This window comes from Eublepharis macularius, chromosome 15, assembly GCF_028583425.1.
Source record: "Eublepharis macularius isolate TG4126 chromosome 15, MPM_Emac_v1.0, whole genome shotgun sequence".
NCBI classification, from domain to species: Eukaryota; Metazoa; Chordata; class Lepidosauria; order Squamata; family Eublepharidae; genus Eublepharis; species Eublepharis macularius.
The window spans coordinates 42579782-42651499 of NC_072804.1; the positions used below are offsets into that span (position 1 = coordinate 42579782).

General features: G+C 45.9%; 1 protein-coding gene across 1 annotated transcript; it reads left to right on the forward strand.

Moving 5' to 3' along the window:
* The first annotated feature begins 13040 nt into the window (after positions 1–13040).
* SERINC2 (serine incorporator 2) lies at positions 13041–48751 on the forward strand. Its single transcript, XM_054999385.1, has 10 exons — positions 13041–13171; positions 25896–26057; positions 26664–26851; positions 30602–30681; positions 33976–34113; positions 35258–35427; positions 37394–37484; positions 39057–39201; positions 42028–42240; positions 48225–48751. Exons 1-10 carry the CDS (start codon positions 13133–13135, stop codon positions 48361–48363), a joined length of 1365 nt encoding a protein of 454 aa, XP_054855360.1. The 5' UTR covers positions 13041–13132; the 3' UTR covers positions 48364–48751.
* The last annotated feature ends 22967 nt before the right edge of the window (positions 48752–71718 follow it).

Here is a 71718-nt window from a genome sequence, read left to right on the forward strand (position 1 = left end):
GCAAGGCTTGCCTTTTGCTCTTGCAATAGGCAGGATCGTGGGAAAGGAGGGATTTTTCTCCTCCTTCTCCACAAGCAATTGGGTTGCCAACAAGCCTGGAGAAACAAAAAGTCCTGCCCCTTTAACAGAGGGTTACGAGGGTGTTATTTGCCATGCCATGCCATGCCCTGGAAAGTTTCCAAGACTGAATCTGGAACTGTCTGCATAGGCTCTATCACGGAGCCCCTCTGCTATGAAAATGTGATTGTTATCACAGTTGCCAACAGGTCTGGAGAACAATGTCCTGTCCTTTTAATGGAGGCTTAATGGGATCCTTTCAGGTGAGTAGCTGTGCTGGCCTGGAGCAGAAGAGCAAGAGTCGGGTCCAGTAGCACCTTGAAGACCAACTAGATTTCCAGGGTATTTACCTGGTCATATTATTGACCTCCATAACCCAAAAAACTTCAGCTGACCATTTCCACACACGAAGCCCCTATTAAAAGGACAGGATGTTTCTTCTCCAGGCCTGTTGGGAACCCTACAAACCAACCAGGGCTTCACTTAGAATGAGAAAAAAGCGAGGTAATGCCTAGCTAGTGAAAGCCACACCCCCAGCACCAGCTGCAATCCAAATCTGGTCCCCCCCCCACCCCAGCCCATAGCTCAGTCCAAAGGATTGACTTAAGCTTCGGTTTATTTTTCATCCCTCACTGCTGTGACACCGACATCCTCAGACGCTCTGCTGGCTCCAGGCAACTCGCTAACCCCTTTCACAGAGATCTAAATATAGTCTCAGCGGCTAAGCAGAATCCACGCTCTGCAGCCGGGCGGTGGATAATCACTGGAGCCACCTCCTTTGTGCGTGGAGGGGGGCGGGGGACGACAATGACGACACAAAGGCACGTGGGAAAAACAACTTTGCAGAAAACTGAGAAGGGCCTCACCTCCCATTACCCCCCCCCACCTCCCTTTCCCTCCGTCTTCCATCCCGAAATGACTTGGTTGGTGTCTTCTGGTTTCGCCCTACATGGCTCGGTCGACTTCTACGAGAAACTGGGCCGGTGGTACAAAACGTGTCTCGCAGCCACATGATGTGCTTTGCACAAATTTGCACTGGTGCGAAACCCACCCACTTTGCTGGTTCACTTGTGCAAGGCACAGAGCCAGCCAGGGTGGCAACCCTATTGCCTACTGGGACTGGGGTGACTGGTAGTTGTGCTGCTTTATTTAATTTGCATCTGCGTTGGATTTTTATAAATCTTTTCTAAAAAATTACTTGTATGTATCTTCAGGTGCCTTCAGGCACAAAATGCAATTTATAATTAAGCAGTGTAGTGTTTAGAGTGTCAGACAAAGATCTGGGAGACCCAGGTTCAAATCCCCACTCCGCCATGGAAGTTGGGTGTCCTTGGGCCTGTCAGACACTCTCAGCCTAATCTACCTTGCAGGGCTGTTGTGAGGATAAAATTGAGGCAAGGAGAATGATGTAAGCCGCTTTAGTTCCCCAGTGGGGAGAAGGGCAAGTTAAAATGACGCTAATAAATAAATATTATTATAAATAAATGAAATAAAATCCGGCCCTCAAAGTCATAGTTATGGTGACTCTTGGCGGGATTTTTATGGCAAGAGACTAACAGAGGTAGTTTGCTATCGCCTGCTTCTGCAACCCTGGTCTTTGTTGGAGGTCTCCCATCCAATTACTAAACAAGGCCAACCCTGCTTAGCTTCTGAGATCTGATGAGATCAGGCTTGCCTGGGCTATCCTGGATAGTTACACCTTCTAAGCCCACTCAGTTAAATGGATTTAGAAGAGTGTAATTCTCCTTAGGATCGCACAGTAAAGGCAATAGATCCCTGAATGCCAGTTGTGTGTAAGGGGGGATAACAGGGAGAGGTATGGGGGTCTGTATCCCACTCGTAAACTTTTTTTTTGGGTGGGGTGTCTCTGCTTTGCCAACACTGAAAACAGGGGGCTAGACTAAATGGACCATCAGTCTGTTCCAGCTAAACTCTTCCATATGCTTGTAATCCGTTTACTAATCGTCTGAACAGCTCTTCTCATATTTGCAATTCACCTTAAGTCTCAGTGAGAAAGATGGACTATAAATGATGATAATGACGACGACGATAGATGTTAAAAATATAAACATGCCAATTTAGCCCTGCTGAATCTGGCCGGTGCTCCATCTAGCCCAGCGTCATGTTCTTTGATGCGTCTGGAGCTTCATTGCAGGTTGCACTGCGGTACAAGTAGCTCTATAAAGGATAATCAAAAAGCATCAAACGATGCATCAAAATTCACCTGGAAGAAGTCCAACAGGCAATACTGGAAAGTGTTAGGGTACCTTTTGGAGCAAGGTCATTTTCGAACCCATTAATTTGCAGCCACACTCCATTAGGGTTCCCTTTCAACCGTTGGCTCAAGAAGCCCTGGCAATCCAATTAGCCATTTTCCGCAATCAATTTTTTTGAATATGCTGGATGAAATGAAACAAAGTCCTCTTGTACTGATGGCTTTTAAATGAGCCTGAAAGCTGGTTGAAAATCATCAGTGCCCAAGAGAAGCCAAACACTAAAAGAATGCGTATGCAGAAACGCTTTGATGAAATCAGCCGTTTCCTGGTGTCCTCCTCTCACTTTCAATAGTTCTTTTGATCAAAGGGCTTGTTTCAAGGATTCCCAGGGCATTCCCAAGATTGCACACTTTACTTCTTTATGCAATGGGTAATCCAGCTGTGGAATTCACTACCAGTGGATGATAACCACCAGCATGGATAGCTTTACAGGGGGAGTCCACGGATTCAGGGAGGAGACAGAGCCTACATTCATATCTCCAGTCTCAGAAATTTGTGTGTGTACATAAGTACCCAAGATAACCATCCCAGCAAAAAGAGGGTATTGTCAGAGTTAACCAGCTAGACCAAACTCTTCTAGATGATATTTGAATTTTTATTTCAGCATTGTATCAACTCTGTATCAGAGTCTCTATTTGAATGTCCCAGCCATTGGTTATGTTGATTTTTCAGTGTGTAATCTGCCTTGGGAGGGAAGGCTATCTACAACACAAAGGACCACAGTTTTAAGTGTAAGACAAACAACAATTATTGCAACCGTGTCGTTGGAAAATTACAAACAGTGCGTAGGGTAAGCAGTAGGGGTGTGCAAGCCAAAAATTTTCGGCTATAGCCGAAAGTAGAAAGCCGAAAGAAGATTCTCTATCGTTAAAGCCGAAAGCCGAAACAAGAATCTCTTTCGGCTTTCGACTTTCGGGATTCTTTCGGCATTATTTCGGCATTCTTTCGGCTTTTTTCTATGGGAAAATGCCTCCGTCTTCCAGGACGCCTGGAGGACGCATTTTCCCACCGAATAAGCCCAAAATTGGTGGGGAACTTCCTCTAACCCTTCTCTAACAACCACCCAAGTTTCAGACAGATTGGACTTTGGGGGGCCATGTTATGGCCCCCCAAAGCAGGTCCCCCCATCCTCCCATAAGAAAGCGAAGGAGCAGCATATTGTTAGCATGCTGCTGCTGATCTTTCTTCATTATTTCCTATGGGGAAAAAATGAAGAGGCAGGCTTCCTTTGCCAGGGGTGGCATTTTGCATGCAAAATGCCCCCCAGCCCTCAGGGGCCCTTCTCCCACCCCTCCTCCCACCCCCCACCAAGGCTCAGCCTGCTCCCACTTGGGGGGGGGCATTTCATGGCCTCCCCAAGTAGGTGCTCTAATCTCTACCACTGACAGCTGGGGGAGGCTTGTGTTGCCAGGGGTGGCATTTTGCATGCAAAATGCCCCCCAACCCTCTAGGGCCCTTCTCCCACCCCTCCTCCCACCCCCCACCAAGGCTCAGCCTGCTCCCACTTGGGGGGGCATTTCATGGCCTCCCCAAGTAGGTGCTCTGCTCTCATCTCTACCACTGACAGCTGGGGGAGGCTTGTGTTGCCAGGGGTGGCATTTTGCATGCAAAATGCCCCCCAGCCCTCTGGGGCCCTTCTCCCACCCTTCCTCCCACCCCCCACCAAGGCTCAGACTGCTCCCACTTGGGGGGGCCATTTCATGGCCTCCCCAAGTAGGTCCTCTCAGCCCCTAAAGTCCACCCCTTACAGCCCCACACAAACCCAATTCCCCCCCAGCTGCCACACACAGACCCAAATCCCCACATTAGCCCCTCACAGACCCAAATCCACCCCCACCTGCCCTACACCCATAACCCCAGGAACAGGCTGGCAAAGGCCAGCCCTCTCCCTTTGTTCCCTATGCTGGGAACTTCTAAACTCTCTTTCCCTGGGCAATTCTGCACAGCCCAGGGGTGCCACAATGGTGGGCACACTTCTGAGTGCCAGCTGGTCCCTGTGAAAGAGCACCTGAACCACAGACACCCTCCCTCAAATTCCCCCACCACCTACAGAGATGGCTGGCCAGCCAGCCCCATTGTTCCCTATGATGGGAACCAACTGCACAACAAAGAATAAAACAAGAACAACACAAAATAAAGTTTTAAAAAAATTATTTTCTCCCTTCCAAAGTACAAGTAGGCAAAGCATTATGACACATTACACCAGCAGTCCCCCACACAGAAAAATTAAAACAAAACTCACTTAACATCAGAGAATCACAAAGCATGATTCCTGTCAAAAACACTTTATTTCTTGAACAGCTTTAGGTTACACAGCAGGGGGGAACACCAAAGGGCATGGCAGCACTATCTTACACAAAAATAACACAACTCACTTAACATCAGAGAATCACAAAGCATGATTCCTGTCAAAAACACTTTATTTCTTGAACAGCTTTAGGTTACACAGCAGGGGGGAACACCAAAGGGCATGGCAGCACTATCTTACACAAAAATAACACAACTCACTTAACATCAGAGAATCACAAAACACAATTCCTGTCAAAAACACTTTATTTCTTGAACAGCTTTAGGTTACACAGCAGGGGGGAACACCAAAGGGCATGGCAGCACTATCTTACACAAAAATAACACAACTCACTTAACATCAGAGAATCACAAAAACACAATTCCTGGCAAAAACACTTTATTTCTTGAACAGCTTTAGGTTACACAGTAGGAGGGCACAACAGGGCATGATAGCAATGTACTACAAAAAATAATACAACCCACTTCACCGTTTTTGACAGCAATTGTGTTTGTGTGATTCTCTGATGTGAAGTGAGTTGTGTTATTTTTGCGTAGTACACTGCTTTCCTGCTCTGCGGTGCCTTCCTACTGTGTAACCTAAAGCAGTTACAGAAATAAAGTGCTTTTGACAGCTATTTTTGGGGTGATTCTTTAATGTGAAGTGAGTTGTGTTATTTTTGTGTAAGATACTGCTTCCATGCCCTTTGGTGTCCCCCCCCCTGCTGTGTAGCCTAAAGCTGTTCAAGAAATAAAGTGTTTTTGACAGGAATTGTGCTTTTGTGATTCTCTGATGTTAAGTGAGTTGTGTTATTTTTGTGTAAGATAGTGCTGCCATGCCCTTTGGTGTTCCCCCCTGCTGTGTAACCTAAAGCTGTTCAAGAAATAAAGTGTTTTTGACAGGAATCATGCTTTGTGATTCTCTGATGTTAAGTGAGTTGTGTTATTTTTGTGTAAGATAGTGCTGCCATGCCCTTTGGTGTTCCCCCCTGCTGTGTAACCTAAAGCTGTTCAAGAAATAAAGTGTTTTTGACAGGTATCATGCTTTGTGATTCTCTGATGTTAAGTGAGTTGTGTTATGGGCAGGAAAAAAGCCTAGGATTAGTTTTGTTACCCTGAGAAGTCACACCAAACAGGGTGGGTTAGGAATGCCTGATATTAGACTGTACTATGAGGCTACCCAACTTACTTACCTGGTCCTTATGTTGCAGTCTGACTTTAAGGCTGACTGGAAAGCTATTGAACAGCACTACACACTACCCAAAACAATGCAGGAAACTATTTGGAACTCAGCACCTGAACGTCCCAAGGCAATTAAAAGCCACTTACTTTTAGCTCCGGCACTAGGGATTTGGGACAAAAATAGGGCTTCAGTAGCACCGTCCTTTTCTCCTTTTTCATGTTTTACAGGACAAAAGTGGTTTATACCTGCCCTCAGTAAAGACTCCTTTGCAGAATGGAAATCTAAACAGCTTACAACGTTTGTCGATATAACCTCAAGAGGGCAGCTCTTATCTAAACAACTGATTGAAGCACGGTTGCAAGCCAAGATTTCTTGGCTCCAATACCTGCAGGTTCAACACCTTATAGCTGCTCCTGAGATACAAAGCTCCCTAAAGCGTGAGATAACTGAATTTGAAGAAATACTGAAATCAGGTGGCAGTGGAAGTAAGGGTCTTCTATCAAAGATTTACAAAATAATGTTGAAAGCCCAAAAAAGCAAGCCTTATTCATACCAACTGGCTTGGGAAACATACTGCGGTATTAAATTTTCTGAGGCACAGTGGTCAAGCATTTGGAACTCCCCAATATTTAAGACTAATTTAATTTCTGTAAAGTCACAATCTCAAAAACTTTTGACACGTTGGTATATCACTCCTCAGAAGCTTAACTATGCCAATAAAATAATATCGCCCAAATGTTGGAAAGGATGTGGTGAGGTGGGGTCCTTTATTCACTGTTGGTGGACATGTCCTTTGATAAGCAAATTTTGGTCCGATGTAACAACTGTTATCAAACAAATGTTGGGTATTATAGTTCCTTTTAAACCTGAAACAATTTTACTTAACTTATGGTCAAGCTATGATATACCCACTATTATAAGGAAAAGGGTGGCTATGCTTTTAGCTGCAGCTAAAACAGCCATCGCTTTGAGGTGGAAGGACCCTAGACCCCCTACACTACCCCTGTGGTTTAACAAAGTTTGGGACCAGTATTACATGGAGAAGGTAACATATCAAATCTGTTGTTCTGAATCGCCAATGATACAATCAGACTTTTGGGAAGACTGGCTTCCAGTACTAGATCATTTGATTACAGAAGACATTGGTCCCAGCAAAAAATATCCAATAGACCCTTTCTTATTGTAACCTTAATAGTGTGAAACTTTTGGCTCTCCAAATATGTACGTTTTATTGTAGGCTACATGTAGGCACTTCAAATCTCTCTCTCTCTCTCTCTCTGTTTTTGTTTTACCAATTTACCTGTACTGTTAAAACTTGTTTACTTTTGTTTACTGTTGATAAATTTGTTAAATCAAAAAATTGTTGAAAAATAAAAAATGTTGTAAAGTGAGTTGTGTTATTTTTCTGTGTGGGGGACTGCTGGTGTAATGTGTCATAATGCTTTGCCTACTTGTACTTTGGAAGGGAGAAAAAAAAATTTAAAACTTTATTTTGTGTTGTTCTTGTTTTATTCTTTGTTGTGCAGTTGGTTCCCATCATAGGGAACAATGGGGCTGGCTGGCCAGCCATCTCTGTAGGTGGTGGGGGAATTTGAGGGAGGGTGTCTGTGGTTCAGGTGCTCTTTCACAGGGACCAGCTGGCACTCAGAAGTGTGCCCACCATTGTGGCACCCCTGGGCTGTACAGAATTGCCTAGGGAAAGAGAGTTTAGAAGTTCCCAGCATAGAGAACAAAGGGAGAGGGCTGGCCTTTGCCAGCCTGTTCCTGGGGTTATGGGTGTGGGGCAGGTGGGGGTGGATTTGGGTCTGTGAGGGGCTAATGTGGGGATTTGGGTCTGTGTGTGGCAGCTGGGGGGGGGAATTGGGTTTGTGTGGGGCTGTAAGGGGTGGACTTTAGGGGCTGAGAGGACCTACTTGGGGAGGCCATGAAATGGCCCCCCAAGTGGGAGCAGTCTGAGCCTTGGTGGGGGGTGGGAGGAAGGGTGGGAGAAGGGCCCCAGAGGGCTGGGGGGCATTTTGCATGCAAAATGCCACCCCTGGCAACACAAGCCTCCCCCAGCTGTCAGTGGTAGAGATGAGAGCAGAGCACCTACTTGGGGAGGCCATGAAATGCCCCCCCAAGTGGGAGCAGGCTGAGCCTTGGTGGGGGGTGGGAGGAGGGGTGGGAGAAGGGCCCCAGAGGGTTGGGGGGCATTTTGCATGCAAAATGCCACCCCTGGCAACACAAGCCTCCCCCAGCTGTCAGTGGTAGAGATTAGAGCACCTACTTGGGGAGGCCATGAAATGGCCCCCCCAAGTGGGAGCAGGCTGAGCCTTGGTGGGGGTGGGAGGAGGGGTGGGAGAAGGGCCCCTGAGGGCTGGGGGGCATTTTGCATGCAAAATGCCACCCCTGGCAAAGGAAGCCTGCCTCTTCATTTTTTCCCCATAGGAAATAATGAAGAAAGATCAGCAGCAGCATGCTAACAATATGCTGCTCCTTCGCTTTCTTATGGGAGGATGGGGGGACCTGATTTGGGGGGCCATAACATGGCCCCCCAAAGTCCAATCTGTCTGAAACTTGGGTGGTTGTTAGAGAAGGGTTAGAGGAAGGTCCCCACCAATTTTGGGCTTATTCGGTGGGAAAATGCCTCCTCCAGGCGTCCTGGAAGACGGAGGCATTTTCCCATAGAAAAGCCGAAAGAAAGCCGAAAGAATCCCGAAACGTTTCGGCTTTTTTCTTTCGGCTACCCGAAACGTTTCGGCATTCCCCGAAACGTTTCGGCATTCCCTGAAAGAAGCCGAAACACTTTTGTTTCGGCATTCTTTCGGCATTCTGAATGCCGAAACGCACATCCCTAGTAAGCAGTCAACATATAAGTATCTAGTAACAATTCTATCGATGGCTTATAAAGGCATACGTAATCAATGCTTTCACTCGTGTTTATTGTCTTAGCCGCAGGCCATAACAATGCAAACAGTAAAACAAAAGAGCACAGCAATATCACAATTGAATAAAATGGACAATCAAATCAATGACTTACAGTGAGTCCCAAGCTCAGTCTAATCTTCCTTGCCGCTAACGCAAATAAAGCCACTCTGCTGGAAACATAGGGATCTAGGTCCGAAAGTAAAAATATAACAAAGTCCAGTTCAGAGATACCGTGACACCACAGAATAATAAACCTTTGTCTTGGAGCTTCGTGCCATGGGTACCTCCAGGGCTTTTTTTCAGTGGGAACGCGGTGGAACAGAGTTCTGGCACCTCTTAAAAATGGTCACATGGCCGGTGGCCCTGCCCCCTGATCTCCAGACAGAGGGGAGGGTTAGATTGCCCTCCACGCCGCCGAGGCCATGTGACCATTTTCACTGAGGGCAATTTAAACTTTAAAAAATCCCCCCCTTGTTCCAGCTGACCCAAAGTGATGTCATTGTGTGGTCTTAAGTTCCACCACTGAGTTCCACCACCTCTTTTCCCAGAAAAAAAGCCCTGGGCACCTCTGAGGTCCCCACAATCAATGCAGCTGGTCATGTGCAATCCAAAATTAGTATCATTTAATGACAAAATTCTCATCAAATATAAATTCTTATATTCAGTCCAATCCACTATAACGCATAATCAACGTGCTCCTAGTTATGAACCACGTTTCGATGGAAACGTCTTCTTCAGGTATGGCTTGATCAAAGATGTAACGGTTACGTTTTGTCAATTCGCAGTTAAAGTGACTGCGCTATGAAAGTGTAAAAAACAGCAGTAAGTAAACTGTTTGCCTAATCGGGGAGGGAAGGTGGCATGGCATAGCCCATTCTTGTCAGATCTGGGAAGCTAAGCAGGGTTGGTCCTTGGATGGGCAACCACCAAGGAAGATGCTGCAGAGGAAGGCAATGGCAACCCATCTCTGCTTCTCACCTGCCTTGAAAGCCCCTTGCTAGGGTCAGCATAAGTTGGCAGCAACTTGACGGCGCATACACATACAATCTGCCTTGGGCCTCAGTGAGAAAGGCCAACAATAAGCAACAACAATAACAAATGTAGTTCCTCTATTTCATGACCCACCAACTTTCCTGTTCGTTTCTTTTCATAACCTCTGGTATAGATGTCTGCCGAATGAGGACGAGCAACATGCATCTGATGAAGGGGACTCCAGTCCACGGAACCCAATGCTGGAATAAAGTTAGCCTTTAAAGTGCCACTAGACTTCTATTTATGTTTTTAGTTTTAACATATAATATTTATTGCTGTTTTAATTGTTTTTATGGTTTTCAACTGTTATAATAAATTTGTTTTAATAAATTGCTGTAATAAATGCGTTGTAGTAAATTTTGGGGGCAAATGACTAGCCTTGCTAGTCAATTGGATTATTTGGATTATTTCCTTCTCTTAGTCGTACAAGTTTACCTAAACCACAGAAACACAGAGTTGTTTCCTTTCAGTGAAATCCTAAGCAGAGTTACTCCAATCTGATCCCACTGATTTCAGTTGGCTCAGACTGGCGTACCTCTGCTTAGGATTTCCCTGTCACTGCGCTTCTTGTCCACAGAAGAAAGTCCAAATGCAAATTATTGCTTTAGTTTAAGGATGGCACAAAATCTAAGCATGTGTGGATGCAGTCCCTGGAGGGAAATCACAGTTGTCTGGCAAGGGATAAAATGCAGTTAACTGATTCCCCAGCCTCGAGCGGCCAGTGACATCATGGGAACTTGGCTGCAAGACCGAGGAAGCAGCAGAACGGATTCCTCTTGAACAAAGTCTGCTACCCTGCCCTGCACACTTTTTCATTGTGTATCCAGGTTTTTTGCACCACAAGAGAGCTTCCACAACCCCCAACTGGAAAAGCGCTTGTTCTTTTTAAGGCTGCCAGTCACATATCTTATGCATTTTTATTTTTTACTTGTGTGTAAGTGTACATATAGGTGGGAAGGCAGCACATTATAGCCCGACCTCGTCAAGATCTTGGAAGCTAAGCAGGGTTGGTCCTTGGATGGGCGACTACCAAGGAAGGCACTGGCAAACCACCTCTGCTTCTCATTTGCCGTAAATGCCACTTGCTGAGGTCTCCGTAAGTTGACTGCGACTTGACTGCACACAGATATACACAAGTGTACATACACACAGCTCTGTACATAATCGTCCTCTTCACAAGTTCGGGTCCAGTAGCACCTTAGAGACCAACAAGATTTCCAGAGTATGAGCTTTTGAGAGTCAAAGGAAGGGAGACGTGACTCTTAAAAGCTCATACCCTGGAAATCTCGTCATCTTTAAGGTTCTACTGGACTCGTATCTTGTTCTTCTATTGCACCGCAACACTGCTACCCACCTGAAACAAGTTACTGTGAACACACATTCTGCATGTACATCTGTAAGAAAGCCAATGCACACTCACTCTACAAATGACAGCAGGGACCAGTACTTAGATAAATATGGGGTTTATATCACACAAATGTAACACAAACATGCATATAAAGCAAAAGCAAGTGTACCCTGTACTAGGGTTACCTGTCTCAAGGTGGAGTGTGGAGTCAGATTTACGTATCACCGCAAGCCTATCGTGATCAGCCCTGGAAAGAAATAGCACCTTCCAAGTGAGGTTTTGCATCCTTAACTGAGCTCGCTCCCCGAAGAGCACCCTCCCCAGTCACTGTTCCCAAATGTCCAGGAATTTATCAAGCTACCCCATACACACGTGTTCATTGTAATTTGTGAACAGGGCTGCTGGTGGAAAGTGCTGTCAAGTCACAGCTGACTTACACACATAGAATGCACATACATATTCATGCACATTTAGAAACAATAAGATTATTTACATTTGTGTGCTGCCTTTTTGCCCAATCAGAAAGTATGAAAATGAATGTGAGCCAAATGGCATCTGACTCACAGCAATCCCAGCCACGGGGCGTTCAAGGCAAGAGAACAGCAATTTGTCATTGCCTTCCTCTGCGTAGTGACTCTGGACTTCCTTGGTGGTTCCTGGACTTCAGATACTGACTTTGGCTAACCCTATTTAACACCCAAGCCCAGATGAGCGCAGACAAGCAGGTTATTTGGCCTCTATGGAAGATGCGTGTATGTAAATTGCCAGCCGGTCAGAGCTGACTTATGGCGACCCCTGCTGGGGTTTTCAAGGCAAGACACGTTCAGCGGTGGTTTGCCTTTGCCTGCCTTTGCATAATGACACTAGGCTGTGCGCTCCCATCCAAGTACTAACCAGGGGTGACCCTGTTAGTTTCCAGTATCTGATGAGATCCGGTTAGCCCCAGTAACTAAAAAGAATACCTGCTTTGTTTTATTTAAAACATTTATATGCTGAGCTTTTCCACCCAAATAGGGTCCCCAAGACGGCCAGCAACAAACATTACAACAGGTGCTTTCCCAGTCTATGGAAAGAGCCCCACATTGCGAAATAGCGGGCTGCAAACAGAAGAGATGCAGCCCTTGTGCAAGAGATGCCTCCCTTCCATCCCCTCCCCTCCCCTCCCCTCCCCTCCCCTCCCTTGCAAGCCAAGTCCCCATGATGTCACCAGGCCCTCCAAGGTGGGTCCTGATCTCCTGGTTTTGGCTGGAGATCTGGAATTAAACCTGATCACCAAGCCACAGAGATCAGTTCCCCTGGAAAAAAGAATTTCAGGTGAGTAGACATGCTGGTCTGCAGTGGATGAGCAAGATTTGGGTCCAGTAATTAAGTTGCCAACTCTCAGTCGGACAATAGCTGGAGTTGGGCGATTGAACCTGAGGAGGGGCAGGTTATAATACCATACAGTCCACCCTCCAAATCAACCATTTTCTCCAGGGAAGCTGATATCTGTTGCCTGGAGATCCGTTATAATTCTGGGAGATCCCCGGGCCCCACCTGGAGATTGGCAACGATATGTCGACTCTATAGCACTATACTCCACTGACGTCCCTCCCCTCCACAAGCCCTGCCCTCTCCAGGCTCCACCCCCAAATCTCCAGGAATTTCCCAGCCTGGAGCTGGCAACGCTTGCAAGCCCAAGCCCCATGACGTCACCAGGCCCTCCCAGGTGGGGCCGGCCGCTAACGGCCCCTTCCCCAGCTCCGCCCTTCCCCGCCCCCTTCGCACCTGCGCGCTTCCCTGCAGCCTCCTCCCTCCCGGCCGGCCAGGTGTGCCGCGCCCAGGTTAGGCTGGGTGGGCGTGGCCAGCGCTCTCCTCGAGCATTGGCGGAAAGAAACGAAGGGGGGGGGGGAGAGGAGGCGGAAGGTGCCGAGCGCGCCCGAGCGGCTTCGGCAAGCAGCCAGTCCCGGGAGCGACCGAGGCGGGCGGCCAAGTTTGGGGGTTCATTTCTGCCGAAGTCCGGTGGAGTTGGGAGGAGGCGCCGGAGGTCTCGGCGTCGTCGTCATGGGAGCGTGCCTGGGAGTCTGCTCGGTGCTGAGCTGCGTGAGTGGCCGCCGGGGGGGCGCCAGGGACGGGGAGAGGTGCCGGGGCGGAAGGCGGAGAGGGGGCTTGGTCGGCTGCCTTGGGGGGCGCTTGTGGGGCTCGGGGGGTTGCTCTCTTCTCGCCCCCGTCCGCTTTTCTCAACGCTTCGAAGAGACCCACGGTGCAATCCTAAACAGAGTTACTCCAGTCGAAGCCCATTGCAATCAACGGGTTTAGACTGGTTTAACTCAGTTTTGGATTGCACTGTCATTGTATCTTATTCAAGTTAAGCGCTATTTCGATCTCTCACCTTTACCTGTTCCCTGGCTCTCCTTCCACCCTGTTTGCATTTTCTTTTGAATTCTGGGGGAAATGACCGCCTTTTGTTAAGAAAAGTGAACAAAGCAGGTGGTATTTTTTTAAAAATAAAAAAGTTAAGGGCATATTCCAAAGACCTAGCCAATCTGCAACTGTTGGACCGGGCCCACAACGGAACTGGGCGCTTGAACCTGTGGCTATACAGACTATTGCTTTTTAAGGGAAGGGGGGAAAAGAAACCGTGAGAAAAACAGAGAGGAAGAAGAAAGGTGACCATGAACAATTTTTACGAGCTATTTAAACGGGTTTCTTTAATTCTGGCTCTTCCCAAATGCGCCTAAGGAAGAAAATACTAAACCCTATAAGTATTAGGATATGAGTCCAATGGCACCTTAAAGACCAACACAAATGTTCAGGGTATAAGCTTTTGAGACTCAAAGCTCTCTGAAGCTTCTACCCTGAAAATCTTGTTAGTCTCCAGGGTGCCACTGGACTCGTATCCTGTTGTTCTATTGCAAGATAACATGACTGCCTACCTGAAAGTCTAACTTGGTTCTGTATAAACCTGCAAAGGGGAGTTCTGGGAGCAAAGGCTCGTTTACCAGTATATTGTTTCTTCTGCCCTATAAAGCTGGAAAAAATATTCCCCAGTGTCATAAATATGCGATCCCTTTCTCTTAAAAAACGGAAATAAAAATTTGTGGCTGGTAACAATGTAGCATATGTGCCTATTCCTCTGTGCCCACCCACTTCCTGAAAGGTAAAACTGGCAGTAGGAGGGAGAGATTATGCTGGGAGCCACAGTTTATTATTTAATATAATATTTAGACAGGGTTGGTCGCCTGTGCTCAGCCTCATTAAACTCACCCAGGTAACAGTCTGGAAATGTTTGGAGAACTTTGATATTGTTCACAAACTGGAGCAGTTGCAAGGAATCGGGTTGGTTAAAACCCTGAAGGATCTAAAAAAATCACATGGCATGAGACTGGTCTTCTTTGTTGAGACTCATTGTGCGTACTTTGGAGCATGTTGCGTTCTGTGCAAATGTTTGCATGCGAGTGGTGAGTTACTGTTTAGTGAGAGTTGGCTTTTGTGGCTTCAGATCTGAAATGATGAACACAAAATACATCTGGTGGGCTTGGTTTGGTCACAACAGTGCTTTGAAAGGGTCTGAGGAATCCCGGATTAACCTGAGACTGCGTGGCTGACTTCCTTGAAGTTGTGGTCATCTTTTGTAATTGGTTTTCTCTTTACCAAATAAAATAAAAATGCAAAACTTCCCACCCTCCTCCCATAAATGAAACAACAGGCAGAAGTTAGAGAAGGAAGAGGAAGTGAAGGTAAACCATGCATCAGACATATGACCGTTCTTATGATTCACCCTCATCTGACCAAATACTAGTAAATCTGGTTACAGGGTCATCTCCAAATGTTGCTTTGTCTTGGATGTTTTTGACCAAGTGTCTCTCTGTGTTGGGTTGAATGATTACCAGTTCTAGGAAGCTCACATGTGCAAAAAATATTCTTTCTCTTTAATGCTCACCATTGTTTCCTTTGTGCGGATATATGACATAGGAAAAAGGAGTCATCTTGAAATGCAGAGAAACTTGTATAGCCTCTATAACCATCAGCTGTGTTGCAACACCCAAACAAAGCAGCGTAGAAGGGTGTGTGCTGTGAATGTCTTCCTGGGCTAGTCACATGGATTTCAGTGCTAATTCATCCATTAGCAAGGAAGCCCCATCAGCTAATGGAAAGGACTCTTCCAAACAGGAGATGCCGATAATACTATTGTGTTTTTTAAAAAAATGAATTAAGGAAACTAAAGATCTTGGATAAGTGCAGTGGACCAGATGTCAATGAATCTTATTTGGCCCTGGTCAGTGAATCATGAATGGGAGGGTTTTGCAACTAAAACAGCACAGCGATCATTATGCAACATAAAATCACGATGGGGGACATCTCATTTCCTTTTTTCATCCCCCTCCCAAGTGGGCATTCATCGCTTAAAGTTACAAAGGTTGTTCCCCAATGTATTTATTTTAGGTTTTCTGCCAACTTTTATTTATGTTTTTTATAGTCTGTCTTTCTCACTGAGACTCGAGGAGGATTACACAGTGAGTCAGTACAGTCAATAAGCTATGTAATAAGGTATAAACATGCACATTTGAAATACTAAAAATCAACAGGGATCCAGTATGAGAGCTGAAACAGAGCATAAGCTATTCTTAAGACGGACATATTAAACTATATAGGAACTATCCAGTAGGATCATACTTATAGTAATAAGTCTATAGTCCCTCTCCCTTTAAGGATTCATCTCTTTGAGACCCTTTCCTTACAGTACAGCCCTCCTATCTGAGTAAAAAGCCCTCTTGAATAATTCACTTTTGCGTTGTTTGCAGAAAGCCGGGAGAGTGGGAGCTCTCCCGACCTCTTCAGGTAGGCTATTCCATAAGGTGAGTGCCACCACAGAAAGTGCACCTGTATGGGAGCTGTTGATTTTGCCCATGTGCAAGGTGGCACCTGCAGAAGGCCCTGTTCAGATCAGCAAAGCTGCCGTGGCAGAACATAAGGAGAGAGGCGGTGTCATAGATGTGAAGGTCCAAGGCTGTGAAGTGCTTTGTATGTGATAGCCAATACCTTGAATTGAGCACAATAATTGATAAGTAGCCCATGGAATGACTGCAGAATGGGCGTAATAGTCATGCTCCTCCTAGCTCCTGATAATAGCTGAGCTGCAGCATTCTGCACCAACTGGAATCTCAGAGTTTAATTAGAGGGGAGACCAATGTACAGTGCACTACAGTAGTCAAGTCTCAACATTATCATGGCATGGATTGGCTGTGTTGAGGTAGGAGCCATCTTCTAGGCTAGGCTGAGTTTGTAGAAAGTATTTTTTTGCAGCTGCCTTAACTTACTTTACCAGTATAGCCCCATGACTCTTAACTAAGTCTGCAAGGGTCAGAAAGTGCGGAGTACAATATTCTTCAGGATCTCTGACTTCCCTACAAGCATCACTTTCATCTTGTCTGGGTTCAGTTTCAATTTGTTTGTTTTTAGTTGTTTGACCCCAGCCATCAGGCAGTGACCCAAGATCTTTGCTGCATCCTCTGGTGATTTGGATATTGAGATATAGAGCTGGTTTTCATCTGCATATTGATGGCAGCCAGTTCTATAGCTACAAATGAGTACTCCTAAAAGCTTTATGTAGAGGTTGAATGACGTGAGGAATAAGATTTCTCCCTGTGGAGCTCTCGAAGATAATTCCTGCTCTGGAGATAGCCGGTCTCCATGAGAAATTATTTAAACCCGTCCAAGACACATTCCTTGATATCCACTTCTGCCTTCAAACACCTCAACAAGATGGCATGGTCTACTGTATTGAAGGTTGCAGATAGATCCAAGAGGAGCACAAAGAAGCATGGCCTTTGTCTATATTCAGGTGGAGATGATCAGTTAAAGCTACCAGAGCAGTCTTCGTACCATGGCCTCGTCTGAATCCAGACTGAAATTCATCCAAAGCACCAGATTTAATTAATTCTTTAATTAGTGGGTGGACAACTGCCTGTTTGAGTGGTTGAAGAAAGGTGTCCTGAGTAGGTGACTGATTTATGATAGACCTCAAAGGTTCGTTTATGTGGTCCTTATGTGATTTTAACACGTAAGGATCCAGTGCACGGATGCTAGGATCTGGTCAATATCCGTCGTCGTAATTGGCTCAAAGTGGTCCATACGTGAACCAGATGGTATATTAAGCGTTTCCTTCACCTCTCCTGTATTATAGCTGGCATCCAGCTCACAGTGCATCTGTGCTATTTTATTGGCAAAAAAACTCTACAAAAGGCATATCTAATTGTCTGTTCTTGAGACTATTAAGGTTCAGATTTAAGAGTTAAAATATGTCAAGGTACCTTGAACAATTGAGATGATCATGAACTAGCTGATGCAGTGAGTGCAGAGAAATAATGTTTCTTTGCTCTTGTCATCGCCGTTTCATAGGCCTTCCCAGGGGTCATTTCGTAGAAAAAGAGCTGGAGGAACTCATTAGCATAACTTATCAGCATAACTCATTAGCATATGCCACGCCCCTTGACAGCCCCAGAAGTATGTCATTAGCATAACTGATTTGCATATGCCACACCCCATGGCATCACCTATCCTGGCTGTTTTGGACCCAATCCTGGCCATTCAGGGCCAAAATTGGGCCCAAAATGGCAAAAAGGGGCTGAAAATGTCTGAAAAGGGCCCCAAAATTGTCAGAATTGAGCTGCTGCTGAGCAGGAGAGTGATCCAGCACCTGTCAAAGGCCCTATCCGGGCTGTTTCAGCCCCAATCCAGGTCAAAATGGGCCCCAAATGGCCAAGAGTCAGGTGGGCGGGGCCACCTGACATGTGACCTGGGGAACTGCCAGAACTGCGTTCCGGTGCATTCCCCCTCGAAATGAGCCCTGGGCCTTCCAATGGGCTTTGTAGCATCCGTTTCAAAGTGAGTTTTCTGCCAGCATCTTTCTACATGTCTTCCAGCCCTCTTTAGGTCACACAGCTCTTCTCTAAGGCTTGTAGAAAAACCTCCTTTGCCTATATGTTTATATTTTTTGGGTCCATAGTTCTGGGACCAGTTCAGAATTGGATATGATGATAAAACCTTTATTCAAATAAAGCATGTAACGAAATGGGGGGTTGGATTCTCAGCCCATATAGGCAAATGCCAGTTTTGATTACAGTCCCTTTAACATAGAGGGAAAAAAAGCTATAATAAGTTTTGGACCTTGTAAATTATATATGTATGGCTGCATTGGCGGGTTTACGCTGTTCTGAATCTGCAGATTCATTTAAATAACTTAAATTAAATGGCAGTACTGTATATTATGATTTATGAACAGTGTCCTTATGCTTAAACAGGCAGGTTTCCCTGCAACGAACGTCAGTTTTCAGAGTTGTTTAGGAGTGTATTCTTGAAGAGGGGTAGAGTTGTAAATGTAATAGGTCAGCTCAGCTCCTCTATAATAAAAGGCCAACACTGTGCTGGGGATTATTAGGAAGGGAATTGAAAACAAATCAGCTAGTATCATAATTCCCCTCAATGGTACGGCCTCATTTGGAATACTGTGTACAATTCTGGTCACACCACACCTCAAAAAAGATAGCACTGAAAAAAGTGCAGAAAAGGGCAACTGGAATGATTAAAGGGATGGAACACTTCCCCTATGAAGAAAGGTTAAAGCGCTTGGGGCTCTTTAGCTTGGAGAGACGACGACTGAGGGGTGACATGATAGAGGTTTACAAGGTTATGCATGGGATAGAGAAGGTAGAGAAAGAAGTCTTTTTCTCCCTTTCTCACAATACAAGAACTCGTGGGCACTCAATGAAATTGCTGAGCAGTCAAGTTAGTACAGATAAAAGGAAGTACTTCTTCACCCAAAGGGTGATTAACACACGGAATTCACTGCATCAGGAGGTGGCAGCAGCTTCAAGCATAGACAGCTTCAAGGGGGGATTAGATAAACATATGGAGCAGAGGTCCATCAGTGGCTATTAGCCACAAGGTATAGATGGAACTCTCTGTCTAGGGTAGTGATGCTCTGTATTCTTGGTGTTTGGGCGGGGGGGCAATCAGTGGGAGGGCTTCTAATGTCCCTTCCCCACTGGCAGCCCTCCTGAGGACACCTGGTTTTTTGGCCACTGTGTGACACAGAGTGTTGGACTGGATGGGCCATTGGCCTGATGCAACATGGCTTCTCTTATGTTCCCTGTCAGCCTTCATGTGTGCTTGCCACCAACCTCTGGCAGTCTCAAAAGGCTTAGGAGGAGACGAGGTGTTGTCTGAATTGCATTTGAGTATATAGAGGTAGGAAACAGCTGGGCATGGTCCTTCTTGGTTTTTTTTCCAAGTTAAACTACAAGTGAGAACTTGAGTGAAGGGAAATGTGGTTTGCACCGGTGGGCTGGCAAGCGTGTTTGGAAATGTCAAACTGCTCTGGATTAGGTGGGGCATAAATGCTGGACTGGTAACAGGAGTTTAGCAGGAGGGCTAAAAGATGATCTTGAGTTAGGATTCCATAGGATCACTTTGGACATGGAAGAAAACCACCCAGGATGTAGTTCTCCCAGGTCTGTATAACCTAGCAGTCTTGAGTTTCAAGGTCTGCTTTGCTTACCAGTCTGTTTTGGGGTATGACACAAAGTGCTGGCTTTGCCCTATACCTAGTGTGGGTGTCGGAACGACTATTTGTTCCGTACAAATCTGCCTGTTAGTTAAGGTGTTGTTCAGGGTGCCCTCACCTTCAGAGCTAAGGTGGGTGGTTACCACAGGCTATCTCCTTTTATGTTTGTGGCACCCCAACTGCACAATCATCAGGTGCCTATGTGACTCCTTGCCTTATGTCCTTACAGAGGAATATTTGTTTCTGATCGCAGGCTCTTTACAAAATTTAAATGTTTCAAAAACACATAAAAATAAGTATGATCTAGAAGTGTCTTGCTTCCCAAGCATGTACAAACCCAGTTTGGATTGGAACTATAGTGTACAGGGAGAAGGGACTGAATCCATCCTCTCCTTTGGCTTTTCCCCAACCTGAGACATTCCCAGGGAACTGCATTTTGTATCACCTGGGGAACTTAACATGTTCTGATGGGCTAGACACGCTTTTCTCCAGTGGGGCAAACTGGAGCTTCTGGGAGTTATTCCAGTCTGGAAATATGGTGCAGCGGTCCCAATTCTGTGGAAGAACAGAATTCTTAAACTGCGTGTTGTTGACCTGACCCAGGGACGTATCCTTGAAACGTGTTATGTAGTTCACCCCCTAAAAACCCGGACTGGCCTGATCTTATCAGAACTCTGATGTTAAGCAGTCGGTGTGTGGATGAAAGACCGCCAAGGAAGACTCTGGGCCAAGCTACAAGTGATGAATGACACTTAAACAGCAAGTGGATCAAGTGGAGGGCAAGTGGAGGGCAAGTGAACAGGGAGGGATACACTTGCCGTTCAAGTGTCATTCATCACTTGTAGTTTGGCCCTCTGCAGAAGAAGGCAATGGCAAACCACCTCTGTTCATCTCCTGTCTTGATAACCCCATGAGCACACACGCATGAAGCTGCCTTGTACTGAATCAGGCCATCAGGCCATCAATTGGCAGCGACTGTCCAGGATCTCAGGTAGAGTTCTTCACATTACGTAATACCTGGTCCTTTATAACAGGAGAGGCTGAAGACTGAACTTGGGGACCTTCTACAGGCAAAGCAGAGGCCTTCCACTAAGCCACAAAGGTGGAACTTCATCAAGCTGCTGTGTCACTCAATGGCACACTTTGCTTACTGAGTTAACCTCCCCTGCCTTGCTTCCCTACCTGTCAGCTGGGTGATAATTATAATACTTGAGGTAAGGGTGTGGCTTGGTGGTTGAGCATCTGTTTTGCATTCAGAAGGTCTTGGCTTCCGTCCTTGGCATCTCCCCTTAAAAAAGACGAATATAGTGAATGCAGAAGACCTGGAGAGCTTCTGCCAGTCAGAGTAGACCAGGGGACCCCAACCTTTTGAGCCTGCAGGCACATCTGGAATTCTAACGGCGTGGTGCGTGCAGCAACAAAATGGCTGCCGTAAAATGGCTGCTGCAGGAGATGGAGCCGGCCACTAAATGGCTGCTACAGCTTACCTCTAGTCCTACAGTGAAGATCCTTGTGCTGTGGAAGCACCGTCTGTCAAAGCAATGTTTTGAAAAATCTGCACAGACGATCAATACTCCTATGGCCAATCAGAAGCCATGCTTTGCAAAAGCCCCCCCCCCCGGTCCCACCCACTTTCTAAAAACACTCAGCAGGCACCAGAAAAGGTTCAGTGGGTACCATTGTGCCCACGGGCACCCCGTTGGGAACCCCTGGAGTAGACAGTAGTCAGATAGTAGTGACCTTGATACACAAAGGATCTGCCTTGGTATAAGGTAACTTCTTGCGCACTGGCCGTTCTTAAGTTACGGGATTGTTGACAGAGGCCCAGTTTTACACTTGCAGCAGAATCAAGCGGTATTGTTTTATCTTGACCCATTTTGGGTGTTGAGAGGGAGTTGTGTGTATGTTTCACTGCTGCTGCTTGGCATGTTGGCTCTCTACAGAGAAGAAAGGCTTTTGACCGTGGGTGGATTGCGAATCTGTAGTCTGAAGCCCAGCCAAAGCTTTCTCTCCCGTCTGGTGCACACATACGTTAGGCCTGAGATAATGGATAGGAAATGCTTTGAACCACTTTGGAAAAATGCTCTGAAATATGGTGGCTTACTTTTCCTCTTGAGAATATGCAGCGGTGTTTCTCTGAGGCATCTCGGAATGAAATGCTTCACTTGGAGTGGGCAAGATCTGTGTGCATTTGCGTGCAACACTTCAGCCATTCTTCACTTTCCTAGATCAGCTTGCACTCACAACAGTTCTTCATGAGGTCCGTATTTGGGGGGAAAAAAATCTCTAGCATATATTTTGATCATATCTTTAAGAAGTTGTCTGTGGGCATGAAATGCAATAGCTTTTTAAAAACAAAAGCAAAAAATTCCAAGAACTCCTAGCTTTTTAGGGTTTCTGTACCTGAGCCCCTCCCATTTGAACCTCTCTTGAGTGTTTTCTCTGAGTGTTTCCTTCCTGGGTAGATTACCACCAGAACCAGGGCTTTCCTTTTCTATGGTGGCACCCCACCCAGAGGACCTCCCTCCCTAAAGACACACTCTTGGCACCTTCTTTATTGGAGCCAAGGTACCAGGTAAAGACATGTCTTGTTTCTCAAACTTTAAGCAGACCCGCTTCCTTGCTGATGCTCTGATCTTGCTTATTGGATGGATTCTTATTATTAATTATTGGAGGTTATTTTTAATGGAAGATGTTAGTCTCCATTAAACTGCCTTTAGGAGTTCTCTGAACTGAAGGGTAGGATATAAACAGGGCTTTTTTTCTGGGAAAAGAGGTGGTGGAACTCAGTGGGTTGCCAGCACAGGGGGCAACTCTTGGCGGGAGGTGGTGCCTCTGATACCATGTGTGCACGTGCAAAGTGCACGCATGCTCCCCGGGCCAATGACGTCACTTTGGGTCAGCTGGAACAAGAGGGGAGTTTTTAAAAGTTTAAATTGCCTTCGGCGAAAATGGTCACATGGCTGGTGGCCAGCGGCATGAAGGGCAATCTAAACTCCCCTCTGTCTGGAGATTAGGGGGCGGGGCCACCAGCCATGTGACCATTTTCAAGAGGTTCCAGAATTCTGTTCCACCGCATTCCAGCTGAAAAAAAGCCATGGATATCAATGGTGTGGGAATAGGGCATCTCAAACAGGCCTTCTCCCATGTGGACCTACCTGGCTGTTACGCTCTTCCTTAGTAACTTTGCACATTCTTTTTTGGAGGTAAAGTATAGGGCTACCAAAAACTAGAGATGCTGTGAATTTTGCCACCAATGGGTTTGGCAGGCAAACATGCCATGCTTGGTGTTGCAATAGCTCATGAGCTGATCTGTAAATCTGTTTGATTCACTCTCATCAGAGTCAAACAGCTACACAGAAATTGTGGTTGTGGAGTTTTGTTTCCTGCCTTGTTGATTCTTCTGCGTCTGCCCAGTAGGTGAAATCCATTGTCCATCAAGGTAATGGATGATCAGAACTGGTAACCATATGTTGTGGTAGGGGAACTATACTTCTCGTATAGCTGTGGGAAAAAAATGCACATGCATGAAATAACCGCTAGAATGTAGACTTTAAGAAAATCTTACCATCTGGCGTTTTAAAGAGTGTTTATAATGACTAATTAGCAGATTTACTCACATTTGTTTATATGGCATGTGGTGGAGACAGGGTGGTAAGAGAAGGGTAAAAGAGGAAAGCTGGGCTCTTACCAGGCTGCAGGACAGCGCATATGTGCAAAACACTACCGATTGCGCCACACTGTATTGTTTGAATAAAAGAAAAGTAACCTGGCAAATGGACTCAAATTGGTTGCAAAAAGCCAAATGACGAACAAACAAAAACGGTTCCCTGTTTGCAACCAGTGAACAGAACGTGAGCTGAATCGGTGGGTGTTTCAGCATCTGTACTGGAGACAGGTTTCTTCCGTAGTGGTGGCTTATCTGCTCCCTGTATCTACACCTGGTCCAATTCCAGATGACTAACCTTAAGGCGCTTCATGCCGTCCTCTTCCGGATCACGACGGGGAAAATGCGAAACATTGCGTTTCCTTTTTTTTTTTTTAATAAATTTTTTATTTTTCAAACTACAAAACACTACACAACACTGCACAAGACTATCACAAGGAAAAGGAAAAGGAAAGGGACAAAAGGGAAGGAAAAAGAAAAAGGGGGGGGGATAACCTACAAACACTAAACACTAAACACTACACTTCAATGTTTTCCCTTCATACTGTCATAATACAAAAATAGCTCCATAAGATAATGATGGAGTGGTTAATCATACAGAGAATAAGCATTTCAAATTCTGATTAAACTTTCCTCCCCCTTCTAGGTCCCGGACGCAATTCTCTCTGTGCAACCGCTGTTGTGGTGCTCTCCCCCCCCCCTCAGGCTTCTCCTTTTCTTCGTTCTCGGTGCAGCAGAATTCCGGATTTTTATCCTCAAAATCCTTTAGTTGATCTTCTGATAGTATCTTATAGGCCTGATCTTTATATCTAAACCATATTCCTTCCGGGAATAACCATTTGTACTTTATTCCATGGTCCCTCAGAAGAGCTGCAAACTTTTTATACTTAAAACGTCTTTTCCGGACTAGAAATGGAACGTCCTTCAAAATCTTGACTTTCAAACCCATAAAGTCCAAATCCGCATTGTATGAGTTATATAGGATGGTGTCCCGAATCTTTTTAAATGAAAAATTAATAATGATCTCACGAGGCAACTGTCGCTTTGTTGCATATTTTGAAGAAGCCCGACGGACCTCCAAAATGGCGCTTTTAACCTCTTCTTTAGTCGTCCTCGCGGGTATCGCCAATATTTCCGCGACCGCATCCCACAGATCCTCATTTTCCTCCTCTTTCACGTTTTGGAGACGCAAAATTGTCTGCGTTCGTTCCATCTGTAGCCCGATCAGCTGGTTCTCAACCAACTTCAGCTCCTTTTTTGTAGCCTTCACAAGTGACGCACTTTCCAGAGCAGACTTCTCTGCCCCCCCCGCTACTTCCTTAATGGTTTTCACTTCGCTCTCAATTAAGCCCACCCTTTGATCAGTTTCGTTCAGCTTGTCAACAAAGGGTTTTATAGCTTCCACCACCGCCCTGCGCACCAACTCTTCGAGCGACTCTCCCTTCAAGGTAGCCGAGATTGACTTACCGAGAGCGGGACTTTGCTTCTTTGCTGCCATTTGGGGGGGGGGGGGCGCCAACAAAATTCTGGAACTCACCGAAGGGGAAGAGCGAGTCTTCTTCAGATCAACCTCTCCTTCACGAACGCTTGTAGAACAGAAGGGATTCGCTTGTTTACAGGCTTCCGCCCGTTTCTTTTATTTGCCGTTTCTCGTTGCCCGGCGGCACTCGAGGCGCCGCGCACGTCTGCCGGCCTCCATAGGGACAAACGGGCAATTCCCCCCCCCGCATTGATTTCGGGGAGTTCTTCCCGCAGCGTCCCGGACCCTGGCTCCCTCCCTGGGAGTCCTGGGGGCTAATCCTTGCAGATCAGCCGCCCGGTCAGGGTGCCCGGTCGTTTCCTCCCGGACCAGCCAAGAGGAGCGTCCGGCATGGCTGAGAAAACGAAACCGAAATCCTGAGAAAACGAAACCGAAATCGCGAAACATTGCGTTTCCTCGCGCGAGTTTTGCACATCATCGCGCAAAACTCGCGCGAGGAAACGCAATTTTTCGCATTTTCCCCGTCGCGATCCGGAAGAGGACGGCATGAAGCGCCTTAAGGTTAGTCATCTGGAATCGGCCCTGGTCCCTTTTTGTTTTGAATTTCAGATATGCTTGGTGAAGATGCGTTCATTTCCCATTTTTTTGGTGACAGCGGTGTTTTTTTGTCTGTAGTTCAGTTGATCTTGTGTCCTGCTGCTTGTACCAATGCTGGGTTGATACATGATGCTGATGCTTTGTAGTCAGTTCCTGTTTTAATTGTTATACAAATGCTGTCAGTTCTTTATTATGTGTTATAACTTGTGCGTTGGCTTACGCATAGAAGCTGCGAAGTAGGGTAGGAGCATCATAAACTATTTTACATAAAACTCAATAGCTGGAATCCTGCGTGGATTGTTTTGCAGAGCTATTTTGACTTGGATGGGTCTAAACTTTTTATTGTTACCAAGTGGAGTGATGTTGGATTATTTTCTAGATCCTTTGGTGTAAAAGACAGACATGGGATTGTTGTCTGTGTGAGGGGTAGAAACTGAGCAAAACATTGGCTGGTTATTTCTGTAGTATCCTCCCATGAGCTCCCAAAGGATGCTCACCTTTGTTCTTTCCACGCCAGGTATCATGTCTCTGCGGCTCGGCTCCTTGCCTTTTGTGCGGCTGCTGCCCTTCTACAAAGAACTCCACCATCACTCGCCTGTGTTTCACCTTGTTCCTATTCCTGGGCACCTTGGTCTCGATTATCATGATCGTTCCTGGAGTAGAGGCTGAGCTCCACAAGGTAACTCACAGCTTATTTCCCCACTTCCCAAAAGAATGAAGCAAGGGGAAACCGGATGAAGTAGGCTGTATCTGTTTCGGCAGTGTGGTTATAGAACGCCCGTCTTACCCAGCTTCACTTTTTGTAATGCACATGGTAGAAAAGTACTTGACTGCATGAAGCTGTGTGTCTTGTTTCAATGGGCTCTTCAGTGATTGTACGTACTGTATTAGCATGCCAGAATCCCGTAGCCCAGTATTTTAACATTGTATATTGGCTAGATTGTTCCCTTAGCGGCCAATTAGAGGCAACATCAGGGAAGGGCTTGTGCTCCATGTCCTGTTTGTTGGTCCTTCAGGTCAACTCTTTGGCTGCAGGTTGTCAGATTAGGTGAACCGCTGGTCTGATCCAGCAGGGCTGTTCTTATGAGTTTAAATAAGACACTGGGAGCAGGCAAAATTGCCTGGGTACGTTCTTCAGTCCTGCCAATGTCCAGTTTAAATCAAACCCGTGTTATTTTTTTGGGACAAAGGCGATCAGTTCCTTGTTTAGCAGTGCCTTGTAGCATCTAAGTAAGGAATAAGCAATGTCTAGGGGCCATTTCGATGTTGTCTTTTCTTTTACCAGCTTCCTGGATTCTGTGAAGGAGGCACTTCAGTTCTGGGCACCAATGGGAAAGTCAACTGCAAGTCCTTCCTGGGTCATAAATCTGTGTACCGCATGTGCTTTGCAACGGCAGCTTTCTTTTTCCTGTTTGCCTTGATGATGGTTTGTGTGCGGAGTAGCAAAGATCCAAGGGCGTCGATACAGAACGGGTGAGACTGCTGGTCCAGGGCCTACCCTGGCCCAAGGACACTGTATGAACCCAAGAAGGTTTCATGTCCCTTTGGAAGGAAGGAATTGGACCAAAAGGAAGATGCAGACACCTTTAAGATGTATTGGAAGGGGCAGAGTCAGTCAGGAGTGTCTAGAACCAACATGGTCCCACCAGGCGAAGATTTTCTGTGGTGGCCTCTCAGATCCAATCCCAACTCAAGCATCATATGAAAATTAATTACATGATGTGCCCAGCTCCATGGGCTCCACAGTAACCAGGCCACCCTAGAGTTGCATCCCCCAACACTCTTTTGTCAAAGGTGGCCCTAGACTCAAATCTTGCAGTGTCTTACGGGCCCTTCTTCTTGAGTTCTCCTCTACAGACCAGCGGGTGTTCCACGAATACAGAACTGAAAGTCAGCCCCAACTGATCTATCTGCAGGCACCCCATATCAGCATGAGCAGACCTGTGCTACATCAGTGTTAGCTGTGCCCCACTTCTGCTCCTGAGGATCAGTAGGCATAAGAACAACCCTACTGGATCAGACCAGTGGTCCATCTAGTCCCGCATCTTGTCTCTCGTAGTAGCCTACCAGTTGCCAACAAACAGAACACACAGAGCCGGTTTGGTGTAGTGGTTAAGAGCGGCAGGACTTTAATCTGGAGAGCCGAGTTTGATTCCCCACTCTTCCACTTGAAGCTAGCTGGGTGACCTTGGGTCAGTCACAGCTCTCTCATAGCTCTCTCAGCCCCACCCACCTCACAGGGTGATTGTCATGCGAATAGTAATAACACACTTTGTAAATCACTCTGAGTGGGTGTTATATAAATCGGGTGGTATATAAATCGAATGCTGTCGTTATAACAAGGTTTCCCCCCCCGAGGTTGCCTTCCTAGCAATAGGGGGCAGATTTGTTCATAGGGCACAATCGGGTCATTTTCAGTTTCTGTCTTGTCAATTTCGCTTGAAAACAAATGAGTCCTGGCAAAGGAGACCTAATTGATCCGGCTGCTCCGGTGGCCGAATCTGGATAGCATCTGAGCCACAGCAGCCTACTGAGGAAATGCAATACCTGCTTCTGGCTCTGTCCAGTCTGTGGAGCAGACTATTGATGTCTTACTTCAGTTGCCAAAACTGAAGGCTGATCTTTGCAACCAGGCAACCGCGAGTGTTAGATGTCTTCATTCCTTTCCGGAAATAAATGCAAAAGAGACACAAATAAATCTCCTCTCAAAATAAAACACTGTCCAACCGTTGGCAGCAGCATCTCTTCCTCCCTGACCACGTTTTCCTTTTCTCTGAGTGTGCTAGAGAAAGACTGGAAGGCTCTTACTCGTCCTTAACGTTCCTGGGGTCCAGAAATGCAAGAATGCTCGAGGCTGCCCGGGGTTGGGTTCAACCAAGCTGCCGGCTGTCACTCGAAACACTCGTCCTGATGCCAATTCAGGGTCCTCTGTTTCCATGTGGCTTAAGGCAAAATAATGTAAGGAGCAAGATTCGAATCCGGTAGCACCTTAAAGATCAACAAGATTTCCAGGGTATACATTCTAAGAATCAAAGATCCCTTCATCAGGGGTGCGTATGTATGCATACATACATAATTTATTTTATTTATACCCTGCCTTTCTCTCCACTTGGGACCCAAAGTGGCTTACATCATTTTTTCTCACCTTCGCCTTGTGAGGTAGGCAAGGCTGTGGGTGTGTGTGTGTGTGTCTGGCCCAAGGTCACCCAGCTAGCTTTCATGGCCCGTGGTGATTTTAACCGGGGTGTCCTAGATCCCAGTATGACACTGTAGCTGCTATTCCATATATAAATATAATTTAGTATACATTTACCCTGCCCTTAATTTCATTTAATTTATTTGATTTTTACCCACCCTCCCCGCAAGTGGGCTCAGGGCTGATTTACAGCACTATAGAAACAATAAAACAATTTAAAATACAATACTTAGAAGTAAAAACAGTCACATTATCAAGTTAAAACAGATTACCAAGATGGCTATCAGTGCTCACAATACACCACATCACACGAGATGTTATGGGGTAGGGCAGGCAGATGATATATGATGTTCATAACAGGTGTACCTTCCTTCAAGGAGCTGAGGGGAGAATACATTTTAATGTATTTTACTTCATTTATACCCCATCTGTCTTCCCAGTGGGGACGCAAAGCAGCTTATATGGTTGTCCTCTCCTCCACAACAACCCTGTGAGGTAGGTTAGGCGGAGAGTGTGTGACTGGCCCAAGGTCACCCAGCGAACTTCCATGGCAGAGCAGGGAATCGAACCTGGGTTGCCCAGGTCCTAGTCTGTCACTCTAGCCACTACACCACACTGGCTCTTATCATTCCTCATGATTCCCTCCCCTCCTTCATACCGCCTCCCTCCCTATGTCCCTCCACGGCAGCTCTGCTCATCTGAACAGGGTCTCTTGCAGGTGCCAGCCTGCACATGGGCGAAATCAGTGCTTTTTTCCTGGGGGGATTTAGGGGGACGCATACCCCTAAATATTTTGTGAATCTAACAGGAGAAAGTAAAATATTTAAAATGTTGGAATTCCTGCTAAACCAACTCCAACTGAGAGTACTCCTAAACATTTTTTAAGAAAAAAAGCACTGGGTGAAATCAACAGCAACCTGTACATGGGCTTTCTCTGTGGTGGCCCCTATCCTGTGGAATGGCCTGCTTGAGGAGGTCAGAGAGCCCCCACTTTCCTGGCTTTCTGCAAACAATGCAAAACCTAATTATTCAAAAAGGGATTTTCCTCAGGGCTGTATTGTAGAGAGGGGGTCTCAGATGCTTCACTAATAAGTTAGGGACCATAGACTTCGCCACTATGTTATGTTGCCTTACATATTATCTGTTGCTTTAAATATGTACTCCTACATACTACTGGTGCTTCATGTTGTCTAATTTCAGCCCTAGAATTGATTATGTTCTGTTTCAGCAATTCTTCAACTCCATATTGGATCCTTGCTAATGCTAAGTCTTCGTTAACTTGTATTTATTTAGCCTATGACATTGTTTATGGAAATGTCCTTGACACTGTATGGAAATGTACTTGATACCGATTGTACTAATCTCACGCTATGTAATCTGCTTTGAGTCTCAATGAGAAAGGCGGACTATAAATGACAGTAACTAAATAAATAACAGTCCTGTGGAGTAGGTTAGGCTGAGAGTGTAAGTGATTGGCCCAAGGTCATCTACAGTGCAGTCCTATGGAGAGTTATTCCAGTCTAAGCCCATTGACTTCTATGGGCTTAGACTGGAGTGACTCTCCATAGGATTGCACTGCTAATGAGCTTTGTTTGGTGGAGTGGGGATTTGATGCCGAATCTTACTGATTCTTCTCAGATACTCTCACTGCTACCCCATGCTGGTTCTCAGTGACTCACTCTTAGATCAACATTGTAAAGGTGGGTTAGAGCCAAACTACAAGTGACGCCTGACACAGGTTGGACACTTGTCAGCTTCCCTCAAGTTTTGATGGGAAATGTAGGCATCCTGGTCTTGCAGCTGTAATGGAGAGCCAAGCTGTAAAACCAGGATGCCTACATTTCCCATCAAAACTTGAGGGAAGCTGACAAGTGTCCAACCTGTGTCAGGCGTCACTTGTAGCTTGGCTCTTAGTCTTTCTGTCTGCATTTTGCAGCTCAGAGGCTAAAAATGTGAGAGAGCAACTTGGCTAAGGCCACTTTATGTGCTCCAAGGCGCAAGGTTTGACCTCTTCTTTTCTTTTCCAGGTTCTGGTTTTTCAAGTTTCTGATACTGATTGGAATAACCGTGGGGGCCTTCTATATCCCCGATGGACCCTTCACATCTGGTAAATGAAGCAAAATTAAAACCTGTGTCTGAGCATTGTTATTTGCAATCCCGCTGGGACGCCAAGTCATTATGTTTACTCTTCTGCGTCAGATAGGGCTGGATGCTTTCCACCAGGAATGAGAGTGGACTGTGCCAGACACGGAAGTCTGCCTTTCTGGCAGCTAATACCTCTGTCCAGGGTCCTCTTTAGCTTCCGAGCATTCAATGCACACACACTATTGCAAACGCCTTTTGTCAGGAGTTTAATGCTAGCATAAACAGGAAGGAATCTTGTTCTGTGTTCCAAATTAAATGCATAAGTAGAATTGCATAGTGCCTTTTCACGGGCGGTGGCTCTTGCACAGGGAACAAAAAGAACACGAGGTTGTATAATCGCCACCGAAACCTGCTGTCTGCTCATTATTAATTGGGGCCCTTTGTCGGTTTGCTGATGGGCTCGCTGTCCCTATGCTGGGTGGATTGCTGTGAAAAAGGCCCCCTCCTAACACAAAGCTGAGCCCTTCGTCCCTTTTGCTGTGGGCAATCACTTCTGTTCAAACGTTCAGTTGCATTGCCAAGGCTCGAGTCTGAATGGAGCATGAAGTGTGCATGCACATCATAGTCCTGCTGTGTGGACTCGGCCACTGCTGAAGGGCTATTGGTGACCCTATACTAGTGACAAATATTCGATGGTAGTTTCTCCAGTTGCCTCTGTAAATGCTTTTATTAATAACAACCTTTGCTTCTACGTAGCACTTCCTTGGGTGGATCCAGCCATCTTTTCAGAAGCTCTTCCTCCAACGGAAGAGTTACTTAAGTTGAATGAAGTTTCCATAGGGGGGGAGGAAGGATTCAAACTTTGCTCAATGGAGTGAGAGGATAAGGGTAGGATCCACCCTTGCGCCATCTTCAAACAAGTGGATCTGAAAAATGGGGAAAATTGACATCTCTAAATGTTGACAGAATGGGGCCGTGGCTCATTGCCTGCTTTGCATACAGAAGGCTCCAAGTTCAGGTTCAGCCACTGTTTAAAGTTAGTAGGTCTCCGTGGAGAGCCACTGCCAGTCAAAGTAAGCAAGGTTGACCGTGGTACATGAAGGATATGACTCGGTTGAAGGCAGCTTTGTAGTGGATGTGGTAAATAAACCTATGAAGCTGCCTTCTATTGGCTCTCTGCACTTGACATGCCTGTGTTCGAGGCCGATGCACATAAGCAAGATGGGAGAGCAGGTGCATTGGTCCTGCTTACAACACAAGTGCATTTTCCCTGTCCTCTCATATCTGTATTCACCTGTACATGAACACAGCTCTAATACTTGCGTTGAGTGAACAGGGTTTTTAAGCCATCTACTCTGACGGGCTTCTGCTCCATCCGATTGGCCATCTACTCCAACTTTTTGAGTCTTTTCCCACTCCCTGTAACCCAGGATTAGTGCAAACATATGAAACTGCCTAAGTAGATGTTTAATCTATCAAAGTCAGTATTGGCAGTGGCTCTCCTGGGTTTCAGGTTTAGGTCTTTCCCATCACCTGCTACCTGGTCCTTTTAACTGTAAATGCCGGGGATTGAACCCCTAGCCACCTTGCACGCTTCCTCCTAGAAATTCTTCAGTCTAATCTTTTGTTAAATCTTTCCTTAAAATGGGGGAAACAAGAAAATCCATGCAAGTTCTGCAGCTTCAAGTGGGAGATGTGCTTGCTACCCACTGGGCAAGAAAGGTAGCGTGCAGGTATAATTAGTCCCCAATTGGTACTCTTGAGGCTTCGCTTCCCGTCTGCAATAAAAGATGTAATTTAAAACCAAACAGTCCTAGCAGGGAAGAGAGATTAGGGCTAGATTATTCACGTACACATTGCTGGAAGTGGAGCAATACACAAGCAAAGAAATTTGCAGCAAGACAGGGAGACAAAAGCTGATGGGACCCTTCCATTAAATTTGCTGCCTGTCTCGTACTGACTATTGTCGTGTTGCTCTCGCCTGATTCTGCTGTCAACTTGGGACAAGCTGTAGTTCCAATTGGATTCAATTGCACACTTTTGATTATGGGTGATGTGTTGAGTGTTAATCTGTGCGGTAGATCCATCATTGCCTCTGCAGAGATACTGAACAGGACCACTTTTGAAAATCCTGTTGAGCCTTCAACTTCTCTCTGTGTGAAAATATCTTCCTAACCGGTTTATAATGTACGTTGGCATTAGAGCAGTAGTTCTCAAACGGTGGCCATTTCCACATAAATGATCTGTCCTGGGTTTAATGCTGATGGGAAATAGGCTCCCCCCCCCTCACACTTATCTACAGTATTGCGGTGCATTTGTGCACCTCCTGGAGTTTCCCGTTTTTCTCCGATCTTTCTTAAATCGGCTTTGCTCCAGGTTTTGCCACCCATACAACAGCCATCCAGGCTTTCCCCAAACTCTGGATTTTCGTGCCTACATGGCAGCCATTTCCCCTAAGTAAATTAACCTCCTTCATGACTGTTGTGAGACAGGTTAGTTTTACCCTACTAGTGATGTGTTGTTGCCATAGTAATCCTGCCCAATACCACCGGTTTAGACATTTAGCCATTTTCCCTAACCCTGTCCCCCTGGCAGCCATTTCCTTCCCCTGTAATCAGGAGGGGCAACTTTTATCTTTTAAAAAAATTGACACTAAATATCCCAATCAGGAACATGGCAACAGGGGTGGGGGTCTTTAGCCTTCCTCTTGGCCATTTCCCCAACCTTAATCTGAATCTGAGGGTGTTTTACCTTATAAAGGCAAAGGTCCCCCATGCCAGCACTGAGTCATTACTGACCCTTGGGGGGATGTCACATCACGACGTTTGCTTGGCAGACTTTTGTTATGGGGTGGTTTGCCATTGCCTTCCCCAGTTATCTACGCTTCACCCCCAGGAAACTGGGTACTCATTTTACCGACCTTGGAAGGATGGAAGGCTGAGTCAACCTTGAGCCGGCTACCTGAACCCGGCTTCCGCCAAGATCAAACTCAGGTTGTGTGAGCAGAGCTTGGGCTGCAGTACTGCAGCTTACCACTCTGCGCCAAGGGGCTCCTGTTTTACCTTATAGGGGTAATTTAAAACTCTTACCACAAGGTAAAATGGTGTGTGTGGTGGGGGGGACACCCTTCTCCCCCTGCATTAGGGTCCGGATTCGAATTAGAGCCTTGCAATGCTTGGGAAATCAGTCCCTGGACCCAACTTGGGAAAGAGAGAATTCCTCTTCTAGTGTGGCTGCCCTTAGCATGGCTACCCTGCTGGCTTTAGAACTTCCTGTAATAATATATTCCTCCTCTCTCTTTTTCCCCTTTATTGAGTTTGGTTCTACTTCGGAGTGGTCGGTTCTTTCCTCTTCATCCTGATCCAGCTCATCCTGCTGATTGACTTTGCACACTCCTGGAGTCAGATTTGGCTGCACAACGCGGACGAAGGCAATGCCAAATCCTGGTATGCAGGTCTGTATTGCATGCATTGCATGTTTTGAAACGCTGGCTGTCAAAGTGGGTTCTGCAGCCTGTTGGAGACTAGTTTAGTAACATTTTAGGCTTCTCTTGGGTTTTTTGGTTCCCTATAATGTAAAAACTTTGGTGCAGACAAATACAGGCTTCTTCCCCCCCCCTTCTCATTTATGTAGCTTGTCCAGCTCTGGGGACCCTCCCTCTTTCCTGCTTCTTTCTGCCTTTCAATTTAAGTAAGTGGGCTGTTTTATTTAGTTCATGTATAGCTCGTCTTTCTCCCCAGTGGGGACTCAAAGTGGCTTACCTAGTTCTCGCCTCCATTTTATCTTCACAACAACCCTGTGAGGCAAATTAAACTGGCAGCAAGTGACTGGCCCTGGGTCACCTGACAAGCCGCTGTGGCAGAGGCAGGATTTGAACCTGGGTCTCTCAGATCCTAGTCTGACTCTCTAACCACCGCACTGCACTGGATCTCCCTGTGTAGCAGATCCACTACCTCTTCCGTTGACTGAGGACTGCATATTAAAAAAAATGCCTAAGATGATCAGGGGAAGGCAGTGTAGTGCAGTGGTCAAAGTAGGATCTTGAAAACCTGCGTTCAGTTGCTACTCCACCATGAAGCTTACTGAATGACATTAGGCAGGTTGCTGTCTCTAAGCCTAACCTACCTGGCAGGATGGTTATGAGCAGGGCTTTTTTTCTGGGAAAAGAGGTGGCAGAACTCAGTGGTGGAACTCAGTACCGCACAATGATGTCACTTTGGGTCAGCTGGAACAAAGGGGAAGTTTTTTAAAGTTTAAATCGCCCTCGGCAAAAATGGTCCCATGGCTGGTGGCCCCGCCCCCTGATCTCCAGACAGAGGGGAGTTTAGATTGCCCTCCGTGCTGCTCGCGGCGCGGAGGGCAATCTAAACTCCCCTCTGTCTGGAGATCAGGGGCGGGGCCACTGGCCATGTGACCATTTTCAAGAGGTGCTGGAACTCCGTTCCACCACGTTTCCGCTGAAAAAAAGCCCTGGTTATGAGAATAAAATGGAGGGTGGGGACTTCATAAGCTGCTCTTTGCTGTTAAACTTAGTTTTTTCAGTCACTCTATTGAGACTGTTCTTTAACTGCCAAGCTCTCTCTCTTCGTTTCCCCCAGCCCTCTTCTTCTTCACCTTCCTCTTCTACGCCGTATCCATCGCAGCCGTGGTGCTCCTCTACGTGTATTACACAAAAACAGACGGCTGTACGGAAAACAAGGCGTTGATCAGCCTCAACCTCATCTTCTGCGTTGTGGTCTCTGTGCTGTCCATCCTGCCCAAGATTCAGGTAAGGGACTGTTGGCATCCTCTTCTGTCCTCGAGGGGCTTGCAGGCTGTTAGGCAGAGAAGGGTGCGTAGTTCCAACAGGATTGGAAACAAACAGTACTCGGCGATTGCTTCATGTGCAGATGCTGTTTCAAGTCCAGAACCGTGAACAGGCCACGTGGTAACGTAGACCATCTTCCCTTTCGAGCTGCTGAGGCAGGCACTGCTTCGCCGCAAGACCCCAGATAAGATCATGAAGCAGCGTGTCCTCCCAACTGAGGGGATGTAGCCAGGGGCGGCGCCAGGGTTTCTGGTGCCCGTGGCTGCTCCTATGCTCGCGCGCCCCCTCGTATTGCGTGATGACATCACTGTGTGATGATGTCATCATGCAGCAAGTGCCCCATTGGCCGGTGGGCAGCTGGGACGGTGTGTGGAGGCTGCCCGCGCTCCCAGTCAGGCGTGGCAGGTGGCTGGGGAGGTTCTGCATGCCGCCCCAGACGCCTGCTGTGCCTGGCCTGTGGCTGCTGCACCCAGCCGTGGGTGTGTTTTGGCGGCGGTGGCGGCGGCGTGGGGCTGGCAATCCAGCTCTGTGGTGCGTGCCTCTGCCCCCAGCACCCCCTCTGGCGCCCCCTCCGGCATCCCAGTGCTTGAGGCAGGGGCCAGACCTGGATGTAGCTCAGTGATGGGGCATTTGTGTGGCATGCAGAAGAGCCTAGGTTCAATCCGTGGCACCTCTAGTTAAGAAAAGGATCAGGTTATGAGTGATCCGAAAGACAGAGACCCTGGAAAGCTGTTACCAGTCAGAGTGGACCATACTGCCCTTGATAGACCAGTGGCCTGACTCAGATGGCTGTGTCCTGCATCGACGGATGATAAGAGTAAGGGTCATCCAGATATGCAGGTCGGTTATTCTGAGACTGGCCCTCCAGGAGAGACCTGGGCAGCCTCAAAAAGAGGAGCCAGTTTGATTTTTATTTTACTTCATTTATACCCCACCTTTCTCCTCAACGGGGACTCATAGCGGCTTGCATCATCCTCTCCTCCGTTTTATCTTCTCAACAACCCTGTGAGGTAGGTTAAACCGAGGGAGTGCTTATCCCATGCCCATCCAGTGAGCTCCCATAGCAGAGGGGGCATTTGAACCTGCTTCTTCTAGACTCTAGTCTGACACTCTAACCGCTGCACCACACTGGCTCTTTTCTTTTTTTGTGGTCTTGTGGCAGAACTTTCATGGTTAAGTGGCAGGCAAGAGGAAAGTTTGATCTTAAATGTGCTTGTTAGCCTCAACTACAGCACTGTGTTTTTTATACCAATAACCTGTTAGGTAATTACCTGCAGGTCACCGTGTCAGGATTGTCTATATGTGGGGTCAGGGGAATGGGAGAAAGGGGGGTGAAGGGGGAGGGAAGTGAAAGTCAGGAGAATTTATATGTGTGATAACTATCTTTAGGGGGAAAGGGGGGGGAGGGAAGAAGGATTTGTTCTTGTAATGTAGTGATTCAATGATAGTTACATATTATTGCCTTTTCTCTCATTATTCTTAAGTCCAAGTTTATGACTAAAGTTTGTCTACCTTTTTGTGAAACAATTTTAGACTACCTACTAGAAAGATATCTTATGCTTTATACCACAAATATTTCACTATGTATCTATTAATATTTTGGAATAGTTATCCTTAAAAGCTTTGTAACTGTTTTGTATTTGTAAGCATTATTAATAAAATAATTAAAAAAACAAAAACCAAAAACAAAACTACAGCACTGTGGGAGATGGCAGTAATCCTGCTGTCTCTAGACTCTGGGCAGGGTTGATGTCTCCGCTGCACACAGTCAGTGTTCCTGGAGGTTGTGGCCAAAAAGAAATACCAGTTGGAGTTTTCCTTTAAACAGGCTCCATTGCCAGTTGAACTCGATGTTCTTCTGTAAGCAGAATGCCTGACTGGGCCAAGGCTGGCCCAGGGTTTTAATTGGACCTCCTCTTCTCCACAGGATGCACAGCCCCATTCCGGCCTGCTTCAAGCCTCCGTCATCACCCTCTACACCATGTTCATCACCTGGTCAGCCCTCGCCAATGTGCCAAGTAAGTTCTCGTCAATCTTCTCTTAAGGTTCTTTCGTTGCGCTTGTTCCTTTGTAATTGCTGGGACTCTGTTTGTATTAAAAATTTCTTTATTTAAACTATAAACTACACACCACAACACAATAAACAACAAACATAGAGAACAAGAAAAAACACACAATTCTAAACATAACACAGTAACAATACATATATCTATAAAACTAAGAGGAAAAGAAAAATGAAAACAAAAAATCCCTAAATTACACTACAAGTTGAGTTCCGATTTTCTCCGCAACAAGTATATATCATTTCTAGAGTCCCACTTAAAGTTTTGCCATTAACGCAAACTCCAAAACTTTTGTCCACCATTTCTCCACTGTAGGCAATGTTGTAGTTTTCTACTTTTGTGCATAAAGTACTCTTGCTGCTGTAATAAAGTATAAAAACTGTGTCCTAAAACTTTTTTCCAACTGGCTGGGACTCTGTTTGGAGGTGCTAGTCAAACTGCAAAGCCATCGAGCCTTAGAGGACTGGGCTCCTTTTAGCAGCAGCGCCTTACTTAGGGGATGTCCTTCCCCTTTGAGGCTCACCTGGCACCTACCCTATTTTAGTCAGCAGGCCAAAATGTTTCCTTTTTTCACCCAGTTTTTTAATGATGGAATTGATAATATTATTTTTATAGCCTGCTTCTCATTTTAAGAGACTTACTTTTTTGCTAAGTTCCTGGATTTTTAACGTTGGGTTTTTAACAATTTTCATAGTAATATGATCGTAGATCCAGAGGAGTTAGTCGTGTTAGTCTGTAGTCGCAAAATAATAAAGAGTCCAGTAGCACCTTTAAGACTAACTTTATTGTAGCATAAGCTTTCGAGAACCACAGTTCTCTTTGTCAGATGCATGCAAAGCTTATGCTACAATAAAGTTGGTTAGTCTTAAAGGTGCTACTGGACTCTTTACCATGTTTGTAAGTCACCTTGAGCAGGCTCTGTGGAGAGGCAGCATAGAAATTTTCAAAATAAGCCTCCAGGAACTGTTTGATCTTGGAGTCTAAGGGCCAAATGAGAAGGTATGCTGAAAGATTGCCAGTTGAATTTCCAGGGTCATTTTGAACTGTGTAACTAAAGAGTCAACAAAGTCATAGGGTGTATCAACGGGGCACTTGTTGTGTTTATTTATTTACTTTTCTTGTTTACTTACTTTAGTGTTTACTGGCAAGATAAAACAGATCTCTATGCCCTATAAAGGGGGGAAAGTGTATTTAAAATTCTCCTTATCAAGCAAGGAGCATGGCAGCATACTTGGTTCTCTTTTTGTCTCCTTTCCCCCATTTTATTCTCACAACACACCTAAGGGAGAACATGGGGAGATGTTGTCCTAGGTCCTCCCCGCTCCATCCACTTTTAGGTAGATGGCAGGGATTGAACCTGGACCTTCTGTGAGCAAAGCAGATGCTGTATCCACTGAGCCACAGACTGCTGCACTATGCATGCCATTGTGATCTCTTCGGAGGAAGAGAATCAGGCTGCTTGCAGAGACACGATTGGTGGCCTCCAAGTGTCATCATTTCTGGATTTCTGTGTTTCGTTCCTCATAGACAAATACTGTAACCCAACTCTCTTGGTACGAGTGGAGAACAACAGCACAGCAACTGTGGCAAATGGTGAACAGTTGACGCAATGGTGGGATGCTCCAAGCATTGTGGGATTGGTGATATTTGTCTTATGTACTCTTTTCATAAGGTAAGAATCCATATTTTCCTGGAGTGCTTCCATGCCTTGGAATGTCAAACCTAACTGTATATTGGGTGGGACGGTTGACCTGAGTGTCCCAGGTAAGAGTGTGCATAAAAAAACTTCAGTCAGTCCTGATCCAGGTTTCAAGGATATAAAAAAAAATTAATATCCCTTAAATCCAGGTCAGATTCTCCAATCTGGTTAGAAAATCCCAAATTTGTCCAGCCATTGTTCTCTATGGAGAAAACTATCCGGGGTGATGAGAGGCGTTTTTCAAAGAAACTCCACAAAATTTTAACGGATCCTACTTCTTCCTGTCCACTAAAGACCCCCAAATTTCAGGAAGATTGGATCCCCGGGGTCCAATTCTATGGGCCCCTGAACAAGGTGCCCCCAGCCACTTTCCATTGTTTCCTATGGGGGGAAATTTCCAAGGCTTTTCAGGCAAAGGGAAACCTTGGGCCCAAAGCCAGTCCTAATGCAAGTCCCAATGGAAGCCGAACCAACAAAGACCAATAGAATCAAACTACTGCAAGGGAACCAATGTCAAACCAGAGAATCCCTATGTCAAACCAGAGCATCCTAAATTGAAGCGTGTGCGTGCATACGTACTGGACCCATGGATTTTAAAAGGTGGCTGATGGTGGCTTGAAGGGCTGTTTTGGAGCTCAGGTGGGGGTGGAGGGCCAGGATGGAAATCTACTCTGCCTGCTGCCTCTGGTCCTCCGCCAGTCTTGCACCACTTTCCTGCCATGGCACGGAACTTGTCTCCACTTTACGCTGCTGCTCCACTTCTGCTGTGGCTGCCTGTGGCTGAATAATCTAGACCATCAGAGTCGGCCTTCCTGGATCCGATCTGGGATTCTCCAGTGTGATCCCGCATAGCCATATTATGCCAGATTGGCATAAATCCAGCTATTTAGCCTTGATCGCATATCCCTAGTCCCAGGTTCAATCCCTGGAATGTCCACAGATAAAGCTCTCTGGTAGCAGGTGATGGGAAAGACCTCCTTTGCCTCGAGGCCTTTTTAGCCACCGCCACTTCAGTAGGTTATCTTGAGTCAGCCAGTTCAAAGATTAAACCGCGTGCTGAGTTTCTGGGAAGCAGTGTTGGCTCATTGACAGAGCACGCACTTTACAGGCAGAAGTCCTCTGTTTCTCCCGTGAAATAATCTCTGGTAGCCAGCATCGGGAAAGCCCATTCTTGACCTGAGATACTAGAGATTCACTGCCAGAGGAGAGAGGATGGGATGGAATAGTGGCTTGCTTCTGTAAGGCAGATTGGCCATCTTTATAGCTGTCTTTGAGCTGTTTTGCAAAAATCTGCTCCCAAAAAAGATGAGAGCCCTTATTGCTTTCTGCAATGTAGCTATGACTGCAACCTTGTACCTCAGCTATTTCTGATTAGTTACACAGCAGGGAGCTTAGCCTCCTTCTTGGAGGCTGCAGTGGATGCTGGAAGAAAACAAGAGGCATGGTTGAAAGTGGTGCTTTCCCCCCCCTAAAAAGATGTACGGGGACTCATGATGTCCTCCACTCTCAGGGGAGTTGCCAGATCTCCATGGCGACTGACAGTAGGGGGGTGGTACTCCCTGCTGCACTCGCTGCTGGGTGCTGTGATTTCACTTCGGGAAGTGTGGTCCTGTGCTTTGCATGGGGCTGCTTCTTTAAGGATTAGTCCGTTTGGGGTCAAAATTAGCCCTGTGCAAAATTTTGAAGCACTCCCACAGTTAGGGCAGTGATGTCACTTCCAGAAGTGACATCATCATCACTGGTCGGGAGTGTGTGAGCCACGCATTTGCCTGAGTTGTCTATCAGTGACAGGGGATTTGCCGTGTGACTTGCCATGGCCTGTCAATCTTCAGCAATCGGCAAGCAGAGGGGCAAACCACTGGGAATTTGCCCGCCACCAGAGGGTACCTGGGAACCCTAAGAGCTAAGCTACAAGTGACACAGCCTGACACAGGTTGGACACTTGTCAGCTTCCCTCAAGTTTTGATGGGAAATGTAGGCATCCTGGTCTTGCAGCTGTAATGGAGAGCCGAGCTGTAAAACCAGGACGCCTACATTCCCATCAAAACTTGAGGGAAGCTGACAAGTGTCCAACCTGTGTCAGGTTGTGTCACTTGTAGCTTGGCTCTAAATCTCAGCCCAATTCCTGAATGCTCAAGAGATCCCTGTATTCTGTACCAACACGTACCCCCTAAAAAAAGAACATGCTGGTTGAGAGTTACATGTAACCTGCCAAACTGTCTCCACAGCAGGCTGAGAGTTTCTCGATGTAGCTTCCAATCTCCCTCTAGTGGTGATGAGAAGGAAATTCCTTCCTAAGATTTTTTCCTCTAATTTTTAAAAAATTATGTATATTTTCAAGAAGTCTAATACAGCATGGCTTAACCGTGAACCTTTTAAGAAAAAAATAAGGACGTTGGATGGACAGAAGATGGCTGCCCAGGCTCCTCTGAACCTTTCCTGATTTCAGGACTTAAAGCTCTAACTCTGCACCTCAGTTCCATTGTTTTCACTGGGGCTTTGCCTAGCTGTCATTGAGATGATCAGGGCTTTTTTTCAGCTGGAACGTGGGGGAACGGAGTTCTGGAACCTCTTGAAAATGGTCACATGGCTGGTGGCCCCACCCCCTGATCTCCAGACAGAGGGGAGTTGAGATTGCCCTCCACGGAGGGCAATCTAAACTCCCCTCTGTCTAGAGATCAGGGGGCAGGGCCACCAGCCAAGTGACCATGTTCTCCGAGGGCAACCCACTGTGTTCCACCCCCTCTTTTCCCAGAAAAAAAGCTCTGGGATCATGTAACGTCTCTCTTTTGCCACCAGCATCCGGTCCTCTGATCATGCCCAGGTGAATAAGATGATGCTGACGGAGGAGAGCCCAGCCATGTTGAGTGGTGATAACGCAGGCTTGGACGATGGGGTGCACCAGGCTTACGACAACGAGCAGGATGGAGTGTCATACAACTACACCTTCTTCCACATCTGCCTCCTCTTGGCTTCCCTCTACATCATGATGACCCTCACTAACTGGTACAGGTGCGTCCGGCTACTGCATGCCTTTTGCTGTTGAAGGAATTGGAACTGAGCACTCCGGGATGGTAGGAAGTGATCCGGGACTAGAACTCTGCAGGGGAAAGGGGAGGGGAGTTCATGATCCAATTCGCCATCACCCGTATCGGAGCAGCATGTTCTGTTCCACCCATAAGATTCCCTGTCTCTCCGCTGAAAGATTTTCCTTGTCTTTTAAGGAATTGAGAGAGCTGCTTAGGAGGGCTTGAATTCATAACTGTTTTTCCTAGCCAGGCCATGCTTAGTCACAAACGAAGGATAAAATGTTCACCTGGGTGAAAACTGCAGTGTCAGCTTGGTCCTGATAGCAGCTGAGAAGATAATTTTCTGTTGATTGTCCCATTTTTATCCAACCCTTCCTCATGGGAGCTCAGGGCAGCTGTGTGTGATCCTCCTCTCTATTTTATCTAGGGTTGCCAGTCTCCAGGTGGTGGCTGGAGATCTCCTGGAATTACACCTTATCTCCAGCCAACAGAAATCAGTTCCCCTGGAGAAAATGGCTGCTTTGGAGGGTGGACTGTATGGCATTATACCCTGCTGAGCCCCCTCCCCTCCCCAAACCCCACCTTCTCCAGGCTCCACCCCCCAAATCTCCAGGAATTTCCGAACTTGGAGCTGGCAACCCTAATTTTATCCTTATAACAGACCTGGGAATGAGGCCCAGCCGAGAGAAACCATGACTGGCCCAAAGTCAGCCAGTGAACTTCCATGGCAGAGTGGGGATTTAAACCAGTGCTGTCCCTAGGGTTTCCAGGTCCCTATATCTTCCCACCGGGATGGGGGGAGACCTGGCACTTATCTCGTGCCGGCAGCGAGGTCTTCGTGTGCGCGTGCTCTGACACCTGCACAATGACATCTCCGGAAGTGGTGTTGTTGCACCAGCCATGGGAGTGCTCATGCACTCTGTGAGGCCGATTCAGCAATTTGGGGCCCAAATTGGCCTCGAAGTGCAGGAATGCTCCTGCAACTGGCGCGATGACATCATGTCTGGGGGGTGATGTCATCGCACTGCTTGGGAGCGTGCGCACAGCATGCATTCCTGGGGCACCTGCCAGTGGTGGGCCACCTCCTGCTGACCACTGGCGGGTTGACGGGCAAAATGGCAAACGCCCAGGAGTTTGCCCGCCACTGGCAGGCACCTAAAAACCGTAGCTGTCCCCCCCATCCTAGTCAGATATTTGTAATAACAGTGAGATTCTAACTCATGCTTCTCCCCCACTCCCCACCCTAGCACACTGGGTCCTCTGTGGCATGTCTCCTAAACTTCCCAGGGGCAATCTGCATAGCAAGCAACCTTCTTTTAGGCCTGTGACATTTGGATTTACCCTCTGCTGTTGCCTAGGTAACGAGCACAGAGCAGCCGTTTTACAAGGCCCTGCTTTGAGGAAGATAAAAAGAGGCCATCTTCTTGGGTGAACTCAGTTTAGGGGAGCAGAGGAGCTTGCCGCGCTCCAGGGTTTAGGCAGGCATTTCCTCCGAAGCAGTCCCAGGGGCATAGTTTGGGTTTTTTAAAAAAAGCAGAACTCCTGCCTGGGCCCTGAAATCTCTGCTCTCTTGGATGCAGCAAGACCTTTCCTACTGCTGTGAGCACCTGGCTATTTATAGCGCATGACTTGCTGTCGCATTGCTACCTGTAAACATGCCAGATCTGCAAAGCATTCGCTCTTGTCTCTTAGCAGGCTCGGCAGCACACAGGAGACTGGCTCCAGAGTTTTATTGGTTTGGAGCCATAAACTTAAACCTCTTCTCTCTCCTCCTCCTCCTCCCCTCCCATGACAGGCTTTGCACGTGGCTGGGATAGAGGCTGCCAGCATATGGAAAGGTTGGCTGTCTGTAGGCAGGTTCCCATGGAGCGGATGGTTGCTAAAAGGGAGGAAGGAAAGTGTGAGAGGACACATCTTGCCCTATTCTGACCCATTCATAAAACCCCAAATTTCTGGGAGAACTTGGAAGAAGCTAGCACTTTCTGCTTCTATAAATTGGTTTACTTGCGAGGAAGCATAAAAAAATTCTACTTGTAAACATTGCAGACGAACATAACAGAGCAGTAAAGGAAACCTCGTTGCAGCTAAGGTGGCTATAGCTATTCAAGACTTACCTTGCCAGGCTAAAATGAGGCTGTATTCAGATATTTCACATAAACTGGTGTTTGTTCATGGTAAGCACAAGCATGGTAATTTTTGGCTGAGCATTGATTTAGGAAGTCTTAAATCTGACACCAGTTTGTTGCGACAGCTGAATGCACTCACTCCGATGAGAATTTGTTACTTTCCCAGTTAACCAAGTTTAGAATCCCAGTTTGGGAGGAAGTAGCAAAGGCCATTTGGTGAACTCCGGTTTGATGAAGCTCCGTCATTCAGATGCGACACCAAATTGGGCTTCACACCAGAAAATCCTTAAGTTCTGTGGGAGGGAGCATGTGAGCCCAAAACAAAGCTTGTTGTGTCCTTATCACAACCCCCAGCTTGTTCCCAGATCACAGCTCCATTCTCTTAGCTGCTGTGCTATAGTAATACAGTGGTGTGAACATTTGTTCCTCTGACCATGCTCAAGGAAACAAGGTGATGCTGACTGTGGGAGGGGAAGTTTGAGAACATTCCTGCCAGCTGTGTAACATCCAAGCTGAACTTCTGATTCTCTTCCTGTTCATAGATACTTAAAATCTGGTCATGACCAGATTTTTGGTTGGTACAAACCAAAAGGATCTTGGCTCACAGCCTGGCTATGATTCAGTTGTCTAGTAGATCTAGGACTACCCTTGAGCCTGAAGTTGCATATTTTTGTTCTTTAGTTGCTTAAATTACACTTTTCCAGAAGCGTGTTTCAGTTTCCAGAGGAGAGGAAAATGGCATACAAATGCTTCAATGATCTTGCTAAACCAAGGTTTATTTTAACGGGGGTTTGTTTCTGAGACTAGGATTCATCTTGCAGATGTCCACTCAAATCCTGGTTGGCCTTGATAAATGCTGGCTCCATTGTCTTCTCTCTCTACCCTGGGAGGGGCACTGCCAGGGAGCAAGCCTGGTTTCTGTCAGATATATGCATGTACACATTGATCAAAAACATCATGAAGATTTGTTTAATAGAACCAACCTGGTCCTAGCTAAGTAGAGCTTAACTAACCACTGTTAGTGGAGTGGCCTGCATTCAGATGAGCCACAAACTAAAGCTTAATGAAACCCTGGTTTCGTGTGATGTCTGAACTGAGCAAAAGAATTCTAAACCTTTCTAGAAGTTGAGCATAGAAAAACCATTGACATTTATAACCTTTAGCTATTAAATCTTCCCTTGTCTTCCATTTACAATCTCTTCCACACACCTTTTGGTGGGGGTAAGTCAGAAAAAACACAAAAAGTGAGCAACACGAGGGAGAAAAAAACACCCAACCACCAGTATGCCAAAAAACAGAAAATCTATAGCAAATATCAAGCAATGTAATTATACAAAGATGATAAAGCAGAAATATAACTACGTAAAACCACAGTTATATATCCTCGTGAGAAAGTGCGTAAAACAATATGTGACCTTGAAAAGAAGATCAAAAGGCCAGATTTCAGATTACTAGCCTGTCACTGCAAGGGTGGAAAGAGCGGAAAGATGGATGCTAGCAGAACGTTTCGCTTACATCTTCCTCAGATAAAACAATTTGCTTATCCTCAAATGTGTGAAATACATTTTAATTGTTCTTCCTTGCATTCACTTCCTTGGATTGTATTCACTTGGAAGGGCCACAAAGTTCCCATTGAGGTCCAGAGCTGAGAGCCAACAGTTTTTCCAGTTAGTTCGGTGCGAGGTTGCACTGTTTTACACTTCCTTACAAGGATACATAGCAGTGTAATCTTACGTAGTTATATTTCTGGTTTATCATCTTTGAATTAATGGCATTGCTTGATATTTTCGATAGATTTTCTATTTTTGGCATACTGATGGTCAGGTATCTCTCCCTCCCTCATGTTCAGTTTTTGTGGGGTTCCCGTTGCTTTTAGTAGCAAGTCAGAATAGCCATACTGCACCTGATCTGAGATTTATGCTGTCTGTGCTTTGTAGATCTTTCCTTTTGATTTCTGTAACCCCCCCTCCCCTCTTTAGCCATCTAAGGTGGTGGCTGTGGCAGGAAGTCTCGTGAATTTGGTGCTGTCTGAAGAAGTACTTTCCTTTTGTCCATCCCAAATGTCAGTCTCTCTTATCTACGTCTATAGACACCACATGATGTAGTTGATAATGTCAGACTAGCATCTGGAAGACCAGGGCCCTTTTCACACTACTTACTTGCTTCCAAAACATTGCGAAATGTAGCGCAAAAACCGCAGAAGATAGTGTCTTCTCACGAGAGTTTTGTGTGACCGCGCAAAACTTGCGTGACATTGTGCAAAATTCTCGCGAGAAGACGCTATCTTCCGCAGTTTTTGCACTACATTTCGCCATGTTTCGGAAGCAAGTAAGTAGTGTGAAAAGGACCCTGGGTTCAAATCCCTCCCTCTACAATGGAAGCTTGCTGGTGACCTTGGGCTGGTCAATCTGTCTCAGCCTAGCCTACCTCAAAAGGTGGCTGTTAGAATGAAATGGAGGAAGGAAGAACAATGCTGTATGCCACATTGGATTCCCATTGGGGAGTAAAGTGGGGTATAAATTGGAGAGTAAAGTGAGATATAAGATGGCTTCTTATCTTGACACTGCTGACCTGGCCACTTGGATCCATGCTATGGTAACATCAAGGCTTGACTATTGTAATGCTCTATACATTGGCCTCCCATCTAAGTTAACTAGGAGGCTCCAATTAGTGCAAAATGCTGCAGCTCGATTGTTATCAGGAGCGAGCAGGAGCATGAACATCACTCCCCTCCTACAGTCGCTCCACTGGCTACCCATCATTTACCGTGCTCGGTTCAAGGTATTGGTTATTACATACAAAGTTCTTCACTGCTTTGGTCCGGCATACCTACGGGACTGCCTCCCTCCCTACACGGCAGCTTCACTCATCTGAACAGGGTCTCCTGCAGGTGCCAGGCTGCACACAGGTGAAATCAACAGCAGCCCGTCCACGGGCTTTCTCTGTGATGGCCCCTATCCTGTGGAATGACCTGCCTGAGGAAGTCAGAAGAGCCCCCACTCTCCTGGCTTTCCATAAACAATGCAAAACTGAACTGCTGGCGAAATGTCAGGAACTACAATGCCAAGACCACGGCAGTACAGCCCGGAAAACCCACAACAACCAAAACTGAACTTTTCAAAAAGGCTTTTTACTCAAATGGGAGGGCTGTATTGTAGGGATGGGGTCTCAGATGCTTCACTAACGAGTTGGGGATCATAGTCTTCATCACCATTTCTGCTTCATATATTATCTGCTGCTTAAATACATACTGCTATGTACAACCAGTGCTCCATGTTGTCTAATGTTAGCCCTAGAATTGATTATATTTTGCTGCAGTATTTTTTCTACGTTGACTTGGATCCTTGCTAATGCTATGTCTTTTAAACCTGTATCTGTTTACCTTATGGTATTATATTGAAATGTACTTGATACTGATTGTATTAACCTCATACTGTGTAATCCGCCTTGAGTCTCAGTGAGAAAGGCGGACTATAAATGTCGTAAATAAATAAATATAAATATAAATAATAGATCCAGAGGAGTTAGCCGTGTTAGTCTGTAGTAGCAAAATCGAAAAGAGTCCAGTAGCACCTTTAAGACTAACCAACTTTACTGTAGCATAAGCTTTCGAGAACCACAGCTCTCTTTGTCAGATGCGTATCTGACGACGAGACCTGTGATTCTCGAAAGCTTATGCTACAGTAAAGTTGGTTAGTCTTAAAGGTGCTACTGGACTCTTTTCGATATAAATAATAGACATAGGAGAAGAATAATAGACACAGGAGAAGGCTAGTGTTGGTCTGTCTTTAAAAGATGGAATCCAATCCTGTTCGTTCCTTTTTCCTCTCTCCCTCCCCAGACCTGATGAACATCAGCAGAAGCTCACCAGTCCATGGACTGCCGTCTGGGTGAAGATCGCTTCTAGCTGGGCAGGGCTGCTTCTCTACGTATGGACGCTGATTGCCCCCGTTGTGCTTCCAGACCGAGACTTTGGCTGAAAAACAAGCAAAACAGATCTTCCTTCCCCCTGGCAACAGAAGGAGGATCCAAGTTTCTGGACTTGAATTCAGATCTGGGCTCTGGTCCCTGTGGGTATCACAGCTGCCTGCTGTTCTCTTGTTCTTCTGCATTCAGACTCGTGCCTTTCCCTCCCTCCATTTCTAGTCCAACGATGCCAAAAAAGGGAACTTCTGCTGCTTGTGCGAAATGCTAGATGTGTAAGAAAATATAATAGGATGAAAGTGTTTGCCACTGTTGGTAATGACCTCGGAGCATGTTATGTGATAACTAAGGAAACCCAAAATGTTCCATCTGGTCTTTTTTTCCTAAAGAATGTTCAGAATAATCATTTTAAAACGTAGCTGTTTTAAAGTAGCTCTCCTTTACCGATATGCCTTGTTCCCTTTTATACGAACTCGTGTTCCTTTTGATATGCAACCTCAACGGGGGGAAAAGCTTGAAATAAACGGGCAGCTTTTGAGTGTCAAAACTTCAAGTGGCACCAATTCTGGCAATGAGAACTGACTCCAGTTGTGGGGATGAGCTTCGGCTTCCCGTAGCTTTTTCTCAAAACAAGCGGGAAGTTTCGTTTGTAAGTGAAATGAAACAGGATTCCAATAGAACCTTCAAGCCCAAGACCATTTTTAAATTCCTGCTAGGCTTTAAGGTGCCATTGGAGCCCTGCGGTTTGCTACTACAGACTCACACAGCTACCCATCTGGAATAATTTGGAAACAGAGAAAGTTTGGCTCCGACATCCACGATGTACAAGGGATTGTGAAATGGGGAGAGGGTGGCTTTCAGAGTTTTTTTAAAATAGGCCTCTGGGCATAGAACCAATAGAACTCTCTACTGCTGTTGCTTTTTCCTGAACTTCCAAATCCTGGCTGTCTTCCATCCCCCAATTGCAGCTATACCGCAGGGAGTAACGCATCATTCTCTTGCACTCCTTTTAACCCTCTTGGGCCTGGATGACTGAGAAGGATTGTAAGAGGGTTCCCTTTTCTCCAGCATTCCAGGCATTGTTCTGGAAACCCCTGCAGGGTCACTGGGGCAATTTCTGTAGTGGAAGGTTGCTTGGAGGGGGAGGTAGGTTGGATTTAGCCAGCTGTTTTGCACTCCGTCTCTCCGAATCCTCCCCCTCCTTACTACAGCCCCGTCCCACGTGATTTCTGTTCATGCAGGTCCCGCGATGCCCAGCCTAGCCTTTTTGTGGCTGGTTGGATGCAACCCATTGATTGTGTCGTTCTCTTGTTTGCCGTTTCCTCCGCTGCTGCAAGGCATCCGCTTTATCGTTAGGAAATGAAGATTGATCCAGCATCTCGAGCTGGGCCGTGGGCCTTCAACAGCACTGCCGTTGGCCATGGCTGCTGGAGGCATGCTTAGAGGGGCAAGGGAAGCAGCTATAAAGTGGTAGCTACAAAGTGGCATACACTTTGAGAGCTTGCAAGAATGGAATGGAATTATCCGGACTTTAATTTGTCTTTAAAGAGGAAAGGAAGCCAAACCCTGTTCTCTTTCTTGCACAGCAGCTGCAAAGTCAGGAGTCCCCAAGTTTTGAATCTTTGGGTGCTGTTCGGCATGTGAAAACTGCCTTATCCTGAGTCAGACGCTTGGTCCGTCCAGGCCGATGTTGTCTACTCCAGTGGGTGGAGACTCTCCAGGGTCTCGATGTCTTTCATCTTGCCACTTATCCTTTGAAGTGGAGATGCCAGGGATTGAACTTGGTACTTCTGGCATACAAAGCAAAGAACTGATGCTGTTCCAAAGTCGGGGATTTTGAGAGAACTGGTAATGGGAGCCACAGCCAAATGACTCCCATGCAGTGGAGCCATCAAAAATGTTAAGAGGATCTAAGTTAACCATCCTTCGAAAGTGTCAGCTGTTTCCAAATGGGTGTTCCCTGCAGCTACAAAGGTTTTCCTGAAGTACTTGTTTCTGTGAGGTGGAGGAAACTCAGGACTAACGCTTGGCTTTGGGGAAGAGATGCCTTGTTGTCTAAGAACCAAAACAGTGCCTGGGAAGACATTGGAGGAGGTTGTGACATTCAGCAGTACTCCTGCAGGGAATTGCTGATTTAAACAATTATTTTTATATTAAACAAGACTATGAGATTCTGTCTGCTCAGGGTCCTTTGTGCTTCTGATGCAGTTGCTACCGGAAGCATATACTCATGCGAGAATCTGTCTAAAAGGCCTCTTACCCCCAGCCCAATGGCCCAAGAGGGATTTATTCATCTAGGAAAAAAGGACTTTGAAAAAGAATTCTGCATCCAGGTTTTTTCTCTGTTTGTTCCACTGTTTGCTAGAGAGACATTTGATCAATGAACGGCTTTTGTTTTCCATGGAATGCTTCCAGTTTTTGCTTCTTTTTTTCCAAAAGCCAAGGGTGCAATCTTAGACCAAAGCCGTCTTAAATTTGCAGACTTTCTCAGCATTCCACAAAGGATGCATGCAAGACGAGGCCTTAAGAGCAACATCTCTGCCCTCCCCCTTTAATGTGTACCCTGATTAAAAATTCTGGGGAATTTGGAAAGCTTGCTCGCTGTTTTGTGTCATTTTGGTTGGTTCGATAAAAACGGATATGCTGGTTTTTGGTTTTCTCTCCCGTGAACAGTAGAGGGCAGCACCTATCTATCCAGAAGAAGGAAATGGGTCTTTGGCGTTCTTGGTTTGCTACAGCTTTTTTTTTTCCTTTTAAAAATGCTATTGAGCCAGATGGCAATGGGTGCCGTTGTTAGCTTTGAGATCCCCTTTGGGTAGTGAGAAGTGGAACGGACTATTGTCGTTCATGGTACGCCTCAATATAGTGGAAGGAGCAGTATCGAAGGAACTAGCTTCATAAGAGAAGTCTCTCACTGCATTGTTAGGGCAAGAACAGGCAGCCCAATGCCTCTGAAAGCTCAAAGGCATGAAGCATGGTACCTTTGTTCTCATGAGGATCTCCAGTGTCTGATAATCAGAGGAATACTGCCTCTGGACATGGAGGTTCTAGTCCACATCCACGGCAGTTGATAAACCTCCACACCTTTGTAGACGCTTTAAAAAAAAAAAAAAAGCTGTGTGTCATCACCACATCTTAGGACAGTGAGTTCCACAAGTCCGTCTTTATATGCTCGATGCAGAAGTCCTCCCTTCCTTTTGTCCTGAATGTATTACTCATTTCCTTCATTGGGTGCTACCAGGTTTTAGTATTAAGGGGGGTATATGTCTCCCTATCCATTCTCTGCACATAGCTGTATAAACATAATATGTTCCCTCCCCCTATGATTTCTTTTTCTGATCTGTTTTTTTGCCTTTTCCTAAAATGGGAGGGTTATCACCTTCTCAAGCATTTTGATTTTTCTTTTCTACACCTGGTCCTGCTCTATTTTCCCTTAGGGTTCCAAATGAGGGGTCATAATTTAGTTTATCGTATGTACTAAAATAGCTAAGTGGCCCTGATCTGTGGATACTTAAATCCAGAGACTGGAGCCATGAATGGACAAGACAGGTCTTTCTACACACCTGGAAAATGAAGAAAAATCTGAATCTACCCTCCCCCCCCACTCACACACATTTAGGCCTTTAAAAAAAACCCAAATGATAAAAGGAGTGCTTGTAGCTTTAACCTGATGCCCTCAGTGGTTGTTGCTAAGCAACCATAACAGTTTAGCTAGTATTCCAGGCTTGGCTTCTGTCAGTAAAAGGCAGAGAAAAGGGCCAGGGCCCATTCCAGGGATGTTTTGGCCTTTGAGGGAGGACTCATTGGGACCAGGCCTGGAAACAACCACTAGCCACTTGATACCATATAATCTGTATGACTCACCCAGGCCTGGCTGCTTGCTACTGTTCAACAGCAGCCCACCCCCACCCCCACCCCGTCCCAGCCAGTGTAGTATAGTTGTTAAGAGTTTCAGAGTAGGCTCTAGGAGACCCACGTTTGAATCACCACTCTGTGGTGGAAGTTTACTGTATGGCTGATCCAGTCACATCCTCTGAGCCACACCTACCTCACAGCGTTGTTGTGAGGATAAATGGAGGATAGAATGATGTATGCTGCTTTGAATCCCCATTATGGAGAAAGGCAGTATTTAAATGAAGTACATTAATAAATACAGAAGAAGATGGGGGCAAATAGGTGGTAAGTTATTTAGAAGGTTTGAAGGAGCAAAGGATGTAGGGAAAGGTGAGCGTATGGAGGCTGCCAGGAGGAGGGGAAAAGGAAATACTGTGGGATGGAGGGATACAGGGGAAAGTGAAGTACTCCTGCAAGTCCTTGTGGGTTCACCACCGTGGAATTGAGTCCAGCTCAGCCGGCACCACACAACTGTGCTGTAGGGGAGAGGCTGCTGAGGGTGAAGGAAAAGTGAAGACAGGAGGGGGGGCTGACAAAGGTGGGCGGGAAGAAGGGAACAGGAAAAGGCGGAAAGGCTATGGGGGGCAGGGACTGGAAAGCAGACATGGTGGGGAGAGGAAAATGGGATCCCCCCCCCCACAAGTCCTTACACATTCTCACTTCTATAATACATGTTCAGTGCTACATTTCCCTCTCCCAATAACTCATAACACTGACTTTGCCTTCTTCATTGCTGCTAAAATACAGGGGTGCTCTTCCCCCCTCCCCCAGTGGGCTCGTCTCTTTCCTAGGTAGTTACAAGCAATTCAAATTCCTTTATCATTTATGCAGTTGGGATCCCCCACCCCCCTCCCATCCACCTAAACTTCTGAGAGAAGAAGTTGTCGTCAGGAAGCAAAAGGTGGCGGGCAACGAAGGCCCGTGGCTTTGCTTGGGGCGATTGAATGGAATGTTTGAACGGAAGCAGGAAGTGTGCAGAACTGAGGGCCAAGCTACACATGACGAATGACACTTGAATGGCAAGTGTATTTCTCCCTGTTCACTTGCCCTCTACTCAACCCACTTGCCGTTCAAGTGTCATTCGTCATGTGTAGCTTGGCCCTGAGTCTTGCCTGCCCTGCCTGTGACTCTGAAAAGTGGTCCAGATATCGACCAGGCACGGTACAGATGCACGCTCTGAGGGCCCATTCCCACAACCGCTCTGATTCAACAGGGCAACAGTTCAGGCGGCTTCCTGGACGAGACTGATTCCCTGTCTGCCCACTCAGGAAACAACGTGGCGCTGGCTGCTGGAGAGAATGCAAAGGCTCCACGATGCAATTATTTCATTGAGCAGTGTGTAAATGATGTGTACCTTCTGATCTGCTTGCTGTAAATGGTAATAAGTGGATTACTGCCTTTCCGCTGCTCCCAAGCAGGCTGACATGGTGACATCATCTGCTTCGCCCACTAATTAGACTTAATCCTCTGTTTTATTGTCTCTTATTGACTTCTTGTAAAAGAAGGGAGAGGAGGGTGAAGGCTTTTGGAGAAGCAGGGTGAAAGAAAAAAGCACTCTTGAGCCACTTTTAAGGTTGCAAAGTTCTCGTGTTTGCTGGTAGACAACTCAAGGACTTCAGTGCAGATGCTCAGTGGAAGGTTGATGCCTCATAGACTAGGCTTGCCAACCTCCAGGTGGTGACTGGAGACGGCCCCGGAATCGCAACTACTCTCCAGGCAAGCAAGATCGCTTCCCCTGGAGAAAATAGCTGCCTTGGAAAGTGGACTCTATGGCATTGTTCCTAGCTGAGGTCTCTCCCCTCCCCAAACCCTGCCCTCCCCAGGTTCCACCACCCAAATCTCCAGAAATTTTCCAACCCAGAGCTGGCAATTCTGTCCTAAGCCCACCTGAGACTTTTCTTCTCATGAGCAAGGGTGTATATGGCTGAAGAAGTGCAGCTCCCCCCGTCCCCCGTTTCTCCTCCTCAAAAAGCCCTACAGAGCCATTATGGGCTCCAGGGTTTGGGTCCAGCGGCTCCTTAACCAATAAGATTTTCGGCATATCTGAAAAAGGGAGCTCTGACTCTTGCAAAGCTGGTACCCTGGAAATCTTGTTGGTCTCTAAGGTACACTGGATCCAAATCCTGCTGTCCTACTTCAGAACAACACGGCTTCCTACCTGAAGCTGTGGGCTGCGTTGTCAAAATCACATTACTTGTGTGGCTGCATGTTAAGTTTTGTAACAGCGTCAATATTGGCTGCTTAAGGATATTCAGATTACAATTTTAAAACCGCTGAAATTAAAATTTTCTAAGTATTTCTATTGTCTTCTGGTAGTCTGATACAAGTAAAAGGTTAAATGAGACTCCAAGACAGGAACAACTAGAGTTTTTTTGGGTGTGTGTGTGTGGATATCCTGTAGAATCACTAGGTAGGCCCTGTAGGTAGTCCCCGCTCGTCCGAGCCCATCGCGAATTCTGAGGGCTTTTGGTTTTTCCCTCTGTGGCTTTTGGCTTCCTTATAGATCAGTTATTAATGGTTCTTTAACTATGGCTTGCTGCCTTGAGAGCCAAGTTGAATGGAAATGGAGGGATATAAGCATGAAGTGAAATGAAATATAAAATGAAAGGGGAGGAAGCATAGAAAATCAGTCACGTCGAGGGCTGAAAGCAGGTAAGGAAAGTTCTCAAAAGGGGATTAAGAGGATGCTGCAAACCTGCCTCTTTCCTGGCTGAGTCTCCGTTTGCTGGGAATGTTTGCTGTGTGGGCTGTGCTTGGAGGTTCGCTTTGCTTCTGTCCCTCCCCATGTGACCCAGGGCCAAGCTACAAGTGACAAATTACAGGTGAGTCTGTTCACTTGCCATTCAAGTGTAATTCGCCACTTGTAGCTTGTCCCCCAGTACTGGGGCTTGGGGGACAATAGTCCTTTTTAGAAGTTAGTCATGTATGCTGGGAGCACGTTCCACCCATGGTCCTCCTAATTCGCACAGTTGCCATGTTGTACAAAACGAGAAACACGTGTATTTGCTATGTCCAGCTTCAGAACATACAACCTGACCCCCCACTTCATTTTTCGGGGTTTGCATTCACATGTATCGAGGCTGTACATTAGGGATATCAACCTCCAAGTGGAGTTCTTCCAGTACTACAACAGATCGCCAGACTACGGAGATCATTTCCCTTGAAGGAAAGGGTAGCTTCTGAGCGTAGACATCACATACCTGCTGAGTATGCTCCCTTCGCCAAACTCTGTCTTCCCTGGGCACTAGCCCCAAAGCTTCACGAGTCTCCCAAGCTGGAGTTGGCAATCCTACCGTATCTGTATAATAAAGGATTCTAGCAACGTATCCCAGAGAGTATCTCCAGTTTCATCTGTGAAATGCTGGAGCTGATGATGCAATAGAGTTTAACTTCTACAGCTCGTGTCCCCTATAAGGAGGATCCAGTGGCTGCTGGGATATTTCTCTGTCTCCTGTCAACGGGCAGAGGAATGAAGAATGTCGCTGAATCCCAACCAAAGCAAGCAAGAGCGATCCCAGGCGGATACAAAATGGGAGGCCAACCTCCACTTTTTCCATCCAGGACATTATAGTTGATATCGGAAAGAATGCAGATGAGAAAGACGACACAAGAGGAATAGTTGGGCAGGGCTGCAAGCAGGAGCCATCTTGATGACAAATGCAGATCCTTCCACAGTTAATAATGGAACCGAAATATAAGTAGCAGAAAATTCAGTCTTGCGGTTCGCAAAGAGCAGGATGCAGTCCAGGCCGAGGGGGATAAGAGAGCCAGTTTGGTCTAGTGGTTAAGAGCAGCAGGACTCTAATCTGGAGAGCCAGGTTTGATTCCCCGCTCCTCCACTTGAAGCCAGCTGGGTGACCTTGGGCTAGTCACAGCTCTCTGGAGCTCTCTCAGCCCCACCCACCCCACAGGGTGTTTTGTAAACCACTCTGAGTGGGCATTAAGTTGTCCTGAAGGGCGGTATATAAATCAAATATTATTATAAGACATGTGCAACTGTTAGCATTCGTAGCAGCAGCAACTGTATAACTCCCCACCTCCCTAAAGTTATGGAGTGATTGTAATCTGGGGTAAGATTCTCATCACCTGGAGCCAGGAAAGTCATACAATTGTCACGTGGTGTCTGGGTTGGGTCAAGATTGTGTGTGGCCCAGAGGCAATCCTTTGTCAGGGGGGACAAAAGGAACTCTTGGTTGCCCTGATCTTGGCACCCACACAACCCGTCCATTTTCTTTCATTTTCATTTCACAGGTAGTGACTCAAGCAGCAGAGGATTTGGCCCCCCGTCTCCTTCCTGCTGAGTCAACTTTGCACCAGGAGCTTAGTTCAGTGCTGTAACTAACCTAAGAATCTTCTGAATGGGGAAGTTAGAGGAAAGCCGGCTTTGTGTGCATCCAGCATCGTCAGGGTTAGCCAAATCCACGGTATCCCAAAACCCTGAGGACAAATTCACATATTACAAAAGTCCTCATATCCCTAATTTTTTTCAACCTGGGCCATCTGGGTCAGAACTCCGGGAATTCCATACTTGGAACTTAATTACCTGGGGCATGTGGGCCCAATTTGGGTGGTTGCCAACTGGTCGGGCCTGCAAATCTCCAGGAATTACAACTGATCTTCAGAGTACCGAGATCAGGTCCTCTGGAGAAAACAGCTGTTTGGAGGGTGGGCTCTGTGGTTTTAAACACAGCTGAGGCCTCTCCCCTCACAAACCCCACCCACTCCAAGCTCCACCCCCCCAAATCTCCACGAATTTCCCAATCTGGAGCTGGCAACCCTAACTGTGGCATGTGACGGATGAGGCTTAAGTCTTTCCCACGTGCCATTTTCCTCACCTGAAACGGCCACAGGGAAAGTGTCTGACCCCCTGCAAAAAAACCCGTAGAATGTAATTTTCCCCCTTTAAACTGTGTTATTTAACAATTGAGTTTTTCCAACTTATTTGACCACGGCCCCTACGTTTTTTGCTTCCATGTGTCACTGCAAAGACACAAGGAGTGATTTAAAATAGACCCGGTAATTGTTCCTATGTGCATGAGACAAAAAAAAGGAAACTATCTTCCTATAACTACCAAATTATTTTAAAAGATCTGGGGATATTAATAAAAATGCATGCATCCAAATGACACCTGTTCACTTGGGTGTTACTAAAATAGCATGTGGAAGAATATTCTGTCAAGATCTGGCTGATAAGAATTTTGATATTTTTCCCCCTAAAGCCGCTTACTTTATTTAGAAAAAAAAATAACATTAAATCTGATCACTGTGAGTGAGTCACTCTTCTCCTACCTAAAATTGGAGGTGGGGTGGAGATTAATCTAACAAGAAGCCAGTTGCTGCCTCGCTGTCTTAGGCTGTTAAAAAACGGATGGTCAATGAAACCCACAAATAGCACCACTGATTTTTTAATTTCTTTTGGCTGACACTGGATAGAGTCTTGTGGTGTCTCTGGAAGGGTTTTTGTTTGCAAATATAAAAGCAGAGGATGTGGTGGACGCAAACAGACATCTTTGCAATTGGAAGATCCTTTACCCTACCTGAGTCCCTGGAGAAAAACCTTGCGTGATGAGTTGCTTTGCTCCAAACAACACAGCACTCTTCCCCCCTTCAAACATAAGAGTTCTTATGAATTATATAATGCTTCACATACAACAGCCCTGCAAGGAAGGACCGTGTTTCCCTCTATATTGCAGACAGTTGAAAGGGAATGGTTTACCTGGTTTATTGCTGGGATGAGATAGTGGTCTCCTAGATAGCACTGCGTCCAGGGATTTGCAATCTGTGGGCCCCGTGCCAACTGTGGCTCTCAAATTAGTTCCATGGGACCCAAGAGCTTTAACTAGGAAAAGACGAGAACTACTTATAGAGAAGCTGCTTAAGCAGGACTGGGACTCCCTTCAAAAGGATGCAGCACGAAAATGGTCCCCGCTCTATGTGGGAATTAAATATCCTACCCAGTTTGACCCGCTTCATTACCTAAGTATGCTAGTAGTCCCAAAACTGAGGCGGTCATACATGGTTGCACGTTGCAAGGCATTGCTGACAGCCCAGAGGAAGGGCCATTTCCTCAAGACACCATCAGATCAACGCTTCTGCAACTGCCGTTTAGCTGAAGTTGACTCGCTACCCCATACCTTTTTTCACTGTCCAAAGCATGAACTAGCCGGAGAGAGTTTCTTTCTACTGAGGCATTCGAACATTTCTGATGCCTCAAAATCAGGGCTTTTTTTCAGGGGGAACGTGGGGGAATGGCGGCGCGGAGGGCAATTTAAACTCCCCTCTGTCTGGAGATCAGGGGGCGGGGCCACCAGCCATGTGACCATTTTCAAGAGGTTCCGGAACTCCGTTCCCCCGCGTTCCCCCTGAAAAAAAAGCCCTGCTCAAAATTAAGACTATCATCACAGGTGGCGAGCGGGTTTGTGGCAGAGTAAGGATGCGCTGGCAGGTGGGGACGAGACGAACAGGAGGGTGGAACGAGAGGTAGGGGGGCTGAGCACTGTCTGCTCAAAGCCCCGCAAAACCTTGAACCAACACTGGATAAAGTTCTCCGAGTTCAAGCACCACTAATGGGGGGGGCATCTGTCTTGGTATTGCTTTCTTCTATGCTTCTTTCAGGTGGGGCCAGTGGATGCATAGGGCCAAAGGACATCCACTGTGGAGAACTCTTTTTTTTATTGTTCAGAGGGCCAGTATGGTGTAATGGCTGAAGTGATCCCCAAACCTGGTGCCCATGTGGGCGCTATGGTGGTACCCACCAACGTGTTTCCTCGTCCCCACTTGCTTCTTCCCAGAACATCAGTCCAGACTTTCTTCCACCGCTTTGGAATACTTCAGAAGACCTCCCTCCTGCCCCCCAAAGGAGTTGCCTTCGGGTTCTCAGGAAGCAGTCCTCAGCTCAGCAGGTGGCCTTGGGTAAGCCACTCCTTGCTCGCCAGCTGTGTTGTGGGAATAATAATAACAGCTTTGAGTGGGCACTAATCTGTCTAGAAGAGCAGTATATAAGCGGCACTGTTCTTGTTGTTGCTATTGTTACTAACCTAGGAGGACAGTAGACTTGAAACTTCACAGCGTTTTATAATTGTTCTCCTTCATGGCAGCCATTTTGTGCCTGATTCCGCCTCCTATAGCAGTAGGGTTGTTAGCTGGGCTCATTGTTCCAGTGGGAGTAAATGGTAGGGACAGAGGGAGGATGATGTCATGATGATTTCACTTCCGGAAGTGATGTTGCAATGCTCTAGGAATTCTCTGATCACTTCCAGAAGTGAAGTTGCAATGCTCTACGAATTCCCTGATCATTCCCTGACCAACTGGAAAATTCCTAGAACATCATGAGGGCAGGCAATGCATTCAGGGCTATCTGGTAAGTCTACAGACCAGCCATGTGGTGGTGGTGCCCACCATCCTGCTTCAAAATTCTCCAAGCATCCACAAGCTTAACAAATTTGGGGCTCTCTGGGTTAGACTATTGAACTAGGACATGAGTTTGAATCTCCACTGGGCTGTGCAAATCAGTGGCTAAACCTGAGCCACTTTGTCTCACCTACCTCACAGGGTGGTTGTATGGATAAAATGAGGAAGAGAGAACCGTTCTTGCCACCCTGCGCTTCTTGGAAGGGAGGGACATGTACTATTTGTGGTCATGTGAAAACTATGGTTGCCCTCTACAACTCTTTTGATGTAGAGGTTAAGTTTTGTGTAGTGGTTAGGAATGCCAAGACACTAATCAGGAGAATCGGGTTTTTAGCTTAGGCTACAATAAAGTTGGTTAGTCTTAAAGGTGCTACTGGACTCTTCACTATTTTGCTATAAAAGAGAGTTTTTAAAACTTGCAAAACGATGGCAAAAAGTTCCAGCCTTGGCTTTAGCACTGGGTAAAACGTGAGCAGTTGCTGTCTGTTTGCTGCCTTGCTGTTGAGGTCAACGCCAGTCTATTTCATGATTCCTTTATGAAGTCTTGCCCTTGGAGCATGTTATATTTTATGTCTCTGGCTCTTTATTGTGTTTTAAAGACGGTTATTGTTGATAATTTTGTTATGGCCTATGGCTGAGTCAAATACACTAATACGATGATGACTTATGTATAAAGCAGGGAGCTGACTTTTCCCGCAAGGATTCGGCTGAGACTCGGAGCACGGGTGATTATGAGTATATGCAGCCCTTATTTTGCTGGAAGCATCCAATTTGTTAATTAATTAAGCCTGAATTATGGCCCTAATCCAATTGGTGACACAAGCGTGGAACCATCTATTATGGCTCTCCTTCCCCTCCGCCCCCACCCCCTACAATACTCAGGCAGTCGTTCTTTATTAACTTACTGATGCCAGCAAAAATTAGGTTTGAAATGATTGCTAACAAGCAGTCGTCTTTGACAAATGAAAAGAGACACTAAGTAGATGAAGGCCCAGAATATGAAAAAATCTGCTGCAACCCTAGCAAACAACTCCAGTGTATGTTTTCATTCTTTTAAAAATCCACTTTTTATTTTTTGGAAAACTGTGCTGCCAACAGGATCGTATAGTGTTTATGCTTGAAAAAGAGACCCTTTTAAAAGAGACTGGGCTTGGGTCCTAAGCAGTGTGTAAGGTTGCCAACTTTGGCTTGAGGAAATTCCTGGAGATTTAGAGGGTTAAGTTTAGGGAGAGAGGGAGCTCAACAGGGATGGGATGTCATTCTAGAACTTCTGTTTCTTCTACAGAGCACCATAAAGTCAAGGTGTAATTTCCTCCAGCGGCACTGATCGCTGTAGCATTTATAATTCTGGGAGAACTCTGGGCCTCACTTTGAGGTTGATAACCTTAGTGGAGCGGCATATATGGTGACTTTCCTACTACCTCACTGCAGTTTTATGTTACCCTTGAAACAGTTCTATCTTCAGTCAGTGGGGTCAAAGTGTGTGTGTGTGTAGGAATGCAGCGAAAGGAGCAAAAATTACCTTCTTCCAGAAGCAGAAATACCTACTGTGAACAGAAAAGGTACTTATAATTAGAGATGGGCACAAACTGAAATACGAACCAAAATTAAGCACAAACCAGGCTGGTTTGTGGTTCGTGAACCACGGTTTGTCAGATCCCATTTCTGGGACGAACTTTAGGCACGAACTTTAGGCTGGTTCATTTGGTTTGTTTTTGGGTTCGTGACTGCAGACAGCCTGGTGCCAATCAATCAATTTCCTAGGCAACAGGGGATGGACTTCCTGCAGACCTTCTGCTGACCCGGAAGTGATGATTTTCTGACCCAGATGTGCCATTTTCATGAACCAAATGAACTGGTTTGTGAACCCGGGGCAGGTTCATGAAAGTTCGTAGTTCATGAAATTTGACGAATCATGAACTGCATGGTTTGGGTTTTTTCCGGTTCGTGCCCATCTCTACTTATAATCAAATCCTTTAATTTTTCCCTATGTTCCCATGGATCTAGGAAATGGAGTCCATGTGAGATCACAGGCTCCTTGTCGCTTGTTCTGAACATATGCCAACACCAACCTGCTCTAGTTCATCAGACCATGGGCCCTCAGGTTTGTCTACTCTGGTTGGCAGCGCTTCTCCAAAGTCTCAGCAGAGAAAGGCCTTTCCTAAGAACTTCTACTTGAAATGGTTTAACTGGAGATGCCAAAGACTGAAGCTGGGACTGTCTATGTGCCAAGCAGACAGTCTACCGTTGAGCCACAGTTCCTTCAAGGAAGAGCAGATCTGCCAAGGTGACTTGTTCAGCCAAAATATATCCTGAGCCTTTGGAAAACAAAAGAGTGCAGTTTGAATCCTCTCCTCCTCTGAGAATCACAGTATTTTTAAATATCCTGGTTACCTTTGGAATGGCATATAAAATATAACCATGAATGAAGAATCTAGCCCTGTTCATGAGTTACAGTGGACACACAGGAAATTCATGTACAATGTACATTTGATTTTTCTTTATACATTGTGCTGAGTAGTTCTTATGTTACATTCAGTACATGAACAGCTGTGTTTAGCTGAGATGGCTAAACTCACGTCTCTGATTAAGGAAAAGTCACTGGATAAATATATTGATACCTAGATGCCCCTTATTGACTTTTTGCAGGCAACAGAGATAAAATGAACTGATGGTTTGTGCGTTTGAAGATTAAGAGCTGAAGAAGTATGTTTTAAAGGGAAGAAAGATCTAATCATGTAGGGTTAATTTGGGGTTAAGATATGATGGTAAAGGTAAATTTGAAGTTCAGTTATAATTTGTGGTATGTATAATTCTTTTCACAGAGAAAATTGGTACTTATTCCTAATTCTTACTCTAATTCTTCTTTTTTCTTTTTTCTTTCTTTTTATCACTTTTGTGTTTTTTTCTGGTTTTGTGATTTTTAAAATTAATCTTGGAATAATCTTTTAATAAAAATTCTTATTAAAAACAGCTGATTGTGTGATTTAAATCTCATATCCTTGGTTTCGTATGTTGAGTGAATGCACATTGGCTCTTTCTTACAAATATATGTACGTGCTTAGAGGTAGGTTGTATGTGGGTTCACTGTTACTGGTGAAAAGGGTTTCTGTCTCCTATGAAAAAAATTATCTGGAGGTGTGGAGGGGTGTGTGTGTGTGTGAGAGAGAGAGAGGAATGTGACCAGTCCAAGAATGAAATTGAAAGGCATCATTGCAGAGAAGTCTATTTTGACAATTACGTTCATAGCCATGCAGCAAATGAAGTTAATCACTTAGAAAGAGCATCTGCGATGCACTTAAGTCCATAGATTTTTCAGACTACTTCAGTGCGACCTACTTGTGCGATGCATGGATTTTCTTTTGTTTGTAGCTGCAGGATGTGTTAAGTAACTTCTTTGTTCCTTCCTTGACTTGGTAGTGAAGCGTCAAGGACAACACATCTAAAGCTGCTTTGCCAGGGTGTGGTGGATGGGTGTTGTTGGATGTGTTAGGACAGGATCATGAACCATCTTGGATTGTGATGAGTAAAGAACAGTCCTCATTGCTATGTGTATTGTGATGGTGTCATACAAAATTAATGTGCAGCTGCACATTATTTATTAAAATATTCATGTCCTGCCTTTCTTCATGGCTCCAAGTTGCATGCCAGACTAGAAATAATGCTCATTTTGCCATGTATCCTTCCTAAGTGGAGGGATTATGGTAGAGCCTGCAGGGAGGTCCCAGGTTCAATCTTTAGTATTTCCAGTTAAAATGATTAACTAATGGGAAAGACCTCAGCCGGAGACCCTGGAGAGTTGCTACCAGTCAGAGTAGAGAAATTGCCTGACTCGCCAGAAGGCAGGTTCATGTGTATGAATTTACTTTATTTCTTTACAGACTATACCCTTTCTTTCTGCCCTATCAGGGCTGCCAAGGCAGCTAACAGATTAGAAACGTATGTAATAAAAACTTATCTTAAAAAGCATTGAAACCTAACAAAATCCACATCATTAAAACCTACAGTACAATAAAATACACATGCATAAAAGGAACAATTTAAAACAGGGCATGAAGGAGAGATCTCTGAGGGCACATCAGATGAAACTAAGAAAAGTCATTGCCGACTGGTAAAGATGGCAACAGAACGGGACAGATTAATCTCTCTGGGGCGAGAGTTTCTGTGCCACGACTGAGAAGGCCCTCTTCTGGGTTGCCTCCTGCCTAATCCCAGAAGGTAGGAGCATCCAAAGCAGGGCCTCTGAAGATGATGGTAGTGGTCAGGTAAGTTCTTAAGTGAGTAGGTGGCCCTACAGGTATGCTGGTCTGCAAGGGTCTCCCTGCAGACCCAAAGGTGATTCCTCCTGGGGTCCTGCTTGAATGAGGAAAACAAGAATGGGCTCTTCACTTTGAGGAAGAAAGAAGAGAACAATAGGAATCCATGGTGCCCTTGGAGATGATTGATCTTGGAGAAGGCAGGCACAGAACAGAATCAAGAGAAGCCCCAAGAGTCTTGTTCCATAGGACATTTGTCCTGAAAAGTCTGTTGAGATACTGTTTAATGGAAAACTTAACACTTCTGTGGAGGATTTTGCTGGCAGCTTCTTCACACGACCCCTAAAAGAAAAATACTTTGTGTTCGTGTGAGACAATCCCTAGCCTTGAGCTGAAAAAGTTGCCCAGGAGGAAGCTTATTGTTCAGGAATAGCCCCTCTTTCGCTTTATTGTTCAGGAATGCCAGCTTCTGAATCAGGAGGACGACCTTTGATGGCAAAACTAATCTGGATTAGTCAACCCCATGTAAATGACGTTTGGTTTTCAACCTACTTCTGGCCCACAGCACTCTAAGATTTAGGCTCAAGAACTGACATTTTCATTTTTGCCCTTGGAGTTCTTGGGAAGCAAAGAACCCCTTGGAAACGTAGTCACTGCAACTGTAGGTGGGAAAGGCTGACAAATCGCAAAGTTAAATCACCTGCACTCTATCAATGTGAGTGAACGCTAAAGAGAAAGATTTGTCATGAAGACAAATACGAGCCACGAAGCCCTTGAGGCTGTTGACTTAATCCTCGCTCAGCCTCCCACTCAGGGCTTCTTTGTTTCACTGTTCAGTAAGCTTTCCCTTTCCAATGGTGATAAGAACTCAAAATTTAAAATTGCTGGATTACACCACAGGTCTATTGAATTTAAAACTCTAGGGCCGAACTACACCCACATATTGGGTGCTCTGCAGTTTTTAAAACACCAATTTGCAAAGTTCTGCTTGACCACCCACTACTTCAGCTCATTTCCTGCTCACAGGGAGCTGATGGTTCGCCAAATTGTTCAGATTTGTCTGTTCATATTTGGGTGCTTCCCTTCACACAACTACATGGCTTTCTCACTGCTACAGCTCCTGCCGTCCATCTGCTACCGCCTCCGATTTTGAAAAGGCATATTGTTAAAAGAGGAAAAAAATGTGCTTGTGATGATTTTTTTCCAGTCAAGACTTACTACTGAGGTGTCTTGGTGTGCCTTTGGGGCTGCCCATGAACCTAGCTAATCTTGCAAAGCTTTCTTGTGACTTCATAATAGATACCACTGACTGCACATGTGCAAAAACAGTTTCCAGGGTCAGTCGTGTAGCATCCAAATGTGCGAAGAAGGAACCAACTGCAAGTAATTCTGTGCTTTTACAAGCAGATCATTTTAGCGACCCGACCATAATCCTGAGCAAAAGCACCCCAGCTGCAAATTATTTCTTATTTAGTTACCAAAATGCATGCTGCAGTACAAGGAGCCCTGTCCAGCACACAAAGCTGTCCAGCACACAACACGGCATTATACTGAGTTGGATGCCTGGTCCATATTGTCGACTCAGACTGGTAGCAGCTCTCGAGGGTCACACAGGTGTCTTTTACATCACCTACTACCCAGTCCTTTTAAGTGGAGATACTGGGAATTGAACCAGGGACCTTTTGCATGCCAAACAGATGCTCTACTATTGAGCCACCGCTCCTCCCGTGGTGCTATACTCAGGATGAACTTTGATAGGCATCACTGAGGCGATCTGGTCAAGAGATCACTTTGCATGTAAGTGAGGGAGTTCAAATGAGGTAAAATTTGCCATGTTAATTAATATTTTTCAGATTCTAACCCGCAAGCTGCATCCTGCAAACTTGAAGGTAACAAAATTAATTAAAGCATTTTGTGTGTTTTCCATGGAAACAAAATATTTATGGATTATTATAATGGATGAAATACAAGTGGTTTCACTTAATGTTGCTGTTCTTAATCCTTCTGTGTAAAAAACAGGGGTGGGGGAGCTGTAAAGTAGTCTAATAAGAAAGCAAGTGATATATCATTTTAAGCAAGTGATAGATCATTTTAAGCTGTTCATTTGCCAGAAAAAAAAAGGCATTCGTTTTAAATTCACTCTGTAATGGGCAAGTTCATGAGTTTTTAGCCAGTGATAAGGGATAAGAGGCAATTGTTATATAGCCATAACCTGAATTGTGATTTAAATGCAGTGTTGATAAATAATAATGGTAGACATATTTTGATTAAATGGTTCTTAGGGGTCAGAATGATCACAGAGGGAAGTATATATGGACCAATTAATGCACCAGGGATGTTCTTGGAGATTCTTATTCTGGAAACAGATAAATTTAGAGACAGAAGATTGTAGCACAATGTTGATTCTGTGTTGGTCAGGGGAAAACGATGGAGGCATTTGTTAACAGCCAAACAGTCTAATTCTAAAGAAGGGATTTTAGAAAAAGGATAAAGGGCTGGCACTAGAGGTGGGCATGAACCAAAGTTCATGCCCACCAAAGTTCATCATGAACCGGGCTGTTTTTTGGTTCATGAACCGGTAGTTTGTTGGAGGGCATTTGACAAACCATGACGATTTTGGGGCCAGTTCGTTTGATTCATTTTTCGGTTCATCACTGCAGGAAGCCTGGCGCCGATCAATCAGTTTCATAGGCAACAGGGGGGTGGGAATAGGCATTCTGCAGATCTTCTGCTGTCCTGGAAGTGATGTATTCACGAACCAAACAAACCGGTTCATGAAACGGGCAATTTCATGCCGGTTTGTGAAACACCACGAACCATGAACTGCAATGAACCGCCGTTTTCCTGGTTTGTGCTAATCTCTAACTGGCACCTTAATGGATTTAAGTATTTTTTTAAAAAATTGAATGAAAGAGATTAGATTATTTTCAGTCACCATTCCTACACATATCTAAACTGTTTCCTGAGTTTAGTTGTCTTGTTGGCATGGAATAAAACTCAAATGGGGGGGGGGAGGAATATGGGACAGTTCACATATCATCAGGGTTTGGGGAGCTTGGGAATTTGCCACAGATTATGGGTTCTCTCCTCTAATGTCATCCCTCCTTCCTTTTATTGTACAAGCCATAGGTCTGGTCTGCCCATGGGGATGAGCTGGCTGTGTTCAGAGGTGATAGAATGAATTGGACCGTTTTAGAATGCCGGTGAGGAGATCCTATTTTCCCTTGTAATACTCTCTTGCATTAAACTTTCTTGCAAGAAGAGGACATGGGACAAGCTAGAACCCTTCTTCATTATCTGTTAGCTTTCTGCGAGCTGGAAGGGTTTTTTTTAAAAAAAATATTCAGCAAGTCTTATCACATTGAATGCATGAAGCCATCTTTATACTGTTTGCAGACCCTTGGTCTATCAAGGCCTTGTGTACTGTGATTGGCCAAAATTCTTCAGTGTCCCTTTACTATATGATCTTCATGGTGTTTGGAGGAGGGTGCTATGGTGCATTGAGGAACAGTTTCTGGGGTGCAGAAAACTGCAGCAGGGGCATATGCAGGGTGGGCATCAACACACGGCAAGAGGGGCAGCTACCAGGGCCTGTGGCTTCTGTTGGGATGCACTGCTGCTGACTGTGAGTGTTTTGTCGCCTCTGCTCTCAACTGTACATGCTGTCGAGTGTTGCTGGAGAAAGGCGTGTGGCCCCAACCTTGCTTAATGTAAAAAGGTTTTGGTCTCATCAGTGCTTGGTAGGGTTGTCAGGTCCCCCTAACCTCCTGGTGTGTGTATAGGGGGTGGGTGGTAGGGCGACCTGGCACTTACCTCTGTGAAACTCTTGCGGGCGCATGCAGTGTGTACGTGCTCCTGGCAGGCATGATGATGTCTCTTCCAGAAGTAATGCCATCGCGCCCATGGGGAGCACACCTCCTGCATGCTTGTCTGGGAGGCTTTTTGCCTCCTGGGTCCATTCTCTGGGGCATTCCCCCCCCCCCCGCCAGCCAAGTGAGTGGTGGCAGGAGGGGCAAAGGCTGGGAGTGGAGGATCCCCTGCCCCCTCCAGGGGACTGGCAGCCCTAGTGCTTGAATGAGAGAAATCCTAATACACTGCCATGAGTATCACTATGAAAGAAAAGCCAGGGGCACACATCTATATATATAAAGACAATTGTCCTGACTGACTCATCAACGCTCAGCCCAAACCCCTGGACCTAGAAATGTGAAATTTGGGGAGAATGTTCTTTTTGTGATTTGGAAGCTCACTAAGAAGGGATTTTAAGAAATTCACCCCCATAAGGGGGTAAAAAGGGGTAAAATGTGTTTCCCCAAAGGAATACAGCTTCCCCTTGTGGTTGGCAGGTTGCTGCCTGCTTGCGCCACTGCCCACAGTCAGCTTGGCCATTCTTCCCTTTTAAGGTCATTTGCATATGGGCCTGATTGGTCCTTACCCCCCACATTCTAAACAGTATGCAGTTGCTATTGGGTGTCGTTGAATGTGGCCTGAGGTAAAATGCACCTCCCAGTCTTCCCCTAAAAGTTCACGAGGGTTGCTAACTCAAAAACAAAACAAAACAAAAATGTTACATACCTATAAGTATTAACTGGATTTAAAGTAATTAAATACCATAGTGAAGCATGGGTATCAAGCTAGTAAATAATAAAACAAAAATATCATAAAGAGGCCAAGGGTCCCTCCAACTTCATGTCTGTAACAGAGGCTTATGTCTTAAGCATACTGATAACTTTCAGGGATGTATATGAATTCTGATTTACTGTGTTTTTGGGAAACGGTTGCCCAGAAGTATGCTACACTGTGTTTGTGGCGGAGGAGGAAAGTGCCATCAAGTCATAGCTGACTTATGGCAATCCCTGCTGGGGGTTTTCAACCTGTGTTTAGCTGGGGTTATTGCAAGAAAATGGCCTTTAAACACATGCTTTTTAAAATGCTGTGCCTAGATTAAAACAACTGTTGTTATCTCAGTTTAAGAAAGTCTTGTTTCAGGTCCAAAAAACCCTCTTGCAATCCTTTCTGAATTTAGCTCAGTTGTTGCTGTTGTGGTGTTTAGCACATATGATAAATTTGTCTACTGTGCGTCAATTAAATGAAGCATAAGATGTATTTGTAAAAGTCATTAGCGTTCGTGTTAAAAGAAACCATTTGAAGAGGGGGAACAAGAATGTAAACCCACAAAATCTTCTGAGATTCAGAAATCTGATTAGATGTACACCTGGATCCACTGAACAAACATAACATTAAAGTTTTTTATATTTTAAAACTAAGAGTGAAGAACCTTCTGTATTAGCTGGAACTCTGAGAGAACTCAGACCTACCTTCAGGTTTGGAAGTGGAATTCTCTACCCGTACACCCACCCACAGAAACACCCAGGGCTGGTACCACGTTTGGGGGGGCCCTAGGCAGAGAGTGCTCAGCCCCCCCCCCCATGCCCACCTCTAGGCTTTCCTGCCCTCCCACCCACATGCCCCTGCCTGCCTGTGCACCCTTCCTTAGCCCACTCCCAAGCTCTCCCACTTTGCAATCACAGCTGGCCATGTTGCCTGCATACCCTTTCCCTGATGGTGTTGGGTGGTAGGAGTGCCCCTACCATGACTATCAGGAATGCTGATGCTTTGTGTGCATGTTCTCTTCATTTGGGGTAGTAGCACCTACGCCATGTTCTAATGGAGAAATCATCCAGACCCTCACATTTGCTGCCTGTCAGCAGACCATTTCCTAACAATTAATAATAACAAATAACAACATTTGATTTATATACCACCCTTCAGAACAACTTAACGCCACGTTCAGAGCTGTTTACAAAGTATGTTATTATTATCCTCACGGCAATCACCCTGTGAGGTGGGTGGGACTGAGAGAGCTCTGAGAGAGCTGTGACTGACCAAAGGTCACTCAGTTGGCTTCAAGAGGCGGAGTGGGGAATCAAACCCAGCTCTCTGATTGGGAGAGCTGGGTTTGATTCCCCACTACTGCTCTTAACTACACCAAACTGGTTCTTCCCTTCTCTCCAGTTTACTCCCTTTACCCCCAAGCATCACTCCCACTTTCTCACGGGGGCCTATTATTAAAGCAAATAAGAACATTTATTGGCACCATATTTTCAATACAGAATTGTGTGAAGAGATGCGGAACCCCACCAATACACTTTCCGGTGTCATACTGCAGTCAGGGTTCAGTTGAATGTTCCCAGCACCGAGTACCCTCATTGCACCCCCATGGTGATACAGCGAACTCTCTTGATCAATAGATTCCTCAAGGTGCTCATCAAATTGTTCTACCCATCTTTATTCCAAAATTCTAAAGAAAAATAATCAGGTGAATTTTTACTTATTTTCAAATAAACAATTCAAACTCTGGCGCAAGTTGCCACCAGCAAGTGTCCTACCAAAACATGGTTCCAAACTTGGCCGTGGCTTTTGTTACCTTCATATATGACATTTAATTAATGAGATTTATTTAATATTTATTTTTTTAAAAAAATTATGCTGCTTTTCTATCCAAAGTAGGTCCCCAAGGCAGCAAACATTAATACACTAACAAACACTTTAAAACAACATTTTAAAACAATTTAAATTTAGAACCGCGTTTCAAATAGTCTTAAAAATCAATTCAATAAATATCTGCTGAGTCTGTCAGCCTAGCCAAGGACAGTCAACAAGTATGGACTTTTCATTGGTTCTTCTACTTGATCACCATGAAAGCTCTTTTGGGTGGCAGGAACACCCTTTTATTTTGGAAATCAAAATATTACTGGAGAGGTTTATAGCAGTAGATGGAACCAGAGTACTTTCCTTTGAACATCTGTTTCAGCCGGTAGATTATTCTGAAACTTTTGAGAGCTGACACACTGGGAGAAATACAAAACTGTCCACAGAGTTTGACCTACAGCACTGAAATGCTTTCTAGGGGAATTTCCACACAGATTCTTATAACTCAAATGAACATGCAAAAACTCGAATACATGTTCCCCTCATGTGATTTGTTTTCTGCATTCCCAATTGCTGTCAGCTGTTTGACTGAGGGAGGAAACCCCGGCCACTGGCCCGTAGATGTATTCAGTTTGGTAAAGTGATACAGTGATGAAGCGTGGGTTGCAGGCAACTTCTGGCAGGTGGTGCCCGTCACCACATATGCACACAAGCAAAGTGCGTGCATGCGTGCTCCCAGGACCGTGCAATGACATCACTTCCTGGAAGTGACATCATCACACAGGGTGCGCCTGCCACCTGAGAGCGTTCCCATGATTCAGGCCGCTCACTTCCCCGCCCGTTACCTGGCAGCACACTCCCAGCCAGCAGCCACTGCAGGAGCCGAGTGAACTGGCTGCCCTGCTGGCACGGCAGGCAGCTAGGGTAGTGCAGGCAGCTTCCCAGCCCTTCTGCATAGCCTCCTGCACTGCTGCTGCCTGCTCTGTGCACTCCCAGCCGGCAGCTACTGCAGAAGGGCCAGCTTGGTGGCATCCAGAGAGCTGGCCACCCCCCAGGGTGGCACGGGCAGCCTCCCAGCCTGCCTGCGCTGCCACCACCAGATCCGTGCACTCTCAGCCAGCAGCTGTGCCCACTGCCCTCTATTTGGTGGTGCCCGAGGCAAGCGACCCCTGCCCCGCTCCCCCTAAATACGGCCCTGAATTGATAGTTAATAATCATAATCAAAAAAGGATGTTGGCTGGTGTTTTAAAATTGAGTTTCAAGAAGTGACAGTGAACATTTTTTCATTATATTTCTGTCTCCCCGCATGAGTATCACAGTAACCTAGTGGGGGAGTCATTGGATGGCCAGAGGCAGTGGGGGTTTCTCGGCGTAAGAACACTTCAGAGCTTAGAAAACTCTACAACTAGAGGCCAAAAT

Bases quoted from the DNA above. Each gene is read 5' to 3' on its own strand.
- SERINC2 (XM_054999385.1), top strand. From the start codon at position 13,133: ATGGGAGCGTGCCTGGGAGTCTGCTCGGTGCTGAGCTGC. The intron at 35,428-37,393 runs GTAAGGGACTGT...TCTTCTCCACAG, and splicing joins CCATCCTGCCCAAGATTCAG to GATGCACAGCCCCATTCCGG. The intron at 42,241-48,224 runs GTGCGTCCGGCT...CTCCCTCCCCAG, and splicing joins ACCCTCACTAACTGGTACAG to ACCTGATGAACATCAGCAGA.